Source organism: Scophthalmus maximus, chromosome 9 (genome assembly GCF_022379125.1).
Source record: "Scophthalmus maximus strain ysfricsl-2021 chromosome 9, ASM2237912v1, whole genome shotgun sequence".
NCBI lineage: Eukaryota > Metazoa > Chordata > Actinopteri > Pleuronectiformes > Scophthalmidae > Scophthalmus > Scophthalmus maximus.
The window spans coordinates 3,226,766-3,287,135 of record NC_061523.1 but is presented as its reverse complement, the minus strand read 5'-3'; the positions used below and the strand labels follow the sequence as shown (position 1 = coordinate 3,287,135).

The following is a 60,370-nucleotide window of genomic DNA, read 5'->3' as shown; positions in this document are numbered from 1 at the left end:
ATTCTTAACTGTGCCGCCGAATAGTATCAGAGCGGGTTGGGGCACCTAAGCCCCCCTCTATCATACGGCAAGTACAACCGTGACAGTCGCAACCTGGAGCGTCTATTGTTCCATATAACTTACTCGGTGGTGGCAGTGGTAAATTTTGAAACAGATACAGCAATTTTGGCATCACAGTCATTTTAAGTACGTTCCCTATTAACGACATTGGTATAAATGATTTTTGGACTTTGTGCATTAATGGTCTGTAGTTAACGTCTACAATATTGTCAAGACAGGGTACAATTTGAGTGCAAGTATGTAAAACAATCTACAACTTTAAATTCAGCAGCTTTCTGAGGTGGGGATTTCCTTTGTAAATGATTTAATGGCATAATTTAAGTTTTAGATTAGTTTATCTTGTAACCTGATATGTTTCCAAATGTCTTGATCAAGTCTAACAAAACAGGAACGGACTTCCCCAAAAATTTTAGGAAGACAATGACATCATCTGCATATAGTGCCAAACGGTGTTCCTGCTCCCCTATTGTTATTCCAGAGATATGTTTAAGAGTTCTTAATGCAATAGCCACTCAACTCTGTCAAATGGTTTCTATGCATATATCAACAGAAAAGAAGTATCTAGCACCCCCCTTTGGCTATGAACAATATTCAAGAAAACCCTTCTGACATTATGGAAGCCTTGTCTGCCGTGAATAACACCACACTGATCTTTTCCAATTATCGTTGGTATTAGTTCTTCAACCCGTATAGCTAAGATCTTTCACAGCACTTTTAAATCGGCATTTAGAAGGCTGATTGGCCTCATATTTTCACATTTATTTTTTGGTTTACCAGCTTTCGGCAGTAGAGTAATCATGGCTCCTCTTAATGAGAATGGCAGGATTCCATTAGACAACGATTCTTTAAACATTGCCAATAGTGGTGCTTGCAACATATTTTTGAATTTTTATGAATTTCAATGGGTAGACCGTCTGGCCCTGGTGATTTCCCTACTTTAATACTATCAATTGCTAATGATATTCCCTCTAAAATATGTCTTGTCCTAAATCAATCCTGTTTACTTCTGATGCCCTGGCTATATGAATTCCATCTAAAAAATTGTCCAATTTAAATTTTTCATGGATTACTTACAAAGCTTCTCATAATATTTCCTGAAGGATTTGTTTATTTCAGTTGGTTCTACAGTGTCGTGTCCCTGGTCATTTTGAAGTGTAGAAATTAGCCGTTCACTCTGTAACTGTTTGATACACCAAGCAAGAACCTTGCCGGATGTATCCCCCTGATCGTAGAATGATTGTTTTTACACGAAGCATATTGGCTATTGCTTTGATGCAGATATTTCATTATATTTAGTTCTTAGCAGGAGTAATCTTTGATGAGTTTCAGCAGAACGGGATTGGTAGTAATCATTCCTCTCCAGTGCTTTAATTTCTGTTTCTGGCATCTTTGTCTCCTGATATGGCTTCCTAGCTTTGACACTAGTGATTTGGATTATTTGGCCCCTTATAAAGGCCTTAAAGGCCTCCCACCTAATACTCGCTGAAGTTTCTGTCGTTTTTGTTTCAAAATAGAAATAGCAGTCAACCATTTTTGCTTGAAACACCATCTAGGGGGATCCCTCACTAATTGGAAACCTTCATAAACTATAGAAATTGGAGCGTGGTCCGAGATAAGACTAGCGTCATAAAAGCAATCTTTAATTAAATTTTTTTAGCTGGCTGATATCAATCTTACTCGCGTATTGATTTTTTTCTGATGTGTGCTGGAGAAAATTTCGCTAAAAAAGTCGCTAGGGTTAGTCTCCCTCCAAATATCTATCAAATTAATTTCCTTCATGAAGTGGTGTATTACCCCCCTACTTCGAAGATGAGATTGGTCAATTCCTGAGCTTCTATCCCTACCTGGATCCAAGGTACAATTAAAATCTCCTGCGAATATATAACTGCCAGGAAGATTGGACAAGGTAAGAAACAAGTTCTGAAAAAATTTGGGTCATCAATATTTGGGGCATAAATATTTGCCCCTAATTTTTTTTTCCTAAAGAATGCTTCCCTAAATGATAAGATATCGACCCCCCCTTGTCTTTAATAATTGTATGTACCTGTAAAGGAATAGACAGATGCACCAGAGTAATGACTCCCCTTGCTTGGGTAGTAAAGGGAGCTGAATATACACTGCCTCTCCACCGTCTCCTAATCTTTAACTCATCATTTTGCATCAGACGTGTTTCTTGTAGGAACACTATATTAGACTGTAGCAATTTTATTCTATTCATTACCTGTTTAACCTGAGTTTTTGTAGCCCTCTGCAATTCCATGAAGTCATTTTAATTTTTAGCTCACTAGACATTTAATGACTGTAAGTGATTCTCCCCAACATTTCAAAGCAACTACTGTTAAAGTAAACCAAAACAAGGCAAAAACAAATCTGAATGGAACAAACAAAGAACATTGTACAAACACCTTAACCCCTTCAGGTTCACTGACCTGAATGCCCCCCCCCCCCCCCTTAAATCTTTCAGAAACTTTCAGAAAGCTACTGTTCCACACTAAAGTGAAGATCAGCGTAGCAGTGCTTATCAACCTTTTACCTTAAACCTTAACTCCTGTGCTACCATTTGCAAATAAAACTCTTGTCACTTGAACACTGTAACTTGGCAGAAGGCTGCATTGTGCCTCTGTCTTAGATATTAAAACAACATTAATATAAGAGGTACAAGTAGAAAAAGGGGGAAATAAAGGAGAAGTACAACCTCCTTTCACTGTAGTGCCCACTGATTCCAATAACGTGGTCACACAATAAAAAAAAGGGAGCAGAGAATGCTACAATATAAATCAGATATGCTTCATTTAATTCCAATTCTGTCTTGGGTTTATTGTTATGTTGTTTGATTGTTTTAATGGGCGAAGTATGAAAATGTGTCCCAATCTGTTTACATGGAAAATATGATAATAATTTAAATATTCTGTATTACACAGAAGAAATATGGCTAACCTGAGAGATTAACTTCTCATTTGAAGATTTGTGGATTCATTAATAGAATTGTTAATATGTAAGTAGAAACACATTCACATACAAGATTGGCTGATGAGACTGGTATGAACTTAAAAGAGTCATATACCGATTAAACCCATACCAGACTTTTCACATAATTGCTAATATGTTCTTCCAAAAGTCCAAATAAACCCACTTTGTGATTAACTCAAAAATAGTATTTTCGAATTCAATACATTCATTTTTGTTTTAGACTCAATAAATGGTTGATTATATTTAACTTCTTCTCATGCAGCATTCTTTTTGTTATGTACCCTTTAAGCCCACCTCCTGGTATTGATGTTTTTAGACAATAATTTATGATACCAGTGTATACAAGAACATTATTTGTACCTTTTTAGGTATATTCCTGTACCTTTATTTCTTTGTGTGAAGTTACTTACTAGAACTGAAAACATTTGTAAATACAAACAGCTACTGATTACTTTTTTGAATTTCTAGGATTGTATTCATTTCAAACAAAAAAAGAGAACTGAATTATGTGATTCAGTTCTTATATATGTTATCATGATTACTATTAGGATGAACAGTAACATGTGAAGTGGACGGGAGATGTTAGTTTTCTCCGATTATTTAGTAACTGTATCCATTATCCCCATCCTTCTATGCTTTTCAACATTTGTAGCCTCACACCTTTGGTCCTAAATGAATGAGAAATGCGGGAACCAAACCATACATGAATAAGACCTCAGTTCTGTCAGCAGCTGTTAGGTTTCAACCATAGACTATGCAAAAAGATTGACATAGCGTCCATGACGTTACCCATAGGTTTCTGACGCCCAAAGTGGACAGTTCAGCAACGGCTCAGCCGCCACCACCTTGGCAGGGCCCGACTCCTCTTTTACCCGCCTAAGGGAAAAAGGGATGGAGCGGGGGTTGGCCGAATTCAAACCGGTCGCTGAAACATGGCTGGCTACTTCGAAGCTACCCAGTTAGCTGAGCTGAAGGAGCTAAACTAAGAAGCCAGTCCAAGTGCTACTCCTCGATGCAAGTCGGCTAGCGCTGTGGTCCTAATGTTGGACCGGGGTGGTAAATGTAACAGTCATCCCAGACATGTGGTAAGTAAAACTGTAGCTATGCAGCAACATTTAAAATAATTGTTTATCTTTTACTGAAATCATACTACAGTGTCTTAAAAATGCATCAAGGTTTTTTCTGTATTTTTTTTGTAAGTGTCATAGTTTGCACCACTATATTTTAAGTGAAATAAATTAAACCAAATAAACTGTAACTCAACAGAAGTTAAATGTGATGCTTGTTGTAAGTGGCATACAGTAAATGTTTTATTGACATTGGCTTGTAGGCTTAGTTATATTGTTGTTGTTTATGTCTTTTTTTTCTTATTTTTAGCACATTAGTGACATTATACCAAACAAGAAATTTGAAAAATTGACAGTTCACTTCTATATTCAGACGTGGGTGTATAGTGACAAATGTTAGAGATGAGTCTACTTTAGTGGCAGAGTGAGAGATGGTTTGTGCACCAGAAAGTAGGGCATATATAAAAATGTGTTTTAGTGTGTTTATTGTTATTATTTTTTAGGTTTATGTATGGGTAAGGTGTACTTTCAAATTATTCAAATTAATCATATGTATTGTGTCATTTTCCTGGAGGTAAAATTCTTGTTCGCCTGGAAACCTCTTGTTTAAAATGGAACAGAAGTTGGAACAAATGGACAATATTGTTAAGGTACAGATTTTTTCCCAGAGTAATGAAAAATACATTCAAGTCTTACTAGATTAATTAAAGCTGTATTTTAATCTCAGATGTTCTGGTTTTTCACATTTTTTGTATATCTCTTATCAAGGAAATACAAAAATTAGTTGAAGGAAACTTGCGTATTCTTCCTTTGTGACATTTTACTTAAGTATTGGTTAACAACCTCTTGTTACATGATCGGAAAAAATGATTTGGAATATTTGTATACATTTTCCTCTCACTATAACCATGTTTGTGATGCGACAAGACAAGTGTGGTGTTCTTTTTAACAGAATAAAAGATATTTCATCGTGAGTGAATTAAATTAGATTTTTCTTTCTTAGGAGGTACTATTTTTAACAACTTAGTTTGAGAATATTAACATGTTTTCCTACTAAGCTACCTTGATTTTTATATGAATAAATGGATCAGTGTTTATTTCTGTGTTGTGGTAGCTGTATAAGATCTTTGCCTAAATAAAATACTGACTTTACTGACATTAACAAAGTTATGATTTCCATCACAAACATATGACTAATTACAAATTAAGGTAACAATACCAAGAATTCAGTGTCAACTTAATATCATTGAAAGTTATAATTTCAAAAACAATTCAATACCCAAGGTTATTAAGTTTACAGTGATTAAAGAGAAATTGTCTGAGTGGATGAGTGCTTGAGCTGTGTGCCAGTCACATTCTGGACACAATGAAGAATGCATGTAGTAGCAGGATGGTTTGGGGTGTGATTATAAGCTTATCTCTGCAATAATGTAGGGTCCGTTTCAGTCTTGTAAAACACCTACATAACGTTTAGAATCATTCGATGTTAAATAACGTCACAACATTCCACAACACTAGCTTTTGTTTCATTCGCTGTTGTGAAGTGAATAATGTTCTTATTTTTTCATTGGTGAACTAAACTCCTTATTTAAAAAATATTTTCCTTTGTCTGTTTGTAGTTTATTATGTCTTTAAAGGCGGTCAAAACACCTTTTTTTAACTTTAAACCGATGCATATTTGGAAAACAAGTCTATACATGTCAAAAAAGAATGCATCCCATCTTTTTCCAAAGACTATGTCTGTATTACAGAGCGAACCATCACTTTTGATTTACAGCTGTTTTCCTTCTCTGACGCAAATAATAAAAGACAAACAGGTGTGATCAAGCCACAAGAAAAAGCAGAGAAACCATAGGGTCACGATGACACTAGAAAGTCATCAACATATTACTGTGGGGGGTGTGGGTGTGTTAGTCAGGTGAGGGTCATGTTGCCTTTGATCTCAAACACATAATAGCCTATGTCTGAGTTGCGGACATCGGCTGCTGTTGATTCAACACCAGAGCCCTATTTCCTCATTCTGGAACTCCTATCTCTGAACAAGTGCGGGTTGACCTCAGATAAGTCAAAACTGAGAACTCCCTGCGGGTGACGGCATGTTCATTAATCTGCCGCCTGTGGCACTCTCAGGTCGAAGAACTTCATGCTAACAGGCACTTAGCCCTTAACGAGAAAACAGGAAAAATAATCAACGAACAACAATACTAATATTATTGAATATTATGTTTTTTTCATTTTTCTGGGGTTAGTTCTCTTAAGTCCTTGCCTGAGTTACCACCATAGGTCCCCTGTGCTCTCACGTAGAAGGGGGAGGAAGACAGAGACGACTTCTCCAATATGATATACAGTACAGACCCCTGACCCCTGCTATTTGTACTAAACCTTCAAAGGAAAACATCTGTGATCCTGTTAGACTTACCGCCCTATACCCTTACTCTCTGGGGCAGGGACCTATTCTCAGGTCGGGGACTTTTGTTGGATGCTTCCGGTGCGAAAGTGCTACAAATCAACAGCGTCAGTTCCTTAATAAAAAACCTCTTTCTAAAGAAACTGATAACAGATTTATTCCATGTGACCCTAAAACTATAAGGGCCTCACTGAGCTAGACCACTTGGTCTGCTCAGGGAAAAATCCCCAGTCAGCCTCTCACCTATTATGAAATGTGTGTTATCAGTAATGTTGCCGTATGTGGGTGCGCTGAAGACTTACCCAGGGGAGACGAGGTGTCCGTCTTTTTGTTTACGTTCTTTTTATTTCATCACAAAAGGTTTTACAATATCGAACATATTCAAAACCAAAAGAAATAAAAAATGAAAATTAAATAGGAAAAAAATAGTTCTAAAAAATTTAAAATTTAAAAGAATAAAATAAAATAAAAAGGGAAACCATGTCATCTCTCAAATGTGTATTTGGTTCTCTTTTTCTTTTTTAATTTGTGACTTCGCTTAAAAAAATCAAGTTCAATTGGAAAACCATGTTTTCTCTGAAATTTATATTAATTTAGTTTTTTTTTAATTTTTGTTCAAATTAATTCATGCCTCTTTTATATTTTCTAAAGCTTCAAGGTTTCTTTAGATTATTTCTGAGCAACACTGCCAGCAAACACATCCACTACCTGTTCGCCTGGCAAGCCGTTCTCCAACAATCTTATATGAAACCCCCTTGGTTGCTACTGATCGCTCAATAAGGCACAGAATAACACTCCACGAGTAGGAGCAGAACTTCGGTCCACGAAGTTCGAAGATGCTAGATCCACCCGTTCGCCAATTTCTGTCAAGCTTCCCGACCGTCCACTCCTACTCAGTGGGTCTCTCTGTTTCAGTTTCACCAAGTGCAGCAAAGGCTACATTCATACGAACCAATCAGGAATCGTTGAAGTCTGTCCAAGAGCCCGTCTAGAGTGCCCCCTCAAGTCCGCTTTCCTCCGTCCGCATGAGCGCCGCTGGTTTTGTACCAGGCTCCGCTAGAAAGGGAGTTTCCAACTTGCAGTCCTCCAATGGGCTCAAAGCTCCACCCATAGCTCCACCCCAAAGCTCCTCTTCTAGGGAGTTTCCCAGGTGGTAAGTACCTAGCAGTCCCTCCTCAAGAAGCAATTTGGCCAGCTGAGGTCACAGTCCATGCTGCTAACTGACGGAGAATGCCGACAGAACTCGAAGCACTGATAAGGCACTGATAAGGCCAATGCTGCAGTTAACACTTTCTGGGCAGCTTACAGCCAGTGCTATTCTTATGCTTCCGGCAGCCAGAATACAGTGACCTCTTTATTAGTCGGACTGTTTAACTTTTCAGATTTATGATTTTAAGACTAAATTAGAAGTATACCTTATTTTATATTTATAAAATAAAGTTTTTAGCATAAGAGTAATAACATGGCTTTCACTCGTTGAAATGATTGAGATGCAAAATAAAACAATTCAATCTTTAAACTAAATTACTGGTCATGCATGTAAAACATTTGAGCAAACCCTCTTAAAGCTGCTGTCGGTAGGATTGAGAGAAGTGTGGACATAGTCTCAGAATTCAAAATCCAACGACTCATGCTCCCTCCCCCTGCCTCTCCGCTGCACTTCGATTCCTCTTCCACAGCTCCTCCCAGCCTGCCTTGCCCGTGCACGCTACCATGGCAACAGAAGCCAGGCAAGGTACGTAACATGACGTTCCCACCGCTAAGAAGCTAACCTGAAGCTAACACGGACTACTGTCCACATTGGTAGACTATAACACGTTTTTTAGTTACCGTTGCCTCACGTTATTACCTGAAACTTTTTGTGAAAACAACATCGTCAGTGTTTTTGAATGTGGGCAACCGTAAGCTTGTTTTACATACCTAGCGTTAGTTAGCACGTTAGCTACTACAGAGTGTTACATGTTAGGCCTTTAAATTAACAGCTTTATCTTTACATACATCATGTGTTGCTTTGCAAGATGACTGACACTTTTTATCTATATTTTATAACATTAGAGCTTTGAGACTGGTACACTGGACTTCGATGAGTAAGTGAACACGGCTGCTTTGACGAGCAGTCGAGCGAGGAAAAGAGGGAGTTGCCTAAGAGGGGCACCGGCCAACAGCCGTGGGAGACGGGGCAGAGGTCGGTGTGTGGCCCGACACCCGAGGACCTGGGAGCCGAAGACACAGCTGATCTTCATGTGATGAGCCAGTTGGTCCCTGCAGCGTGAGCTGGTTTCATCCAAAGATGGTTTAGCTTCAGACTGTGCTATATCTAAAATATGTATGTGCTGTGCAATACTTTTTTTTTCATTTCATTTATTTATTTCAACGTTATATTTTAATATTAATGCAACCTCAGTATTTGCTTTGCAATAAAGTGTATTTTGAAAGTGATTGGTTTCTCATTGCATAAATATATAACAATGGGTAGATTACTTATTTTTTTAACAATATACTTTTTGAATCAATTCAAGGCATTACAAATATATTCATTTGGGGTTATTTGATTCACTGGTTCAGTGCTACTGATGCAGTATCTTAAAGAAAAGCATAACAAATTGATCAAAGTACACAATGATGTAATATTGTCAAGCTTTATTTTGCACATGAATAAAATACAGTAGGTGGGTTGAATATTCCTTCCTCAGCTGTCCACCCAGCAAAGCCAGCATCAGAGAAAAGCAACATGAGTATGTGAAACTGTTCAGTAAGTGAACAAGAACTAGAAGTTTCCAGAATTTGCCAGCTTGGGATGAGTAAAGTATCTATCGAGCTATCTATCTATCTGAACGTGACTGTGGTCACAGTTGGGAATTGCGACACATACTTAGCATTTAGCATAGCACGGGATGCTACGTCTGGTGATAAAATAGTGAAGCTAACAAAACAGTACGACACTGATGGGGGAGCATTTGGTCGCAAGACCACAGACAACGACACACACGTCTGGAAAACTCTCAAAAACAGTTTAGACCGCTTGGACATGAACATATTTTCAGCTATTATGCTACAAACACCGCCCACCAATAGCCATAGCACTGTGAACCTAGAACTAACAGCCTGATTACAACAGCACAGTAGCATACGGTCACAGAGTGCGACAATAACATGGAAGATAAAATATGAATGAAACAGAGAATATTACCGGTCAAAAAGAACGCATCGTGTGTGAACCCTGTCGGTGTCGTTGCTTCTGTGGAGCCGCTCCGATGTTTACATCTGCTCGATCTGCTTCCTTCTTTTTAGCTCGTTTTTGCTCGTGGTCTTTGTCGTATATGCAGTTTTTGGCAAAGGAGCCGGGCAGTTTTCGATGCTTGGCGTTTCTCTACCACGGTGTTTTCAAACTAACTCCGCTTCTGTTGCGAGGTCCTCGTTGTGAAGAGATGGGCTTGGTGGTGACTGAGCGAGTGATGCTGTGCACAGGTTCTGCAGCGCTGAGCTGCTCGTACCCGGATGATTGACAGAGCGGAGAAACGCCCCCTGGCTGTGATTGGACATTTTTGCTCAGGCGCGGTGGATTCTGGCAAATGGCATTAAAGACAGTAGGGGGAGCTGAATGACCTAGAGTCTGTCACAGACAATCTGTCTCACATATTACTAACAGCATATAGCGACAGTTTCAGCATATATGAAAAAAAGTTATTTTTGCAAATCCTACCGACAGCCACTTTAATGCTGACAGTTTAGACATGGCATAGTTCCAAAGGCAAAGCAACACTGTATTGATTAAAAAGCATTACTTGGTTTTAGAACTTAAAACCTTCAACCTTTAATACCGTCTCTGGTCTTTTAGTACTTTCTGTCTTTAAGCATTGAATACATGATGAAGCTGGTTATATAATGATAATAATAATAAGATATCAAATGAATACATTTAATAAGTAATCTTTGATCTCTGACAGCTCCCGATCAGGGCTTAGTTGTTGTGGAGATTTCCTCCGAAGTTACTTTTAGTTTTGGGCTTTTTTAATTTTGTTTTTCAATCAGTCCCGAAGACTACAAATCAAGGGCTAGTTGTATTACTCATTCCGCACATATGATTCATAAAAAACGTTTGCATAAAACTCGAATTCTCTCAACAGGTGTGAGGCTACAAATGTTGAAAAGCATAGAAGGATGGGGATAATGGGTACAGGTACTAAATAATCGGAGAAAACTAACTTCTCCTGTCCAAGACACGTTTTTCTAAAATCTATGAAAACTGAATCACATAATTCAGTTCTCTTCTTTTTTACTTGAAAGGAATACAATCCTAGAAATTTAAAAAAGTATTCAGTAGCTGTTTGTATTTATATATGATTCCAGTTCTAGTAACTACTGCCAGTATATTTTTACAGGCCCTTCACAGATTTACATGAACATGAGTCACATGCTAACCTGCTTGTGTCATGGTGATGAAAGGTTTATTAAAAAGTGCCATTTTACTTTATCTCTTCAGTGGTGACGGCTGCAGAGGGACTGTGTCAATTCCAGAGTACGAAAGCAGTTTCATGTTGGGTGTTGTGAATCGGTTTGGGGTAATTTGGTTATTAGCAATAATTTATAATTATCAAAGATAATTATGAATTATGAAAATCAATAGAGCTTATTTATCAATGTCAAAATGTCCATACCTGGTAGATATGAGCATTTATGGAGTGAACTGAAGGTGTGAATTCTGACTCAACAAGCTACTATCACAATGTACATGCAAATAACACAAAACAACTTCTCTTTAAAGTATAACAGCATTTATTAACTGTAGCAATATCAATTTACAATAAATACTACTTTTTATCAATAAATGTCTATTATAAGCTAAGCTACCATTCATGTATCATATGCTCATCATTTGAAAAGACAACAACAAGCAAGTGTGTGTGTGTGTGTGTGTGTGTGCGAGCGTGTGTGTGTGTGTGTGCGTGTGTGTGAGCGAGTTTGTGCAAAAGGCGTGTGCCCGTGAAAGGGGGAGGAGGAACAAGATGGCGGATGTGACCTGGGAAGTCACGTGGCGCCAGAGAAAGTTGGGGCGTGAGACCTCAAGTTAAACGGCGGCTACCTTTAAACATGTGACTCTAACAAAGGAGAGATCGGGACGAAGTTAACTTCGGACTAGAATCTCTCCAGCACCCACGAGTGTGTGTAAATGTTTGTTAGTAGGAAAGCAAAGGGAAAGCGATCAAAGCAGCAGTAAGGCTCGTGCGATGATGACTGAGGTCCAGCACCTGGTCTGGGACGTAGGGGCGCAGCGGCTCAGCTGGTGAGCCGGCGCGTCTCTGGTCTTTAAACAGACGAAGCGTGCTGAGTTCAGACACGATGGCAGAGCAACACACAATAGTCCGACGTGGTCGGACACAAATCACAGTCAAGCAACACTGATAATAACGCGGTTATTATAGCAGCAATAAACGGGACACGGAGGTCCGGTACAAACTTCACAACAATACACAGTAAGTTAACTTACTGAAACACACAAATAATCTACGTTCTGCCCAGAGCTAAAGCCTCTTACTGTACTTCTTTGCGGGGGAACGAGTGTGTGTGGTCCGTCCTCGGATGCGGCGATGCGCGAGGCGGGAGCCGCGGCACTTCCAAGCGACTGGCGGCGGGGTGCTCGGTCCTCCAGGGTTCGGATCGGACCGGCGGTCGACTCGGTTGAAAGACTGTGGGTTCAGATCTTTCCTTCTGCAGGAATCAATAGACAGAGTGTTCCGTCTCGGCGGCTCTTGTCTCGGTACCAGCGCGGTGTGCGTTTCTAAATGCGCACAAAGAAGAGGAAAAAAAAGAAAAGCGGATTCCGATTCGTCAGGCGAAGTCGGGAATCCTGGGGCCTGGTTCAGCTGCGTGCACGGTCAGTTCTTCTGGGTTCTAGAGTGCTCGTCACGGTGGATGAAGTCTAGATTTAGAAGTGGTTGCCTCCTTTGTAGATCAGAGGAACCCACCTGATCAAAGTGGGTTTCTTTCCTGGAGAGCGATGATCGGTGGGCATCGCAATGTTTTATAGAGTCTGTGACGTGGCGCGACCCCTCGCGGTGCCGTGCGGGTCTCTGCCAATGAGGGATGCGAGTTGGCCTATGTCCAAACCACGCCCTCAGGTGGGAGGTGTGGGGTCTTCGCAGGTTGCCGCGGGGGTCCAGGGGTCTTGGCGTTCCCTTTCTTCAGAAGACCATGCGGTCAGGCTTCTGAGGTAACATGTAGGCCGAAGTTGTCCTATACCCATGGTGCTCGTGCACAACATGGGGGAAAACTATGGGGGATAGAATCGTTGACGTCTGCTCAGGAAGGAGGTGACAGAAAGCGGTCCATATATATATATATATATATATATATATATATATATATATATATATATATATATATATATTCAAGAGATACCTGACAAGAAATATTTATAAAACAACAAAATCATACAACAACAAGAAACAGTTACAATAATCGTAAATAATCGTAAATAATAAAGTTTTTAAATTTCCAGAGGGAATGTAACTTTTTAGTTTAAGGGAAGTTTGTAATTTATTCCATTCCAACATTATCTAGTGTATAGTATCTGAAACCAGTTTTGCTAACATTAGTGTGTAAGTGAGGGGTATTTCAGGTTAAGATCGGGTATTATGGTTACAGGATCTAAATGACAGAAGAGATGTGAGGTAGTCTGGAAGCTTCAACAGTAGGGCTTTTGTAAATGAATAACATGAGATGGCTATTACCATAGCATTTAAATGTCTGTTTTTGTCCCAAACTCAATACAGTTGGGGACCACCATCTGCAAAGATGGCTGAAGGAGCAGCTTAGGAGTAGAAAAGTTAGGCTGCTTAGGATAAGTGACTTTGAAATCCTGCTTCTCTACCCTATACCAAGCGGATGAAAAGTTCACTAAACACTAAACACCTAACACCTAATTTATGAGGGTCAGTTTCTCCCCACTTCTCACAACCCAACCATTGCATGGTAACGTTTATCAGGTCTGGTGGAGGATAGAGTTTATTACGCTCGGCTTTCTGCTTCTCACACCTTCTGCACCAATGTGGGTGAAAGGTGTGATGATGAGGGGTCGTAACATTGTTAAATGATAAGACAAGGGTAAACTAATTTCATTTGGGGTCTGTTCTCTCACTTCTCATTTCCTAAACCAATGTATGTGACGCACTCCAACGATTTCAATGTTAGTATCGACACCAACTCTTTTAGCCATGTTGAGAAGAATGTTTCAAGCAACTTAAAGACTGAAGATATTTCCCCTCTACACTGTTCATCACGGCATAAGGTGTTTCCCGGGGTGTGCAGGTAAGCGCATTGGCAGTATGTAGATGTGTTCTTATGGTGCACCCGTGTGTCCTGGCTGTGAGCTGAATAAAAGTTTGTGAACTATAAACGTTGTGTTTATTAGGACTTAAATATTGCACTTCTCATCTGGGAGGCTTCTTCAGTTCTAACTGACATACTGACATGACATACTTTGTATGTTAACTTCTTGCGGGGTTGTTAACAACCTGAGTCACAGAGATCTCACCCAGCCATCGCGTGAGCACTTACGGTCACGAGTCATGGTGTGAATGGGATTTGAGCTGCCTGTGGAGGGATATCATTAATCACATTGTAACAGGCTCATAAGTGGTGGTGTAGACCGCTTCCTCTGTTCAATGTTACTTGTGGACACTGGTGTCCTCAAATGAGTGAGACCTGACCTGAGCAGTTGGCTCTCCTGTGTTGGGCCATGTTCTTGTGGAGTGGTTGTTTTGTTTCCTCAACGAGCAACTCTGTGCATCCCTCACTTCAATAAACATCTTTCACTACATCGCTCTGCATACATCTGGGTTATTTGTCCTCAGGGTGGACAAGCTTTTGCCTCAGTGTGTTTGGATTATTTGTTTAAGCTCCTCCTGCAACATAAGGAATGTCAATGTAGTTTTATTTATTTGTTTGTTTTTTTCTTTGTCTGTTTTGCCTTTCATGATGAAGTCACTGGTTCACAGCGTGAAAGAGTCAGGAGATTGTCACTCCTTTCCAACATTAAGGATATTATGACTATAACTGCAAATTTTCTTTGAACCTTATAGGAGTGTAAACATACAACATCACCCCTCCACACAATTTCAAACAAATAGTTTTTTTTAGTTTTTGCATAGTATTGCAAACTATCAAACATCAGACATTTGTGCCGATGAAAACAGCAGTGACAGAGAATATAATCTGAAGCAGACAGGAGGTTCACACCGGGCCGAGCTCTTCATCCGAGCCTTCAGCTGAACAACTCCTGTCCATCTCCTCTTCAGACTGCAGAGGATGATAATGGCAGCACAGCTGCTGATGACATATTTGCACACACATGTAGCAGCAGACAACAACACAGCTGTCAACAGGACAGAGAAGGGGCTGATGGGAAACTCCTCAAGGCCCCACAGTCTACTTAAGGTAATACAATCTGTTGCAACCTAAAGTCTATCAAGAAAATCAACTAGAGGATAAAAAATGAAAAAAAGATTCAGAGACTTAGTTAACAATGTCACAAAGCCTTTATATCAAACAAGGCGTAAAGTCCAAAGCTCCACTGGCAGACCAGAGAGATTGCAACTTGTATTAAAGCAGCAGATTTCATAGTGTTTAGACTTTAATGTGGCACAGTAACTGTCATGCCTGTGTCCTCTTGTAATACACTGTTTCAAAAGAAATAGAATGTCACAGAAAATGTGTTTTTTTTAAATTTTGTTTTGCATTTTCCACAAATGTTTTAATAAAACATCACATTATCCCAGATTACATATTGTGATGAAGCAGTTCACTTGCAGTACATGAAGTGATCAAGCTTACTATCAATATAATTTTCAGCATATTGACACAGACAGCTGCGGGTGGATTTGTGTGTGTCTTTAAGAATGATAACGTCAGTAAGCAACAAAAATTGAGCACCTAACATTCATCTTGGACTTGGGCAACAAGTCTTTGGCTCGAAATTGAGCCAGATCAAAGCCAGGTTGTCTCCAGGTGGGAAGGGGGGCTTCCTCTCTTCTACATTATAACCATCATCACCATTATTATATATATATATATATATATATATATATATATATATATATATATATATATATATATAACACATTTATTATTACTGTTACATTCCTTCTTTAAAGGAAAAGAAGGAGTGCAACGAAACAACCAAGAATTGTGGTAGAAATGGGACGGGGGCTGGTGCCAAATAATTGAAATTAAGAAAACAAAACAAGGCCTTATTGAATACTATCATAAAAAAGAAACAATTCACAAAACAAAGACCTAACTGACTTATTTGACAAAGGATTGACAAAGAAATAAACACAATGTGGCACCAACCGATAATCCTAGGGTGTCTAACATAAATCACCTACGTGCATACTAAATGTAAGGGTACCCAACTCACCTACCAGTCCCACCACAGAAACACATTAACAAAGTTGAACTCAAAACTATAATGTACTCAAAAACACATAGTCTCACACAGAACACAATGAAAAATCAAAGGCCGAGACACAGGATCTTCTTCTTCTTTGAGTTTTCTGGCGGATTGCAATACCAACTTTCGAGGTGCATACCGCTACCTACTGAGCCGGAGTATGTAGGACAGGATCTAGTTTTACATTAAATTATATTATAGAATAATTATAATGAAACAAAACAAAAAAAACACAAAACAAAAACCTCAACCGCTATATTCTGTAAAACAAACCAGTGTTACATAGGAACTCTATTACCCCTCTCTGGGTCTCGCACACCTTATCTCCCTTAGTTCCCAATATCCCTGCCAAATTCCAATCTCGTCCTGCCTTTCTCACCCTTTGTTGCAACCTTGCCCTTTCTTAGCTATATGTAATACAGTTCATAATTACAAGATCAGCATTTTCTATTGTATTACAAACTGTACAAACTTCTGAGTTTACTTTTCTGAATAAAAATAATGTCTTATTTAAACCAGTGTGATCAAATCTTAATCTTGATAAATCTCTCTTCTACTTCTTCCCTTAATACTCTGTGCTCTGACTGTGTTTTGTATTCCATAATAAGTTCTACCCTTACTGTTCTCATCCCACTTCTTCTGCCAAAATTCAGATATTTTCTTTTTGATTAGTGCTCTGCCTTCACCTTTCAAAATGGAATATCAGTGATATGTCTCGTACTTAGTGCTGTTTTTGCCACTCTATCTGCACATTCATTACCTTTTATTCCCACATGAGCAGGTACCCAGCAAAATTCTACCTCTATCCCCATTCTCTGAATTCTGAACAGACACTGAAGAACTTCACACATCAAATCTTCCCTGACTGACTTCATAGTCTGTAAGCTCAATAGCACTGTTGCAGAGTCAACACACATCACCCTGTCTGGTCTGACTTCCTCCACCCACTGAAGCCCAAAAATAACTGCCATCATCTCTGCCGAATAAACTGATAGTTGATCTGTTATCCTATTGCTCAGTTGAATTTGAAAAAGCGGGATGTAAACTCCTGTACCAACACGATCGTTTTGATCTTTTGAGCCATCAGTAAATATCTGTAAATACCTGTAAAAATGATTCTTTATGTACTGATTTGCACAGTGTCCTATTTCCCTTTCCATCCCATCCTTCTTTAGGTTCATAATACTAAAATCAACTTTAACCTTAGGGAAACGCCATGGTGGAACATTACTTAATGGCAAAGAGGAATTAAAACAAATTTCTTTAATACCATATTTTTCAATTTTATCTTCGATCCAAAACCATTTCCCTTAAAACTGTTATATTCCCAACATTCGTTTATGACACTTTTGGTGTTTTCATCCCCACACCCTCTTAATCGAATCCAGTATGCTAATGAAAGTTTGTCCCTTCTGAACTCTAGTGGGCTTTCACCTGATTCCACCAGCATGGCATTAGTTGGAGTTGTCCTCATTGCAACAATATAGAGTTTCACGGCTTTATTTTGCATTCTTTCAATTTTGTTTAAGTGTGATTCATCTGCTGCTCCATAAACAAAACATCCATAATCTATTGCTGATCTCATCAATGACTTATATATATTTATTAATGCCTGCTTATCTGCCTCAGTTATATCCAGATAGAGCTCTCAAAGAAACAGGCATTGAACATTGATGATAAGAGATAAATATTTAACTTAAACATATATGTTTAAATCAGATATTTAACTCTTGTTTACTGTGTTAACTTGTAATGTAGATTTCTCTCATGATAGTCTGTAACAACTGACCGTTTATGTCTCTGTCAGACTTAAAACCAGTAATTCCTTCAGAAACATTAGGGGACAAGGTGGCAGCTCCTTGGGGGTCTAGGGATTTGTGGATATGCCTGGATCTCTTCCAGAGGTTCTTGACAGGCCCACTGCTGCTCTGCCCCCATTCACATTAACCTCCTTGGAGCTCAAGGACATATATTTGGTATTTGCTGAGAGATGTTAAAGAAGCATTTGTCTTCCGAAAATTGTTCTATTCATAATCTGATAGTAATATATGCCAATTTTTTTTCTTTTACATTGTCCTGTTTTACTGGATATGACAGTTGAAACCCTAACAATAAATAATTGAATAATAAGCAGACTTCCTGGTATAATTTTTGTGAAATTGTGAAGGTATTGTAGTGCTACAAGCCATGTTAATGCAAATTCTAATTTGGTAGTGTTGTGGACGTAAGGTATTGACTAGAGTTTAAAATAAGTGATAATGTTGTATGCTGGGCTGCATAACTGAGACATATTTTGTACTTAGACTGAAATATTTTTTTGCAAATCGAAATTGTTCTCAAAATAGTTATTTTTTCCTTTTTTTTATTATTGGATTATCAGATTTAAGGAGATGAGGCTTCGAAAAGTATTGGGTGCCCTTGGGCTTGTAGTGACCTAAGATGTTTTTTGCAAGTGGCATGACTTACTTTATGTGTGCAAGAAGCTTCATAGCTTCCATAGGTTTGAGCACACTGGCAAGCCCATCTATCTAGACAAGATTCATACAATAAACCACCCCATGGTCTTGGAGGGTTTCCAGAATGGGTTGCAGTGTAGCTGGTGTAGCACTTTTATATGTAGCTATGTAATCCATGGCTGAAAAGGGTAAATAAATGATCAGTAAAACTGAAACATAGCTACAGATTCAAAGCACCATGGAATATGACTGTATACAGCCAGTGGATAAGAATCCAAACACTGATCAGCATTAACGCTTCTACAACTTTATGGAACACATCCTTTAGCAGGTAAGATGATGAGTGGTCATCATGAGAACATAGAGGTCTTTTGTTTTCTTTCACCAGAAACAGCTCATGTTGTCAAAATTCCACAGACTTGACAGGTATAGAAATTAACCCTTTCTATAAAGTTCCCTGAAAGCGCACCAGTGTGGACACTAAGTCAGGGGTGACCAAGAGCACTTCATCAGCATTACCTACTTTACTTTGGTCACAATGGTAAAGGAAGTAGCATTGTACTTGCAAAACTGGAGGAAAGTAGTGGCTTGAGTTCATGCAGGACCAAAGTAACTGGTGATTGTTTACATGAGTGTGACAAACATTTTTGAAGTTTTCGGTCCTACTCCTACATCATTTAGAGTGCTTGATTTCAAACCTGTCCACAAGCGAATGAGTCGGGCAAGGCTCATGATCAAAGATGGGTAGGGATGCTTTGGGGGTGATATTTTTGGGACACAGGCTAACTGAACTACTTCCTCTAGCATTGTCACAAGCTATCATAAATACATTTGGGCACATTTGGTTTTGTTTGGGGGTGATATTTTTGGGACACAGGCTAACTGAACTACTTCCTCTAGCATTGTCACAAGCTATCATAAATACATTTGGGCACATTTGGTTTTGTTTCTTATAATGATGGGAAGGACTATCAGCAAGCACCAGCACCTGGGTGCCTGCCCACAAGTCTTAATTCCATGGCACTGAATTTTGAAAGAACTGTTTAAACAGTGCTGGCATTTCCACATACTGTTTATTTAATTGCATTTGACTTATGCAGACTCTGATGGGCTTCGGATTGTAAAATGTCTTAAGTTTTTAATATTTTATATTTTTGAGAAAGAACAAGAATTGTATATGCTCCGTTGCCTTGATTAGGGAGTAGAGAGATAGTTTTGGTTCGTATGGTACTCAATTTGGTCAGTGAAAGCAGATATAGGGATGCTTGGGATCACATCCATGGGTTCCTGGAGGCAGCTGCATAGCAGATGCTTTCTGATGCTTTGTAGTCCTAAAGAGAGTTATCTCTGTTTGACTTCTTGAATCAGCAAAGCTTTAACTTAGTGCTCATCATTCTCTGCATTCAGCTGGTAAATACACACCATTCTCTGCATTCAGCTGGTAAATACACACGTCTCAAAAACAGTTTGTCGGGTGAATAAAGAAGTTAAAACATGAGGGGAAAAAATAAATAATATGATGGAACTGACAACATACACATAACATGATAATTTAGCAGTTAGTCACTGGGAGAGTTTGCTGGAATCACAATACAAGCTTCCCTTGCCTATTTGCTTGTAATCAAAATCAAAATATACAGGGGCAAAGTAACAAGCCATCAGCCCTGCATTTGGCAATATTCTTCAATAATATTCCTCACAAAGTGGGTTCTGGAACTCTTCAGCAGTGCCTGAAAGGTTCCCTGGGCGGATAATGAAGTGTGTTATCTTCCCAGATGTGCAGTTTCTCACTTAACCATAACACAGTTCTTCCCAGATGGGAAGCCTGTTGCATATCTCTTGGGAAATCTTAGTCAAGATCACAATTTGCCACCCCCTCGATCTAAACATTTTACTGTCATGCCATCAAACTAATTTTCCTTTTTTAAACTGCCCAGTTTGTTTAGGGTTTTGGGAGGCAGGAGCCTATTCTTATTACATTCTCAATAAAACACAAGAGGTAACACTACCCACAGTGGATCCTAGAAATCTTTCTATCTCTTGCTACCATGACTACCTCAATGTGATATTATATTCAGACAGTGTAAATAATTAACAAACCCAGAATATCATATAAGAATATTGTGAGCAGCATTTGCTGACAAAATTAATACCAAATGTGAGAAGATTCCAGTTTGAGATCTATCTTAAATCCATTGGAGGCAATCAAGCTTCAGAAATTCAATGTATTCAATTATACACATAGCTCGATACATTCAGAAACAAATCTTGGAAAAATGTTTAATCCTCAACCTACAGAACAATAGTGTGTGTGTGTGCTGACTCTAAAGTTTCTTTCACTTTAGAGACAGAAGCTTAATCAAAACCCAGGATTTCTCTGTCTCTCTCTCTCTCTCTCTCACACACACACACACACACACACACACACACACACACACACAGATATTTCCACAGATGGGAAGCTGCCTTCACATTTTACCCCAGCTTGCAAATGGGCAGAAAATCAAAGAATCAAAGGGATGAAGAGGAATCAAAGGGACAAGCTGATCAGAGACAGGGTTAAAAAACCCTTTCAGTAAAGAATCTCACCCATGAACAGGGGGAGATAGAGGGGGAGGAATGGAGACGTGAAACAGACACTAAGAATAAGACAGAGGAATTAATCAGGGAGAAGGTAAATTATGGACCAGATGCAGTTTCCATCACCATCCAGACATCGGTTGTCTATATCCAACCCTTGTCTATATCCTGCCGTAATGATGCAAATTTGCCCCAATGGGATCAACATTTAACATAATTTGTTTTATCAACATAAAGTCGCCTGTGTCCACCTAAAGCCTGAACCAAAATACTGCTAAAATACACTTAAGTTACAGTATTAATAATGCAACAAGCTATCAGAGTACATGAGTGTCATCTGAGCCAGACTCACTGTGTTCCTCTTCTTCCATTTTCTTATGCTCATCTTATCTAATCACTTCCTAGTTCTAGATTCAGGTCCATACTGATCACACCAGATTGGGGTGGTGATGTTCTCATTTTACTCCTTGCAAGAAAGAAGAACAGCACACATTATGTATCAAATGCCAAACAATATGGGCCCACAGCTAAGCGGGCTACTTCATCTCTGGATAAACGGGTAAAGGGAAAAGATTGAAACATGTTGAAAGAGACTTTTTGTGTTCAGGTCCTGGTGATCACCTAGGATAAATGGAAAATTTTCACTGTACAAACTTTTGCTGTTTATGTCTTTAGGATCCAGACATCAAATAAAATTTTGCCTGCGGCAAAGTGTCAGTCAGTTAGTTCCTTTCCTCCATCATTCCACCACAGAAAGAGGTCACAGGGCCTCAGGCCATCATATCATATGTTGCAGTTAAAAGTTTGTAAATACTATTCACATTATATGCTATTCCATATCAAGCATGTTATTTTATGATGCACACAAGTTTAGTAAATTATATTTAATGTATAATTACAGAAACACACATGACGTTGCGTGCAAACAAGATAAAAAAACAATATTTTGAGAATTTGGGGGATCCATGTAAAAAATAATGAACATAGTTGTGTAAAAACATTCTCTGCATTTACTTTGTTGTTACTCGGAGAATCTGTTAGTCAACATTAATTATATTATGTGTTGTTCTTCCATAAGCCTGCCTATTAATATAATTTAGCCCACACAGAAGCATATGAGGGAAGTATGACTTTCAGATTCTTCCATACATACTGTACATTTGTTCTCTTTCATAACTGTACTTTCCAGATGTTACTGCCCTCAGAGCTGTTATAAACACACCGCTACTTTGTGACACATCACCCATCACTGTAGAACTGAAAAGGATAAATATATCCTGTGATTGATGCATTCACATTATCATCGGCTCCATCTCCCAGCTGAATGATTGCACTAGCTCATCATACCTTGGATTTAATTTAATAATTTAATGATGGTGACCTACAACTCAATACTTTGAGTAGAGGACTCCTGTGTAGACACACAGAGCACCAAAGCTGCTGCGGCTAACACAGTTCATGCTGGGTCTTCATTGTAGACACATTACTATTATGTTTGTCTTCAAAGATGTTGTTCACATAGACCTTTAAAGCTGCAGATAGTAGGATTTGCAAAAAATTACCTTTTTTTCACATTTGCTGAAACTGTCACTATATCCTGGCAGTAATATATGAGAAAGGTCATCTGTGACAGACTCTAATTCATCTGGCGACCCCTACTGCCTTTAATGCCAGTCGCAAAAATCTCGAATCACAGCCAGGGGGCTTCTCTCCGCTCTGTCAACCATCCAGGTATGCTGCGCAGCGCTGCTCAGTCCCTGTGCATTCACTCACTCGCTCGGTCAAGCTCACGTCTTAGCAACGAGGAGCTAGTAGCAGAAGCGGATTTACTTTGAAAACACTGTGGCAGAGAAACGCCAAGCATTGAAAAAACTGCCCACCTCCTTTGCCAGAAACTGCATATACGACCAAGACCACGAGCAAAAACAAGATAAAAAGAAGGAAGCAGATGGAGCAGATGTAAACATCGGAGCAGCTGTCCAGAGATGACAGAGCAGCGAGACCAAAGGATTCACAAACGATGCATTCTTCTTGACCGGTAATTATCCCTGTTAAATTTTTCTTCAATTGTAGCACTCAATGTGACCATACCGTATACTAGTGTGGTGTTGTAATCATACTGCTAGTTGCTAGGTCCACAGTGCTATGGCGGTTGATAAGCGTTGTTTATGTCAAAGTGGCTGAAAACTTTGGTGTCCATGCAGTCTAATCGGTTTTGAGAGTTTTCCAGACATGTGTGTGCCGTTGCCTGTGTTCTCGCAGGCTAAATGCTCCCCAATCAGTGTCGTACTGTTTAGTTAGCATCCCTATTTATCACTAACGTAGCATCCCATGCTATGCTAAATGCTATTGCTATTGCTACATGGCTGTTGCTACAGTCACGTTCACGTAGGCCTACTTAGTTTGCAAATGCACTAAATTACTTACACCCCTATTTATTTATTACTGTAGAGCAGACTGTCAAATTATTTATTTTTATATGTGCAATCTCGACAGACACACAGGAGATTGCACAATAATTTGACAGCAGCTCTTCAGACTAAGGTAAAGCTCCTGTGTGTGTTTTCCCGAAGCAAGACTCCACTTTGGCCATGGGGAGAAGTAAAATGCACTACACCCCTGCGTTGAAACCAAGCAGTAAAAGGCAAACAGCAGGTTATTACACATTTTGTGTAATAACCTGACTACAGGAATATTCGACATACCTACTTTGTATAAAGTCTATTTTATTCATGTGCAAAATAAACATAATTTGATAAATGTGTTATGCTACTCTTTTAGATATTGCAACGGTAGTACTGAATGAAGTGAATCTGATTACCCCAAATAAATATATTTGGAATGCCTTGAAGTGATTTAAAAAGCATATTGATAAAAAAATGACCCTAACCCTATGTTATAAAATATTGATAAAAAGCGTCAATCATCCTGCAAAGCAACAAATTATGTATGTGAAGATAAAGCTGTTAATTTACAGGCCTACCCTACGTTCAAAAACACTGACTGTTTTTTTGACAATAAGTCACAGGTGATACAGTGAGGCAACGGTAAGTAGAAAACGTGTTGTAGTCTAGAATTGTCGACAGTAGTCCATGTTAGCTTCCTACCGGTGGTAACGTCATGTTACGTACTTTGCCTGGCTTCAGTTGCAATGGTAGCCTGCGGCAGCACGGCAGGCTGGTAGAAGCTGTGGAGGCAGAACTGCAGCAGAGAGGGAGGGGGAGGGAGCAGAAGTCGTTGGATTTTGAATTCTGAGACCAGAATTCTATGTCCAGACTTCTCTGAATCCTATTGACTGCAGCTTTAAAGGGATAGTAAAGTGATTTTGAAGTGGGGTTTATGAGGTACTTATGCATAGTTAATATGTTACCTTATGGAGATGGTGATCAGTGCTGTCATTTTACAGAGTTTGGAGGAGAAGTGGATGTAGCGAAAGTCAGAGTCCCACTTTTGCAGATGGGGACCACCGAAAAACGTCTTATTTGCCACATTTTTAAATGCTTACCTAAAAAAAAAAATCTGTTCATTTGTACGCTAAATAATGTATTTTTTCACTGCTTAAGTTTGCCAGCAGACAGCCATTTATTTTTGCACTTTATTGCTACACAAACTCACGCCGGTGCAAAGCAGCAGCGTATCACTCCACAGTTCTTCTTCTGTATACTCTGCTTCATAAAGGTATCCTCTTACGTCCACAGTGAATGGCATGTCATTGTCGCTCTCATAATCACTTTTTTCTTTTCTTGTGTCTCTTGAATAAGCTCTGAGTGTGAAGCGGCTGGGATGAGGATCAACACCTCTAAATCTGAGGCTCTCAGCAGGAAACCGGTGAATTGCTTACTAGGGGTAGGAAATGAGCCCTTACCCCAAGTGAAGGAGTTCAAGTATCTCAGGTTATCTTCAAGTTGTGTTGAGGTAACTGTTGCTGAAGGTGGTGCTAGAGAGTTAGGTGGGGGATCCAGGGTATTGCCATTGGACACTGGTATCCTTAGCCCGTCCACTTCATTCAAATATGTCCATTTGGTGGAAATATTGTCCACTTTGTGTAATTTACCTTATTGCCGTTTTTCGCCCCGAATTCACCAGTGGCCCCCAACTTGGACACCGACGACAGGCAAAGTTTTCGAGCGTGTCTACGGTGTCTTGTGAGGCTCAGTGTCCACTTCAAATACCCATATGGGTCTTCCCATAGGTCTAGAGACTCATAAAACGAGTCATTTGTACGTCACACTTGGTAGAAGTTAAATCCCCATAGTGAGGTATTTGAAATGAACAGTTATTTTTTCTGCTTTTGTACAAAATGATATTAGGACACAAAGAGTTAGCAATGGTATTATATTGATTAAATATAAGTATAATTGTCAGTTAGTTTTTGTTGTGAGAGTAATATAAATGAAAATGTGTGCAATTAGAAATAAACAGGATAAGTATTCACAATTTAACCATTTATTTTCAACAACAATATGAACAATTAAAACAAAACACAATAAATCCCTAAAATCTAAACATCATACAATAAAATCCCTAAAATCTAAAAACACGCAATCTAAGAAGAACACAATTACAACGGTACTGATTTTAAATTGAACATATTTTATTTACTTTTTCTTTTTTTTTAAATTTCAGCCTCCTCATACTGATTTTTAGTTTGGTCATATGGTTGAATGGCTTTGATTGCACTGATGACCACCTTGCAGGTGGTCATGATGACCTTGCAGGTGGTCATCAGTCCTCCTCTTCTTCGGGGTCTCCTCCGGCTGCTGCTGTTCCTCCTCTGAGAGGGAGGAAGATGAGGAGTCCCCTGATTCCTGGTACATGACCGGGGTCGCCTTGCTGTCAGTTGAGCTGCTGCTGCCGCCACCCATCTCCTCGTCATCCTCCCCCTCATGCGGCTGTTCCCGCTCACCTTCCGGGCCCTGGTGGAGGTTCTGGCTTACCATGGCCCTGACCTCAACTACCTCACTGTGGTCGGAGTTCCACGTCACACACACGTCGGAGTTCCAAACTTTGAGAAATTGCAGAGAAATGAATGACAGTAATCGCAAGCAAGCTTTCCGTTTACACACATACTTCCATGTGGGCTGTGTTTAGAATTAAATAGGAACTTACATAAGTAGCCAGAGCCAAGTGGATGAGAGTGAAATTGATTCCATCCCCGTTTCTCTGCAGGCTGTCTGCAAGTAATTGTTCAAGTTCTTTGACGGCCCCTTCTGTTTTGTGAAAAACACAAACTGGTTGGCCTCTTTGGCTGGCACCTTTTTCTCGATGGCCAGCCACCTCTCCAGGCAGGTAAACTCCTCTTTGATGAGGAACATCTGAGCTTCACCAAAGGTTTTATTGGTTTTGTGCTCTTTGATCTGTTATGACACAGACATGTAGAGAAGGCAGAGAGTACAGGAAGACTGGATCATATACACGCACCATAGTAGACATCAGAGCTAATCATTCACGCTAATCATGTCAGAAAATCCTCATGAAATAGTACTTTTGTGAAGCAGGTAGCCCAGCTCCTGGCCGTGGGTCTTTGCCTCCTCTACCTCCTTCTCCGTCATGTTTGCAAGACCCCCGACCTGTACCCAAACAGACAGCTCCAATACGCGCACTGGTAGCCATAGAACAGGAACCGATTGGGGTTACTAAACTCCTCCTCGAGTTGGTCTGATGAAAAGAGAAATAAAACATAGCACTCAACAGCAGTTTTGCCTTGGGTAACAATCCATGTGTCCTGTTTGCAAGCAGAGTTATGGACAACTTACCCAGTACTTGCGGGATGGCTATTGCTGCCGCAGAGAGGCACTTTCTCAGGTCCTCCCTGGGTGGCAACTTGGTCACCTTGTTGCGTTTGTGGCCATCTGGTGCACCACCACCCTGCGCAGCAGAGATTTGAGTCCCATCTTCAATTCCCTTTCAATGGACAGAAACTGCACCCGGGTTAGGCGGCTGGTCCTGGGCGGGACACCCATCATAAACTTAGAGGTAGAATTTGCTTGTTGTCACCTTCATACCCCCAATGACCACGCTTCGGGCCCATTTGTTTGAAGAGAGTGGGTAAAAGAAAAAAGTTCATCATATCAAATAGAATCTTTTAATCTAAAAACAAAATTGTAATGATATTTTCACTCACCCACAGATCCTCGCCAGCTCATCCAGGAACAGCCTGTCAGACAGCCTGCTCACATTGTAGCCAATATAGAGCAGGAAGGTCTTTACCTGGCTGACCTTTGAGGTGGCTCATGGTGGGCCTTGTATGTTGGCAGGTACTCTTCTGTAACGATACATGATTTAGATGAGGACTCTAAAAAAAACACTGCTGTCTAAAGCCATAAATGAGACATCACTTATCATGTTATCAACATGTGCTTACCTATCGACGCTGGAAGTGTGATCAGCCTCATGCGGTTCCCCTTGCCAATGCCCGGCCTCCACGGGCTGAATGGTTTCTGAGGGGATTGGGTGGCTCTGCCCTCTGCAGCAGCAGCAGTCAAGGATGGGCCTGCCTCCTCCACCACAGCCGAGGACAGGCCTGCCTCCTCCACACATTCCTGTCAAAGTTGGTGAAAAACAAAAAAATCAGACACACAAAGACAGGGAAAATTGAACAAAGACAAAGAGAGAGAGAGACTCACCTCCTCCTGGTACTCCCCTCTAGTGGAGGTGCTGCTCCTCTTGCTGGAGTGCAGCAGCTGTCGCACCCTGCTGCGGAGCACTCCAACGTCGAGGGGCAGCTGATCCCTCTCCGCCCGCATCTTAACCAGCTCACTGGCATGGTGCTGAATTGTCTCGTTGCATTCTGCACTGCCACAGTCAGTGCGAGGGGACATGGGTGCCAGGTCTGGTTCCTCTAAAGACAATGAAGTGTCCAAGTCCAACCTGTTGACCATGGCTGGGGTGCGGTTAGAGGGCCTCAGGTCACCCAGAAGCCTCAGAGTGAACCTGCCTTTAGCCTCAAAGAGCATGGCCACCCTCTCTGGGATTGTCAACTCAGTTTGGGCTTGCTTAACGTGCCTGTCCAGATGGGTCAACGTGTAGTTGCATCCAGGAACCAGGCAGGGAGCAGTACGGATATTTACTCTCTCTGCTGCGAGGTTGAGCAGTATCCGCCTCTCTTATACTTTGCTGACACAATGAGTTTTTGAGGTGTTTGTGCAACGCGCTGAAGTAGCGGTGGCAGATCGGACAACTATGCATCGTTGCCTGTAATACACAACAACATCAACAACAACAACAATAATATTAATGATAATTAATATTGAAAATTAAATGGTGTGTGTGTGTGTGTGTGGGTGGGTGGCTGAAGTGCATAATTGGAAAGTGCGTCACTCTGCAGCAAGGTCTCTGTCCAAAAAAATACAAAACTGCAATGAAACACACATTAAACACGATGAACGTGGAGATTAACACACTGATAAGAGAAAAGTTGAGTTTTAAAGGATAATAGCAAAGAGAAAAAGACAAGAAAAGTAATCTGGGCTGGCTGAAGTGCGCAATTGGAAAGTGCGTCACTCTGCAGTAAGGTCACTGCGCACATTCAAACTTTAAAATAGATCAAGAGGGAAAATGCCAGAAAATTCTGGGCACTCCATATGTGAAGGTGCATACTGCATAACCTCAGTGTCCACAGTTTCAACATCCAGCTGGGAGACCTGTTTTTCGTATGTTGTAAAAGTATCGATGGTGCACTCCAAAAGGCAAAAGGCATAAGTATCTTAGTTTGCAGTCTTTTCCTCCAGGGGACATGTGAAGTGTTGTCTCGCTCTGACTGGGACTGCTGACTTCCTCAACAGCGGTAAATAACACAGAGAAATTTCTCATTTGTCTTTAGATGCTGTGATGTTCACGGACAGACTGTAACCTACACCACATATTGTCTGCTGCAACCAACTCTGTTTCACCGCACCTCTCCTTGATCACTGGGGATGAACGTAGACAGTTGACGCGTCGTTGCAGCCCTAATGGTGATGTTTGACTGCCAATCTTTTGATTACAATCATCTCATTGCAAACTATTCTTCTGAAATTGTTTAAAGGCATCTGAAATAATACCAATTTTATTAATTTTTTTAATTGAAATATAGATATGGATTAAAATTAGGATTAGAAAAATGGTTAGTGGGCTTTAGAACAGCAAATGTTTATACTTACGTAATCAAAATCCATGAATCATGAATTCAGAATATTAATAACAGTATACTGCTTGACATTGTCACAAAACTCAAACTACACAAAGGTCAGTGTATATAGTCTGTGCTCTTACCTGACAGCAGTAGTAAGTAAAGGGTCAAGTGTCGAGATTGAAAACTACACTTGAAGCAAACCATTCAGCTTTCATTCAGGTTTCATATCTAAACAAGCTGCAACAATGTGACCTGCGAGAGAACCTGATGAGCCGTGAAGCAGAGCTGAACAGCAAACTGTCACAGTGACAGAAAATCCACTGGTCTGTCTCTCTGCCGACACGCACATCATCGCCTCATGCTGACCAAAATAAGTTGTCAGCTTGACAAGGTATATAGGTGGAGTTGTGTTTGTAAAGAAGAAGAGTAAGAAAACAACTCTTGGAAATTACAATAACATTGAATGTAATCCCACTTGTTTTACTCACCCATGGCTTCTGTGATTGTCATCAAGGTTATCTCGGCTCCAAATTAGAAACATTTACTGAATATCGTGTTAATGCTGGGGTCATCGAGTTTGAAAAACCAGGGCATTTACCAGGCAGTTATGAAGAGTATGAGCATTAAATTTAGATTTAGATGTTGCTTGCATATACACTAGTGCTTCCCAACATCTGTAAACACCCTGGGATGAGTAAACCTTGATGGTGTTCCCCTCTAAATGAACATAATTGTTGAAAGTACAGATTTTTATACGTGTATGATCTTTTCTGACATTCCCATTACTTCCCATAACCCACCACGATTTTTCGAACACGCACACAGGCACAGAACCACATTTAAACATAGACGAAAACATACTTGTGAAGCTGTCAATATGTTGCTCATATTATCATTATTTTTCTATTTTTGTGAACATTCTCAAAACCATTGTAATATTCTTTGCCATAATGTCCATGGTTCCATGTCACCTGTTGTAGCGGGGGGGGGGGGGGGCGGGGGGACTTTATTTTACAGCGCACAATGACGCTGTAATGATGCAGCTGCATCTTCCCGGCAAATCTTTGGAAGCTTTTGTGCTGGTTAAGATGTGTTGTGAAGCTCTCTGCCTGTTGATCAAGTTAGAATGTTCGAAAGTCTTTTTATTTTGTCTTACACTATGAATGTAACCGCATCATTAACAACATATTGCTGAGTATTTACGTTTTATCTGTCGGTGATGTTGACCTAATTTGCATATTTTTGGACACAAGGGAGAGCCTGTGCGTGTTGACTGTGTTCCTCGCTACTCCCATACGTGTGTTATGGTGTTAAATTGTTATTTGTCATTGTCCTATGTATTTTTATGAAGGTGCACTTTATTTATCCTATGAAGGAATTACTTTTAATTTTCATTTTAATGGAGTGTTAAATTTTGTTTCAGTAGTAAATTTACAAAATGTTCCTGTTTTATTTTAAATTTAAGCTTTAAATACATTTGTTATTACTGTAAGGGCACACCTGTTTTAGTCTGTACATTTTATTCATAGCAATGTTTTATGTATATGTTTTTGAAAAACTTTGGAAGCTTTTGTGCTGGAGACTGAGGGAGAGCCTGTGTGTGTTGACCATGTCCCTCGCTACTCTCATAGGACTAAATGTGCAGATCCTGAATCCTGGTCTGAGTGGTGTTTTTCCGGGTTTGAGCGACCATACTACAGCTGTGACACTTGCCTCTGATCAAGCCAAGTGGACAAACAGTGATGCACTCCCTTTGCAAGCGATACCCCTCACACTCAGGATAAACCACAGAACAACTCCAGATTTTTCATGTTGGGAATACTAACCACTCTTCTCTGCTCTCCAAAACCACTCTCCTCCCTTAGAACTGTGACGCTGGCAATAAAAAAATTAAGTTTGACCATGGTAGCTCAAAGCAGGGCTTTCAGAGAGTGCTGGTGAAAGTAATAGAGACACGCGTGCCGAATGTACACACATGCCTACACATTGGACACCTGAGCCTTGCAGGGTCTGTGAAAGACTGATCTCTTATTTAGTACAGGGAGTCATAGATTTCTCACTACCCTGACGTCACTGCCAACACATGATCGCAGTCGTTGTCCCAGTCGTGACAGTTAGCACGTCTGTATTTTGATGTTACTGAGCACAGTCAGTCAGAGTTTATTGTCAGATCGTTCTTCTGTTCATCTGGACTTATGTTACTTTGACATTATAAAATCATCAGAATAAGACTTATCTGAATTTATTTGCACTATATTCAAAAATAACATACACAGACAGACATACTCTATATGAAAAGGTTTTGTTTGTCAAATGCGTTTGTGGAACTACTGGTCTATTATTTGGTTGAGAATTAACATTAGTAATATAAGCTTCAGTAATATAACAATTTCATATGTAGTTACTAAATATACATATGCACTTGATGGCTGGTCACTGTCTTATGAGGTATAGTTAAAAGGCATGAGATACTTGATTTATATTTCAAAACTCACTGACTGTACCCTGGTATCAGGATCTCTTAATTGCCAATCACATTTGTTCAGCAATACAAATAAGTCTGTTTTGTGGCCACAGATGACTTATCACAACATAGCCGAAGGTATTAACAATGGCTACCTTGAACCATAAAGAGAGTGAGAATTTGTGGTGGGACAGTTTTTGCTGAGAGGTTTCTAAGTGAAAGAAATGTTCCATAGGTATCTAAAAGAGCTATGATAAGAGCTGGTCGAACCCTCTAATAGTAAGATAAATGTGTTTCAGTGCTTCCTTTCCTAATCTCCTTTAGCAAATAAGGTACACTGGACCATGCTAGATGTAAAAAAGGAAATAATGCTGTCCCACAATTCCTTCCGGCAGCAACAGTTGATACCAGTTTTTTATATTTTTTTAATTATCTTTATTTGGAGTCAAATTTATATACACAGTTTACAATCATCATTGATGCAATCTATACGCCGCTCCATCTTTTTTCTTTATATAGAACAAACAGAACAAGGGGTGTTTTCTGTTTCAAATTAAAAAAATACAGCAGGGATTATACACCAAGCAGAGAAGACAAACAAAATAAACAAGCCCAGTAAAGACATCATAATCGGACAAAGGTAGGTCGTTTCTGGGAGATATATCTCTTCCACTTTTCCCATATTTGTTCAAATTTACTCTGTTGGAGCCTCACGGAGAACGTAATTCTTTCCATTACAAATATATCATGGTTTATATCATACCAGTCTTCTAATTATGGGAAGTCTGGATTTAGCCATTTCCTCGTGATTGCAATAAAATCGCAATATTGTAGCCAAACTTCCTCAGGAACACCTCTTAGTTCCCCTTTCCCATTTCTGTTTTATATAGGTGGTACTTGCCTGTTTAATATCCTGAAGGCCCTTATATAATCTTGAGATTACTTTAAGCCCAGAGTCTGACCTGTACGCACTGATACAGACTTTCATTAAAGAGTTTTCAATGGCATTCACAATTGTTCAACCCATGCAGTCCTTTTAACATTTGAAAGTCGCTCAGTGTTCCCTTATTAAAAAAGGTGCAGTATGAGGAGAGACCCTGATTCGCCCATCCCACCCTAGGGAAGCGGGCTCCGGAAACCGTCCGGTGGCAAGAAGCGGGCTATATCGCCGAGTGGACGCCACTCGTCCCCCCCTTGCCCGGCGCCTCGGGGGTCCTAAAAAAAGGCGGCGGGCGCCCACGCGCTCGGGGGGGCCCCGGCCTCGACGCGGGCTGGTCGGTCGACCCCGGGGCCCCCGGGAAAAAAAAGGAGAAAACCGCCTCCCGCGGCCGCAGCACTGCGTCGGTCCACAGGGAGGGAGCCTCCCTGTGGACCGCGGGGGTCGCGGGGGTCGCTGCCATTGGACGCTTTCCCTTGCTGGGGTATTTCAATTGGACACTGGGGCCGCCGGGGGTATTTCAATTGTACGCTTTCCCTTGCTGGGGTATTTCAATTGTACGCTTTTCCCCCCGGGGTATTTCAATCGGACGCTTTCCCTTGCTGGGGTATTTCAATTGTACGCTTTCCCTTGGTGGGGTATTTCAATTGTTTGCTTTCCCTTGCTGGGGTATTTCAATTGTACGCTTTCCCTTGCTGGGGTATTTCAATTGGACACTTTCCCTTGCTGGGGTATTTCAATTGGACACTTTCCCCGGCTGGGGTATTTCAATTGGACACTCTCCCTGGCTGGGGTATTTAAATTGGACACTTTCCCTGGCTGGGGTATTTCAATTGGACACTCTCCCTGGCTGGGGTATTTAAATTGGACACTTTCCCCGGCTGGGGTATTTCAATTGGACACTCTCCCTGGCTGGGGTATTTAAATTGGACACTTTCCCCGGCTGGGGTATTTCAATTGGACACTCTCCCTGGCTGGGGTATTTCAATTGGACACTTTCCCTTGCTGGGGTATTGCTATTGGACACCTTGGTCACTAATGTAACCTGGTTTAGGCAGGGGTGTCCACTTCAAATACCTTTGCATTGCAGCCGAGGTATTTGAAATGGACGATGTCTGAGGTACTTGAAGTGGACGATGTCTGAGGTATTTGAAGTGTACATCCCACTTCAAATACCTTAGAGCTGGGATCCGGGTATTCCAACTGGACAATGGCAAGGTGGTCTCTTCCACCCTGCCAGCACAGTCCTCGTCAAGAGGGGGAACATGTCCACTTGTTGGAAGTGCAACTTTTCACCATGAGGACAAGCTGGAAACATGAGGACACGTGTCCAAAGGCGATTCCCCGAGGTCTTGTTGTAAGGGGGTAAACGGCTGCAACCCTGCGGACTTTTCCACGGTGTCCAATGGCAATACCTTGCCATTGTCCAGTTGGAATACCCTGACCTCAGCTCTAAGGTATTTGAAGTGTACATCCCACTTCAAATAACTTAGAGCTGGGATCCGGGTATTCCAACTGGACAATGGCAAGGTGGTCTCTTCCACCCTGCCAGCACAGTCCTCGTCAAGGGGGGGAACATGTCCACTTGTTGGAAGTGCAACTTTTCACCATGAGGACAAGCTGGAAACATGAGGACACGTGTCAAAACCTTGCCATTGTCCAGTTGGAGTACCCTGACCTCAGCTCTAAGGTATTTGAAGTGTACATCCCACTTCAAATACCTCAGAGCTGAGGTCAGGGTATTCCAACTGGACAATGTCAAGGTATTGCCATTGGACATGTCCCCCCCCCCCGAGGAGGACTGTGCTGGGCGGGTGGCTCGAGTGGAAGAGACCAACTGGACATTGTCCAATTGGGATACCCTGACCTCAGCTCTAAGGTATTTGAAGTGTACATCCCACTTCAAATACCTCAGAGCTGGGATCCGGGTATTCCAACTGGACAAAGGCAAGGTGGTCTCTTCCACCCGGCCAGCACAGTCCTCGTCAAGGGGGGGGGGACATGTCCACTCGGTGGAAGTGCAACCTTCCACCATGTGGACAAGGGGGGAAACATGGGGACACATGTCCAATGGCAATACCTTGCCATTGTCCAGTTGGAATACCCTGACCTCAGCTCTAAGGTATTGGAAGTGGGCATCGTCCATGAGAGTCTGGTTGCTCTTTTGGCCTCAGAGGCTGTGGGGACCTCAAACGTCCATCAAAGGCGATTTTTTGGATGCACACTGAGCCCCTGATCAATAAAGTACAGAGTTTTGTCCCCAGCGACCATCGGTCGGGTCGAGGGAGGGGCGAAAGGGAAGATTTCCAAGTCATTGTCCGATGGCAATACCTTCCCATTGGAATCCACAAAAATACTCAGAGCTGTTTGGGGGTCTTCCCAGAGGGTCAGAAACCCCAAAATTCAACCAGGTGCCCTGCTGTGACCACAGATAAGGCACCTAAACCTTGGTGGCTCTGGGTGCTGTGGAAAAAATTTAACCCACTTTTGCCTTTTTCTCCTCAGAAGGGGGTGAGACACACTGAGCCCAACACCCTCTGATGGGAAATCTCATAATCTGAGCAAACTTTTTTTCTCGCGCTCGTGGGTTTACGGGGCTGAAATATGTCGACGTACGCTCGGTTTGGAGCGTACCTATGGTGGTTCCACATTTCTGGGACTTTGGTGCACTCTGCGGGAACGTGACCACTTGCAATTCAAAATGAATGGTGTTTAAAAATAGGGAAAATCCCACTCTAAAGTCCATGAAGTGGACGGCATCGTATCTTGGCCAAAAAAGCCACAAATGGAGAGAAATTTCTACGGGCGCACCACATCTCCGCTATAATACATAATAGCACCGATGCCGACCAATGTAGTATCTCGCGGGCATCGCCCTGTGTGACTGAGGAGGCTGAATTCTTCATGGCAATGGAGATATGGCCATAATTTGCCTTAATTGGCAAGACGGCAGCAGAAGGACAAGCGTCCAGTGGCAGGAACTTAACATTGAAGTTTAAAGGGTCCGTATCTCCGAAACCGTATATTTTTTCATTTTTTCACTCCAGGTGCTTCATAGGCGTAGGCCGTGCTCACAGTGTGCCGAGTTTGGGGCGAATTGAATTTTGGCTTTTTCAGCCTCTGAGGCCTCTGCAGCCAAAAACGGCCCAAAATCGAAAGTATTCAGATCGGCTCCATATTCACAGGGTCACATCGGTGTAGTGAGAGGATGGTGGGGTTGAAGTTTTGGCGGGCTAGCCCCCGCCGTTTCGGAGATATTAGCCTGTACATGAGTGGTAATAAAGGTACTGCCATTGGACGCCGCCGTCCAATGGCAATGCCCGACTGTCAGATAGTATTCGCCTCTGACGGTATTGCCATTGGACGCCCCGTTCGCTGGGGCCCCCGAAGTCGGCAAGTGAGCTTTGGGGCAATGTATTATTGGTCCCCCTGGTACCCCTGGGGCCCCTGGTACCCGTGGGGCCTCTCCCCCGAAGTCGGCAAGTGAGTTTTTGGCTAATTGGACTTTTGGCACCCGGGGCCCCTGGTACTCCTGGTGCCCCTGGTACCCCTGGGGCTTCTCCCCCCGAAGTCGGCAAGTGAGTTTTGGGCTAATTGGACTTTTGGCCCCCAGGGCCCCTGGTACTCCTGGGGCCCCTGGGGCCCCTGGTACCCCTGGGGCCTCTCCCCCGAAGTCGGCAAGTGAGTTTTGGGCTAATTGGACTTTTGGCCCCCGGGGCCCCTGGTACTCCTGGGGCCCCTGGGGCCTCTCCCCCGAAGTCAGCAAGTGAGTTTTGGGCTAATTGGACTTTTGGCCCCCGGGGGCCCCTGGTACCCCGCCCCAGAGTTGGCAAGCGAGTTTTGGGCAAAAAGGGGCCATTTACCCAAAGTGGAAAAAATTCCTCCAATTGGACCTATTTACTGTACCGTACTGTACTACCATGACAAGTTCTGCGATGTTGACAAATGTTTCACGAAACGGACACAAAAAAAATGACAAAGTGAATGAAGTGGACAAAAAGGTCCATCAGTTGGACAGGTGTACGAGTTAGGGAAGTGGTCGGGGCCCCTGTGTCCAACGGCAATACCCGGGCCCCCCCCCCCCCAACCCAGAAAGGAGTCATAGCGCCACCGACAGGCGCAGTTGCTCCGGCACACTCGGCGTACAATTCGTGATCTTAGGCACAGCCATATGACACCATAACTGGGACGCAAGTCCATTGTGACGACCTTTGCCCAATGGCAGGAAAATGCCCATTCATTCTCAGCCACGAAGTGGAAAATTTCCTTATCCTTATAATTTGCGTCCAATTTGCTTGGTAAAAAGTCAAGGTCATGAGGGCACCATTTCATGATCTTCATTTCTTCCTGCAAATCACACCTAGTGATAGTGTTTAACCATGTTTTCAATGAGAGATTGATGCACTTATTATCTGTTTCCATTAAGTTTCTGATTAATCTTTTATCCCCTAGCCTTGCTTGGATTGGAACCTCTCTGGATATGTTCTCCTCAATTTCTTTCCATTTCGCCCGGTAATCTGAGTTGCACCAACAAAACACGCTTCTCAGGTGGGCCGATGTATAATAGTCCTTCAAGCAAGGGAGTGCAAGTCCTCCCTTATTTTTGGCTAATTGGAGAGTACGAAATTTCATTCTTGGTTTTCTCCCATGCCAAATTTACCGTGAAATTAATTTATCCCAATCATTGAATTGTTTGTCTGTTATTTCAATTGGGAGAGTCTGGAATAAATACAACATTCTAGGTAAGACATTCTTCTTTACTGATTCAATTCACGATTCAAAGCCTAATATAGGTAATAAATTCCATCTCTTTATATCCTCATTTATTTTCTGATTCAAGGGATTGAAGTTTAAATTACACAATTTTGTTAGTTCCTAAATATTTTATGTGGTTTCGATCCCATTTGAGTTGGATATTAGAGTTTATATTTTGGCTAGGATTGTAATTAAAACTTAGTATCTGGGTTTTAGCAATATTCAATTTGTAACCTGACAGCACTGAAAGTATCTAAGAATGATAAGACTTTCAAAAATGATTTCTCTGGGTGTGACAGATATATTGAAATATTGTATGCGAATAGCTAAAGTTTATGTTCCTGTCCTAGTATTTTGATACCGGTGATATTTTCATCTTGGATTACCCCCATACTCAAAGCTTCAATGTAAATTGCAAATAGTAATGGGCTAATCAGATAACCCTGTCTAGTCCCTCTCTTCAGGTTGAAGAAATTTGATAAGGCTCTATTTATTTTTATTCTTGCTATTGGGCTGTTATATAATGCTTGAATAGTTTTAATGAATGTCTGATGAAAACCAAATTTCTCTAGTGTTTTATATACAAATTTCCGATTGACTCTAAAAAGGCTTTTTCCGCGTCGAGGCTCAGTAGTACTGAAGGGATTTTGTTTTCTGATATGTAATCGACTACATGTAGCGTTCGGCGTATACTATCTTGTGTCTGTCTATGTTGGATAAAACCTGTCTGGTCCAGACTTTGGGGGAGAATTTTAAAAGTAAAAATCTTATAGTCTTGGTTAAGTACACTTATTGGGCTATAGCTTTCACAATCAAGTTTATCTTTCCCCTCTTTTGGTATCAAGGAGATCACTGCTTCACTCCATGATGGGGGGGTTGCATCTGTCTGGAGAACACAATTGAAAGTGTCCTTCAAAATTGGAGTCATCAGGTCCCTCATTTCCTTATACCACTAAGAGGGGAAGCTGTCTGGGCCTGCTGCCTTATTAGGTGTTAGATTTGAAATTGCCTTTTATGTTTCCTTATCTGTGATTAAACGTATTAATTGGTCATTTTGTTCGTCTCTCATCAAAAAGGTAGTTTTATCAAATCAAAATTCTCAATCTCTAATTCTTCTACTAAAGGCTGCGCATATAGGTTCTTACAGAAATCTTCGAATGATTGTTGCACATCTTTTAGTTTGTGATGTATGGAATTTGTTGTAGGGTCCTTAATTTTATGGATTCTGTTTCCTGCCTGTTGTTTTTTTTGTTTGTAAGCCAGTAGTCTAGCAGACTTTCCTCCTACTTCGTAGTATCTTTGTTTTAAAAAAAATAATCTTTTTATTAATCTCGTTCAAGAGGATCTCATTCAATTCGTTCTTTTTCTTATTTATTTCCATTTTTGTTCCTCTATTAAGTGTTTTCTTATGCGTACCTTCTAACTTTTTAAGCTCTTTTTCTAACTGTTCTAATTTTTCTTTTCTTTTCTTCTTCTTCTTGGATGTGAGAAAAAGGTGTAGTAGGGTTTATGTCTCCATACATCTGAAAGTTCCAGCTCCCCCATCATTACTTTAATATGTTTGGTGATTTTCCTCCCACCTTGGTGAAGAGGTTTTGATGTATCTGGTGTTGAGTTAAGTCTGATATCAAAATCTCCCCCACAAATTAGGATTCCCTGAGCCTCAAAAGTAATTAATTCAAAAATTTGTTATAAAATTTCCATTCAGATCCCAGAGGAGCATAGACATTCAGAAAAGTGACCGAAACACCCTGCAAGTTTCCCCGAATGAATACAAATCTCCCTTGTCTGTCTTTTCTTTCATAAGTGCATTCAAAATCTAAATTACTTGAGATTAGTATTGATACTCCTCTTCTGGAGCCCTGAGGATGAGTACTGATTGAACTTCCACCTCTGAAGTTTTTGGTGCTCCTGTTCTGTTAAATGGGTCTCCTGCAGGAGGGCTACTTCTACTCCCTCTCTTTTTAGTTTTGCTATGACCTTAATTCTCTTGATTGGGTTTCCCAGACCATTTACATTGTATGTAAGTACTTTAATTGACCATGTCATTGAACGTTTTTGCATATATCTTAGGTCCCTGCAGTCCTATATTTAAAACAGATCTTACACACCCGGTACCACACCAAACGGTAGCACGAACTATAACATTAACCAGTAACCTGGTAACAGGAAAATAAAAACATATAAGAATAACAAGAGTGACTTTCAATTTTGAGGTTTCATTTTTGGCCTGTGTCTCTTGGAATGAGAATATAGAGGGAAAATCTATTCCTCCTGACAAAAGAGGGCCCTCTTCAGCTCTAAAGCTGGTGCTTAGGTCCATTTCAAATATAAGGTGGCGCCCCGACCTCATATATATATCACCTATGCATTAATCACCTGTTACCTTAGAAGTCATGGTAATTGAGAGGGAGAAAAATAAGAATACAAAGTTGAAAAGTAGTTATCATTACACTCTATTTTGCTGGCTAATTTACTATGCACTTTTAGCATGACCAAACATAGTTTAGGCTACTTATCAAGTGTCCCGGTGTCGGAAAGCCTGGAGCCGCTTCTTGAATTTTGGCTTGAAACGTGTAGACTCTCTGTTGACCTGGTTTCTGCTGGGTCGCCAAGTCAGCCGGTAAATGTGGTCCAGAAGGGAGGTTGGGTTTTTCAGAACTGTCACTGGTATCCCTCTCTCCTCCATGTCTGTGGTTGCTTCCTCAGCTGAGTTGTAGATACTTTTCACTCTATATATGCTTCCTTTAGGCAATATTATAAGAAAATGCCACATCAATTTCCATTGCTACGCTGATGATACCCAGCTGTATTTATCTATAAAGCCAGATGAAACTAATCAGGCAGACAAACTTCTGGATTGTCTTAAAGACATAAAGGCCTGGATGACTTATAATTTTTTACTTCTAAATTCAGAAAAAAACTGAGGTCATTATACTCGGCCCTAAACACCTCAGAGAAACATTATCTGATCATATAGTTACTTTGGATGGCATTACCTTGGCCTCCAGCTCTACTGTGAGAAACCTTGGAGTTACCTTTGACCAGGACATGTCCTTTGACTCACACATAAAACAAGTCTCTAGGACGGCCTTCTTTCACCTGCGCAATATCAAGAACATTAGAAACATCCTCTCTCAAAAGGATGCTGAAAAACTAGTCCATGCTTTTGTTACTTCTAGACTGGACTACTGTAATTCATTACTGCTAGGATGCCCCAATAAGTCTGTGAAAAGCCTCCAGCTAATCCAAAATGCCGCAGCTCGAGTTCTGACAGGAACTAGAAAAAGTGATCATATTTCTCCAGTGTTAGAATCTCTGCATTGGCTTCCTGTAAAATTCAGAATAGAATTCAAAATACTGCTCCTAACCTACAAAGCCCTTAATAATCAAGCTCCATCATATCTTACAGAGCTCCTAGTTTCATATTATCCCAATAGATCACTTCGCTCTGTAAATGCAGGATTACTTGTGGTTCCCAGAGTCTGTAAAAGTAGAATGGGAGGCAGAGCCTTCAGCCACCAGGCTCCTCTCCTCTGGAACCAGCTCCCAGTTTGTGTCAGGGATGCAGATACCCTGTCTACATTTAAAGTTAAACTTAAAACCTTCCTTTTTGATAAAGCTTATAGTTAGAACTGCTCAGGTGTTTAATAAACCATTTCTTTATTATGCTGTTATAGGCCTAGACTGCTGGGGGAACTTATATCATGAGCATCTTTCTCCCTCTCCCGTTCTCTCCTTCTCCCTCTTTCTCTCCCTTTATATCTCTCTCCTTCTCCCACCTTTTGCAATCTTTCTCTCTCTCTCTCTCTGCCCCCATGTATCTACATTACATGTCACTAACTCTGTTTTCTCTCTCCCCTAGTAGATCTGACCCCAGAGCTGCAGGATCCAAACCCGTCATTATTATTATTACTATCATTATTATTAATAACATCATTGTATTTATAAGTATCAGTTTTCACTAATTATAAGTATCAGTCTGGTAGAAATTAAAGCAACTGTTATACTACCCCCCCATCCCCCGATATGTTTACAGTACATGTCACTAACCCTGTTTGTGTTTTCTATCTCTCCTAGTGTATCTCTGACCCCAGAGCTGCAGGACCCAAACCCGTCATTATTATTGCTATTATTAACATTAATATTAATATCATCACTAATAATAACAACAACATAATTGTATTTTTTAATTATAAGTATCAGTCTGGTAGAGATTACAGCGGCGGTTGTACAACTGTCCTCTCTCTCTCTTCTCTCCTACTGTCTCGCCTCCCACCCTCTTTCTGCCCACCTCTCCTCTCTTCCTCCTCTCTCTCCTCACCCCAACCGGTCGAGACAGATGACCGCCCACAACTGAGTCTGGAGATTTCTTCCTGTTAAAAGGGAGTTTTTTCTCTCCACCATTGCCAAGTGCTTTGCTCATTGTGGGATTTGTTGGGTTTTCCCTGTAATATTGTAATATTGACCTCACTATGTAAAGTGCCTTGAGACAATGTATGTTGTGATATGGCGCTATACAAATAAAATTGAATTGAATTGAATCGATCACTCTGCCGTCTTCGAAAAACACTCAATCGGGCCAGGAAAAGACTGGAATCTTATGTTTCTTTCCTTAAGTGACGCTTTCGTTTCCGCATATTGTCGCCGCCTCCACTGCAGCTCAGGCGTGAGGTCGTTGTCCAAGTGTATCTTCTTTCCTTTGAAATCAAAACCTCTTTTCTGCCAAGCTTTTTTGAGTACATCTTCTTTCATTCTGTAGCTGGAGAACTTCACCACCATCGACCTTGGCGGTGCGTCCGGTGGGGGTTTAGGATCGAGCGCCCGGTGCGCCCTCTCAATGTTTAACGCTAATATGTTTGGTGATTTTCCTCCCACCTTGGTGAAGAGGTTTTGATGTATCTGGTGTTGATGGTTGGAGTCTTTCCTGAAGTCTCGTAGTTCTTTCAGAATTAAGCCAAAGTTAACTCCGCCACTCGGTACTAATTCATCCTGCGTCATATCGTCCTCCATGTTGCTGCTAGCTAGCGACAGTTGGTCGTCGTCTTCATCGAATTTTTGACTACTTTTGTGTCTTTTTTTTTCCCTTTTATGGGCATTTTTGTACATCCGTTAATTCTTTTTCAGTTGTATCCACTTGCAAAATTATAAATTCGAGTTTGGCGGACACTTTTCGTTATTTGGGTCGGGAGCCTGCTGCTCTACGCTGCCATCACTTAGCACGCCAGACCGGAAGCCACACCATAGCAGTTTCACCACGTCAGACAATCCAGAAACAACATTGCACAGCTGTGCAACCGTATTATTCCGGTGACACGATCCAAATCCTAAACTATAGTTCTCTTCTCTTTTAAATATGTTCAGTCAGGAGTAATCTTGAATAATAAGCTTATTGAATCATTAGTTAAGATTGTCATCATCATAAACTCACGAGCCACTTAATTACATCTATGAAAAACAGCAACAGAAAAATGTAGTAAAGCATGGATGGAATTGAAGCAGAGGTTGTAAATCAATGTTTTGAATTAACTCTTGAATCACAATATATTGTTTGATCAGGGGGCTTGTGAACCTGGGAAAAATATATTCACTGTTTGACAGATGTGAGTGTTGACCAGTTTCTGCACAATCTACCACTGGCTACAGCCACACATAACACATTTTTTGTCACAAAGCCCCCATTCTGATTACCCTGTACCTTTAATATTGTGTGCCAAGTTAATTAACCTAATGAAAAAACTGAATTCAACAACAACAGCTTGTTGGTTGAAAATATACATCATATATACAGTATATGAACTGTATGAACTAACATTTAGGAATTATTCCAGATACAAAGGTAGATATGCTGTTATTGATTGGAGGAAGTTCTTGAAACACCCTGTTAGCTGGACATGATAGAAAGATGGTGCCATTAGTCGTAGTGTAGTGAGGAGTGTTAGTTGAGGTGAGGCTGGATGGTCTTTTGGCAGTCTTCCTGAAGCTTATGGGTTTGTCTTATTGAACATATGTAGCATGTGGTACCTACTTCAAGGTGTTACTGTACTAAAACTTTATTGTTGCCTTACAGTTGCAACTCGGTGTGTATAAATCAGTGCAAATCAACTTAATGTCTGGCAGACTGTTAAAGAGTTCCTCTGTCCCAGAAAGCTCCCAGTCAGCTTCACACTGCTGCATAATTCTGTTAAGCCAGTTCCATCCTTTTGATGGAGATAGGTTGATGGGAATACATTTTATGGCAGGTGTTGCATCTCCTTTTTTGTGTCTAGGGGAACTGGAGACAGTAACACAAACAATGAAAAAAGAAACTCCAGTCAAAGTCAATGGCAGTTGAAAGTAAAAGAGATTTATTGGATAAACTAAACCAATATAACAAAGGTTGTCAAAAATGTTGTTGGAGGAGAGGACAAAGGCCTAACTACAGCTAACTTAGAATCAAAAGAAACAAACAAAATCCCTGACTCACTTTTCTACAAAATGGACTACAGCAAAACTCATTAAAGGCACTAAACAAATACCCTAGTGTTTTTAACAAAGATTATCTAATTGAACAGTGTATAGGACACCCCAAACGTATCTACCTCCAACCCTCCCACCACAAACCTTTCGTCATTGCGGTGACGTTAGCAACCTCTACAGAATATTGCATCCACACTGTAACTTTATGTCTGGAGATTTATGGTTTTACCAGCTCATATTTTGGATCATTTGGTCTCAATAGAAGCAGAAATCTCAATAACACCAGCCCGGTATGTCACCGCAGTTAAGTTGGTTTTGTATCCAACTTAAAGCTGCTTAACTTCACCACTGTCTGGAACCGCTAGCTTGCTAGACGTCCCGGGCCCGTGTTATGGCACGACTCACGAACACAAAGGAGTGATAACGCAGTGAGGGTAATACATATTGTAGCTCCTATCTGTATGTTTCTCTTTACATGGTACCTTTCCCCTTTACTACTGATGGAGAAACTGCAAATGTTAACTTAAGCATTGTAAATGACAGACAGTGCGACCAATTAGGAAGGTGGTTTGCACTTCACGGCCACCGTAGTCTCCCTTTGGGCACACCTCCCCCTCCCGTTGTGTTGTCATCAAGGGGCTGCATATAATGCAAATTAGGGATGCACAATATGGATTTTTTCAATCGATAACAATAACCGATAATAGTTTCCCATTTTTGTATTTTAAAAATAAGTTCATAACTGTAGTTTATGCACCCCTGAGGGTAAAAAGTAGTGACGTAGTGAGCTAAGATGAATTATTAAACATCCCTATTGTTAACACACACACAAAAAGAACAGTTCTGACCCAACGGTTCTGACTTCAAATTTACATTTATTTTGAGGGAGGAAGGTTTTTCTGTACGTCAGTTTTCACATAACAAAGCTTATCAAATATTCAGTATATAAATGCACTGATAATCTCTAATCAGACATGTTGATGTATCAAACACTGTATTAAAGTAATTGAAACAAAAAAGTGTCACATCCTGTTCATGCTCTTAGTTCATGTTTTTTTTGTTTCCTTGACTTACTGTTTTATTTTGTTAACTTACCGTCTGTCTCTGTTTCTGGTGACTTGCCATCCCGCCTGTGTGATTACCCTCTCTTCCCTAATGTGTGTCTCCTGTGTGTAATCGTCTTCCCCTGCCCCAGTGTATATATACTCACCTTGTGTCCTTCATCAGTTGCCAGATTGTTGTAGTACCTTGTGTGTCTCACTTTCCAGCGTTATCCCTAGTGTTACCTTCCCAGTGTTTATGTAGATCTTTAGCCCATAGTTTGACCACATCTTTTGCCTGCCAATTTTGTTACCTTCGCCTGGGACTGTACTCTGTACAATAAAGCTCCATTACCTTTTACCCTCTGCTCTGAGTTGTGCTTTTGGGTCTACGGTGCTCCGTGACAGTACAATCTGGCCAGTATGGACTCAGCCGACTCCGAGGCAGTGAAAGCAGCACTGCGTGCCCAGGGTGAGCGACTGCATCAGCAGGAGGAACAGCTTGCGATCCTGCGGAACGAAATCATGGCTATGGCTAATCAACAGCAGAACCAGGTAGCCGGAGTTGGTGCTGCAGCCATCGTAACCCCTGCATCCTCTGGAGGTGGTTCTTCAGGGGAGATGGACTCTTTCTCACCGTTTCCTCACCTCGCTCGACCGGAGAGGTTTTCGGGAGAGTACGGGGACTGCAAATCCTTCCTTATGCAATGTGAGTTACATTTGGAGCTGCAAGCTGCTGCTTATCCTACTGACCGAGCTAAAGTGGCGTATATCACCTCCCATCTCACCGGACGAACTGAGTCGTGGGCGGTTGCTGAGTGGAGCCGTAGGTCGGAGGGGATGCTGCCCGTGCCTTGGTTGGGTTAAGGCAAGGGAAGAAACGGGTTTCAGATTATGCCATTGAGTTTCGCACGCTGGCAGCCGAGAGCAGCTGGAACTCTTCTGCCTTTTGACATGGACTCTCGGTCCCCATGGACCATTTGGTTACGTTGGACTTACTGGCTGATCTGGATGCACTGGTCGCGCTCGCCATTAAGATGAACAAACGCCTGCTGGAAAGGGAGAGGGAGAGACTACAGTGGAGCAGTTCCCCTGTCGGCCAGCCGAGGGTTTCAGTGTACTCAAGCTTCGACGCCAGATCTTCGCAGACCTGTGACTACTTTTCCTGAGGTACTGGCAGCAGAGGAGCAGATGCAGCTGGGTCAGGCTCATTTTTCCCTAGAGGAGCGTCAGCGTCGCTTCCGAAAGGGTCGGGCATCTACTGCGCCCAGCTGGGGCACTTCATCGCTGCCTGTCCAGCAAAAGGGCAGGCTCCTCAGTGATCAAGAGGGCGCTGGTGAGCCATACTCATGTGTCTGTTTGTCCCTCTCGGCCCTGGTTGAGGAGTTCATTGCCCGACTGGCTCAAGGACTTTTTGAACACCCCATACTCCCAGCCAGTCTCCCAGTGTGCCATCCAGCCAGCCTCCCAGTCGGTTAGCATCTGGTTTGCTTACCTCCTGCCATCCCCTGTTCCTGCGTTGGAGTTTTCTGGCGACAACTGCTCCACGTCTCTAGTTGGAGGACCGATCGACACGTTCCCCATCGGTGGTCCGGCCGACGTTTGCTCCATGTCTCTGGTCGGTGGGCCGATCGACAGGTTTTTCGTCGGTGGTCTGGCTGTACTCTGCTCCTCGTCGTCAGTCGGTGGACCGATCGACACATGCCTCGTCGGTGGTCTAGCTGATTCCTCCTCCTCGCCAGTCGGTGGGCCAATCTACACTTGCCTCGTCGGTGGTCCGGACGATTCCTTCTCCTCGCCAGTCGATGGACCGATCGACATGTTCCCCGTCGGTGGTCTGGCCGATTCCTCCTCCTCGCAGAGGACCATTCATCTTCTCAGTCTCACACTTGTCATGTGTGTTGTTTGGGGACCAAGAAAGCGCAGTGCTGGACACGCGTGACGTTCAGTGTTGAATCAACAGCTGATCAGTGACAGTAAAGACGTAAAGATGTTGCCAACCATGACAATGGTGTGTTCACAACAACAGCCACAACAGTTGAGCCTCCGGTTCAGGGTTCTGTGTCCTGAGTAGCGATTCACCGAAACAGTTTGTTATCCCTGTGTGTGAACGTAGAACATTAGTAAGGCTGCAGTCTGAGAGCTGCTCTGCTAACGGTTGCTAACACTAAACACACACACAAGCCACTTCACTGATGTGACATTATCACTTTTCCTTTACTGGGCTGGCCTTGCTGCTGTGGCCATTACAAAAAAATCTGTAATTCATACTTAAAAAAATCTTCTTCAAGCCATTGACCATTGGTCTGAATGAGCCACTTTTGAAATGGGAAATCCTGGGCTGGATGGCAGAGGTAATCCTCAACCCCAGAAGTAAGTAAGACAAAAAAAAAGAGAGGGGAACGTAGGCTGAAGAAAAGACAAACAGAGGAAAGATATCGTAAAAGTAAAAGAGAGGTCAAAAGGGTCAAATACATGAAATCTCCTCAAAGATAGGGTTTATCACCCTAATTAAAATAGTTTTTGAATTAACTATACAAATAAGGCTGCGGCTTATGAGGCTGTGAGGATTTAAAATGTTAAATTCCATTTTATAAAACTGACAATTATGTGGAGCAGGGGAAGCAGGCTGGGCCCAAAACCCAAAGCTTAACAGTTTGTTCATGGTCTCTTTGTAACCTTTAAGTACACTAAGTTCACTGATTGGAATTAAATATCTACCTACCTTGGTATTTAAAAAAATTGGGACAGTTTTGTTTGGACATATTATGATCCCTGAGTCACAATGTGGAGTACAGTTGAGGCTGATGGGAATGACATTTCCATCAGCCTCAGGTGTACTCTGTGTATTGGACTAATAAGCAATAGGTAGCGTGCCAATATGCTAAGCTAAGTCAGTTGCCGCTGTCTCTCACTCTAAGCAATAGCATTTTAGCCTTGTCATTGTGATGGCTGATGTTCGCATTCTGCTCAAACCAAGGTTGTGTCCATACCATAGACGGTATATAAGGGGGGACGTAGCGTCCGTTACATCACCCATAGGTTTCTGAAGAGCGGTTTGTAATAAAAAATATTCTATATACTGTTTTACATATACTTTATACTATGTGATTCGTAGTTCTATATCGCGTGACCTGATGCTTATGTCTCCCTTCACATTCCTCCTCTACCTACCCCTGCTTTCACTCCCCATCCTCTGCTCCACATTCTTCCCTTACCTTGACCTCAGCATCATAATCCTTGGGGGCAGACGTCACTACTGGTGGGCAGACCTCCATCAATTTGGAAACTCCTCTTCTTCTTATCACTATAAAGCTCCGCTGTGAACAAACCAGAGCGCCAACACTTTTTCAGGCCGACACTTTTTCAGACTGCCCTGTGTGCTCTGTGAAACCTGTTTGCCTTCTGCTCGAGACAGATTAAAATACTTAGACAAAATCCACTTTGTTCAAATAATCTTTATTCCAGCCTCTCCACAGGACACACGAAAGATTTTCCACAACAAACTTGGTGTCAGAAGTGGGATCGCTTGAGGGTCCGTCGGGGCTCCGAGGACGTCGGTGAACAACCACCAGAATCAACATCTGATTCTGCCTCTACCTCATCTAAAATACATTTCTGAGATGAGAGTACTGACGTTCGAGGATGGACCGATCGACCTCGCGATCCTAGACGAAAAGATTATCTTCAAAACCGGTGAGAAGTTGAAATTCTGATTCATTTAAAACAAAACTAATTAATTCCTATTTTTAAATTTTTATATATATATGACAGTTTTTGGACCAAGTAAAATTATAGACTATCTTATCTCAACTATGGGACTAGTAAAATAAGGATGGTTGTGTGATAACATACGATTGAATTTTGTCTTCACTACTATATGTGACTGACAGAACCACACAGCAAAGTCCTTTGACCTGATGATATATGCCAGGAAAACAAGGGTCGTTTTTTGATAACTAGACAGCGAAGTCCTTTGACCCGCATATATGTGCATTCATTGTATGAGATTTTTATCTCTGCAATTATTGTATAAGGCTTTTATCTTTGATTGTGCCTGAAAAAACAGATCCAAGATTCACTGTGACGACTGTGTCTACAAGTAACGAGCTCTAAGAGAAATCAACCTCACCATGGGAGGTAAGTAAGGAGGAAGCCCCTCCTGAGGGTCCAATAGTTGACATAATGATAAGAAAACACGGTCCAGAGTCATAAATGCGTTTAAATCACTGGGTAAAAAATCACGGAATCCACCAGGATATTCTTTCAGTTCTACTACATGGAAATACCTTGAGCAAAGCATGAAAAAAGCTGAGATAAAAAATGAAAGAAGGAAAGAAAATCAAAATAGCGGATTTACGGGAAATAGAATTACAAACCAAATGCCTCTCATCATGGCAATGTGAATGTGAGAGAAGGAAAACTCCTTGTGCCCCTGGATCCAACCCCACCCCTACCCCAGTACCCCATGATAAATGTCAAAGGGCCGAACGGACCAGGTCTGGTCCACAGGCCGTGGACAGAAGTGGACATGGAAAGAGCAATGAAACACCTGCCTAACGTGACATTCTCAGGCACTAAATTCGCTAAAAGCCTCATGGCATTTTGTGCAGAATTTATGCCAACTATGCCTGAGCTCCAGTCTTTTAGTTTTGCACATGGGCGTCGCTCATTTCGCCAAAATCAGCGCAACCACAGCTGGTGAATTCCGACTGCTCAAACCCATCTGGACTGACAATGAAAATCAACCTTATCATGCAGCCCTCCTGGGACTCTGCCAAGTTATCAGAGCGGCTTTCCCTCTGAAAGTAAACACGACAAAAGTTGCCATCTGCGAGCAGGAAGATGGCAAATCAGTGGAAGCGTTTTATTAACGATTTCACTGCATATTCAACGAGAACTGCGGCTTGGAGGAACCAGCCGACTGGGGTGACACTGCAAGTCTCTTGGAGGCCCACTTCAGAGAGGCTTTCCTCATCGGACTCAGCGATCCGATTAGAAAGTACGTGGAAGCGTATCTTGTCGACTGGCAAAACACCCGCTTAACTGAAGTCAAGAGATACGCTGCATACGCTCATAGGCACCTCACTGCAAAAACAGAAAAAGCTGCACGTCGGCAGTCCAACGAACTTCGTAATGTCCACCTCACCATGGTTCAAGCTGTTGGACAAATGGCTGGAGGATAAGACACCAACGGCCCACAGACAAATCAACACTGCCCGCCGCTTCAAAGACAAGGCGGAAGAGGACGCCCCAACAGAGGGTACGGCAACAGGGGACAGAGAGGGCCAAAGACTGCCCTCAACGACGCGATTTGGCCGGAAGAGGGGCGAGACGAGGTGGTCGTCACCCTGATTGACTAACAGACGAGGATGGCGGAGGGGCATGTGAGGAGGAGACATTCTGCCTGCCTGCGGAGACTACAGAGAAGGGAAGTGAAACACACACACACAGCTCATGCAATGAAGACACGCTTGCTCCACTGAAAACACACAGCACATGCAATGAAGACACGCTTGCTCCACTGACAACACACACACACAAAACAGCTGAACAACACAGACTCCTGTTATCAGCCATTGCATTTTTCAAACAGGAGGAAGAAAAAACTCACACCTATGCAAAATATACATCACAGGCTCATACAACAATGTCTGAAATAGATCTTGTGATAAATGGAAAAACTTTGACTTTTCTTGTAGATTCGGGTGCAACATGTTCTGTGGTTAAGCAAAGCCAGTTACCAAATCAAAAACTGAGTGGCAGATATGTTCTCTCCGTGGGTGCGTCTGGCTCCACAACAAAAGAGTGTTATACTGTCCCACTCACATGCACAGATCCTAATGACACACAACCCGCGATGTCACTCAAACATTCGCTCTCCATGTTGTCCAGTCAATCTAATGGGTAGAGAATTAATGTTGGCATTTGGCATTCATTTGATATCCAGTCCCACAGGTTTAGTAGTGGTAAGAACTGGGCAGTCTACCTCATTGACCATGTTTTGGTCCACAGGTGACGGCCTCTTTATGACGGCCTCTTTATCTATAAATGGGACATTCCTCTGACTGTGGGACAGAAACTGATAGACATAGCTAACTCTCGAGTGCACTCGTCAGCTGACTTCATGCTACCAGATTGTCTACACTGTACTGCGCATGTGTCTCATGGACCTGACCCTGATTTTGAAACATTGTTCTTTCAGGACAGAACTGACTCTCTGATGTGCTCTACTTTGTTCTGGGAAACTCCTCAATAGCGTACTTTGTTTCAAGTGATGTTCTCTTCCCCACACGTCTCCTTGTGCAAGGCCAAGGACGATCAGTGGAGTGACACAGGCGCCTTTGTGGCCTTTCGTCATACTATCACTGACTGGGAGCCGACTTCGACTGCAAAGGTCATGTATTCTCCTTTGCATTGCATTTATATGGAACCTTTCAAGCTGAGTACATTAACACTGAGAGATGTGTGTCTGATTGATGAAAATGATGCCCCGACACTTTCTAACTGTCTCCTTGATGTCTCCACTCTCCCCACAGCCTTACAGGAAGTTCCTTCCTCACTGTGGGCCACACATAAGTATGACGTGGGACACATCAGGAACGCCGAACCGGTGGTTATCACACCAAAATCTGATTTCAGACCACACAAACATCAGTATCCATTAAAGACAGAGGCCATTGAGGGCATTGAACCTGTTTTTGATTCTTTGTTGCAGGCTGGAGTAATTGTCCCCCTCACCGACTCTCTTCAGTCGAATCGGGGGGGGAGAAAGAGCCTGATGACGGCGGCGGGTGCACACCCAGCAGTCACTGGGGTCCTCGTTTCAGCAAAAACGTCCCTGCCTGTGATTGGTGCTCTGGTGCGTGAGATTCCAGGTACCATCAAGAGAGCAGCGGCGTACACGAAACTCGTGGTCCCACCGGCGCAGGCGCCTCCTCCTCCCAACGAGATGACGGGCGCCTTCCTGACTAGCCAAACGATTCGCCGTGTTACGCGGTGGCCTCGTTTCCCAGTTCTATTCCATCCTGGAGCAGATGCAGCGCTCATCAGAGGAGGGGTAGAAATTCCGGAAGCACATGTCTTCCCAACCCGGTGTCCGAGCTCAGCGCTCGTCTGGTAATTGGCGGGATCGCCGCAGCGGCCTCTCAACCTCCTGCCCCGCCTGCCTCTCTTCCCTCTCAGCCTGCGTTTCATGCCTGTACCTGGACCGACCCTCCGGTTGAGCCTCCGAGGATATGGGAGCAGGAGAAAGTGACATGTTGGGGAGGTTATGTGTTTTCAATCAGCAGTAAATGCTCGTGTGTCAAGCAACACAACGGCTCTTGTCAGAGCCAAACACGAGCCTTCTTTGAAGAGCACATGTTCTGCTGACATTCAGCCTGTTCCTGAGTCTGCTGGCTCTGCGGCAGCTGATGTTCACATAACCTCCACACCATTTGTGTCAGTGGCCTCTAACCTTTCGGTTAACTGGCCGACCAGACTCATGTCACGAACACAGTGACAGTGTTCTCTGTCACACATTCGGAGTTTTCTCCCTCGCACATCTCTATAAATGTGTTGTGTGATAACGAGCCCACGAGCGACGTTTTTTCGCCTCGTGTGGACAGTGCACTGGTTTCTCCACCTGCACACAGCATTTGGTGTGTGAGCGCCTGTCACACTGGCTGTGTGAGGCTATTTCGCAGGCATATCTCTCCTCTGGGGTGGATCCCCCGGAGACTGTCAGGGCGCATTCCACCAGAGGAATTGTGTCCTCTGTGGCTCTGCATGGAGGGATGGCAGTGGGGGACATCTGCACTGCAGCTTCATGGTCCTCCCCTGCTCTTTCATCCGGTTCTATCTGCGGGACGTTTCCCATTTTTCTATGACCCACTCTGTACTGAGTGTTTTGTCAGAGTGATTCATGTGGTGATTGTTTGTGTGAACTCTCCATATTATACTCATTGCCGTCTGTTACAATTCACTACATCTGCATTTCCTCACAGCGATTGTTCGTTGTTCCCAGCCTTCATCCCGATTGGGGGGAATTTGATGATTCCATTCGTATCCTGCTCCATTCAGGAGCTTATGGGACCTGCTATGCGTCATTACGCATGGCACAGTGGTTGGGTGTGTGGTTTGTTTATGCTTGTGGTACCGAACGGGCCCATTGAGGCATGGACTACATCCGGCTTCGCCTTTAAATCCCACTAGCAATAGCCTTAAAGGGCGAAGCCTATGCAATATAGAACGATAGTTACGTATTGTAACTCCAGATTTTATTCGTATAGGCGCAGCCCTTTAAGCTATGGGCCTCACTGGCTTCTTGAATGGCTGAAGAAAAGCTATTCTTGGGAGCAGATTGACGGTCTCGGTCCAATTTATACACAAGCGATAGCCTTTAAGGGCTGCGCCTATATTCATAGAATCTGGAGTTACAATACGTAACTATCGTTTTCTGTGGTTGATCTCTCCTTTTCCAGTGTTCCCGTTGCTAAAGACAGCCAGTTTTGGTTCGCTTTTAATTTCGATGGCAAACCTTACACTTTGACTCGTCTGTGTCAAGGTTATACTGAATCACCGACCGTTTACAACACAGCGCTGAAAGAAAGCTTGGATCCACTCCAAGTCACTCCAGGTTCAGCGCTGCTCCAGTATGTTGAAGACATAATGGTTGCAGCCCCGACCAAACAACAATGCGAAAAAGACACTGTCAAACTGCTGCACCACCTGGCAGCCGAAGGCCACAAGGCTAGTTTGTCTAAATTACAGTTTGTGCAGGAAGAAGTGTGTTTCTTGGGACATCAGATTTCCAGTGAGGGTAAAACTCTCTCCCCCAAGCGCATTTCTGCCATCGTAAATCTGCCTAAACCTCAGACAAAGAAACAAATGAGGTCCTTTCTAGGCATGTGCTCCTATTACAGGTGCTTCATCCCTAATTATTCTCAGCTTTAGGCTCCACTCAGCGCGATGATACATGGTCAAGGTCTGTCCTCCCACGCATCTGTTATCTGGACTCCTTCCGCTGAGCGTGCCTTTATCAACATGAAAGTGGCTCTGCAATCCCCACCGACACCGGGATTGCCCGACCCGTACAAGCCTTTTACACAGGCTGTAGACGAGCGCAACCGATGCATGACCTCTGTTCTCTCGGCGACAGACTCCGACCGATGGCTTACTTCTCAGCTAAGTTAGATCCTGTCACTGCGGGTCTACCGCACTGCCTCCGAGCAGTGGCGGCTGCAGAAAAAGTGTTGACAGTGTCACGTCACATTGTAGGTTTTTTCGGACGTTACACTTCTCGTTCCACATGCAGTTTCACACATTCTGCTTGAACAAAAGACGTCACCCCTCTCCGCTGCTAGGTATCTTAGATATCACACGTCTTTTGGACATGCCAAATGTCACTGTGAAACGCTGTACTGTTCTAAATCCTGCTTCTCTACTCCCCACACCTGACGATGGCGAGGAGCATAACTGTTTGGCAGAACTCCAAGCTCTGTGCACTCCTCCACCTGACATGACTGACACTCCCCTCGACAACCCTGGTTCTGCTACAGGCCTTAATCGTGTTGGTTTTTCTGTTGTTTCAGATTCAGAGACTCTCCGTTCTGGCCCTCTCCCTTCTCACTACTCAGCCCAAGCAGCAGAGCTTACTGCCCTGACCAAAGCATGTAAATTCTCCGCGGGTAAGACTGCAACCATTTACACCGACTCCAGATACGCTTTCGGAGTCGTACACGACTTTAGTGCAGTGTGGAAACAGAAAGTTTCTCAAATTTGACGGAAAACCAGTGTTGAAACATCTTGTGGTGTCTGCAGTGCTGGGCTCCATTTTGCTACCAAAATATGTAGCTGTATGCAAGTGTGCTGCACACACACACAACTCTGATGCTGTCTCTACAGGAAATGCGAGGGCTGATGCAGCGGCCAAGGCCGCAGCCCGACCCCCCCCCCCCCCGCAGCTGCCTGATAAACCCCTGATAAGTGTGGCCTTGCTGCAGACACACGTCTCACTCCCTGACTCCCTCCCTTCCACCCTCTCCCAGCTGCAGTCTCTCTCCACACCGGAGGAGAACCATCTGTGGTCCTCATCAGGATGCACTTTCAGTGATGCCGTTTGGTGGGGGCCGAATGGTCACCCTTGCCTCCCAAAACACTTTTTTCCTCACTTTGCAAAGTTAACACATGGGTTAGACCATGTGTCAAAAGGGGGAATGTTGAGTATGGTTGATCAATACTGGTTCACAAAAAGTTTTTCCATTTTTGCTCAAAAACATTGTCAAGCCTGCGTCACATGTGCAACACACAACGTAGGAAGACCAGTACAAGTTTCAGCACAGGCGGCACATCCACCACCTACACGACCATTTGAACATATGATGATGGATTTCATTGAACTAGATCCATCTGAAGGCAAGAAACATTGTCTGGTAATGGTAGATATGTGGTCCAAACGGGTGGAAGCTTTCCCTGCCTCAAAACAAACAGCTGGAGTAGTAGCTAAAGCACTGCTTACCGAAATTATTCCCAGATGGGGAATCCCGAGCAGATTGTCCACCGACAACGGGACACATTTGGACACCCAGGGTTTTGTGGTCTCCGATGCTCCGTACTCGCTCTGATTCTTATCTCTTTAGTGATTGTAATCTTCGTAACCTTCATCATCCCTCTCTTGTGTTGTCTGATTGTGAACATGTTCTCTGCTCACAAGGTTGTGTACTCATGTGTGTCTGCCAAAACACCAGATCTGTATCCTACCCCTTCCTACATTGATTCTGATGATGATGATTATGTCGATTCCATGACCAAGTTTTCTTCCGTTTAGATGTTTTGATTGACGACATTTCTACTGTTTAGTTATGTTTGAAACCCTCCTCTAATTGCTTGCTAAAATTATCAGTTCACCTTTTGATCCCAAAACAGCCCTTTTGCTTGTTTTTAAGATGAGTTTCTGTATGATGATGTATTTTAAACCTTCTTGGTGTAATATGTTTGATGTTTCCTGAAGCTCTTCTGTTGTGATTAATATATAATCAAAAGGAGGATGTAATAAAAAATATTCTATATACTGTGTTACATATACTTTATACTGTGTGATTCGTAGTTCTATATCGCGTGACCTGATTGCTTATGTCTCCCTTCACATTCCTCCTCTAGCTACCCCTGCTTTCACTCCCCATCCGCTGCTCCACATTCTTCCCTTACCTTGACCTCAGCATCATAATGCTTGGGGGCAGACGTCACTACTGGTTGGCAGACATCCATCAATTTGGGTTCTCCTCTTCTTCTTATCACTATAAAGCTCCGCTGTGAACAATCCTCAGCGCCAACACTTTTCAGGCCAACACTTTTTCAGACTGCCATGTGTGCTCTGTTTGGCTTCTGCTCGAGACAGAATAAAATACTTAGACAAAATCCACTTTGTTCAAATAATCTTTATTCCAGCCTCTCCACCGGACACACAAAGATTTTCCACAACAGGTTTTTAAGCCCTAAGTGGGCGGTTCAGCAATGGCTCAGCAGGGTCCAACTCCAACTTTGCCCGGCTAATCCAGAAATGGACAAAGAGGTGGAGCATGGGTGGGCCGAATGCGGACTGGTCGCTAAGACACGCCCAGCTACCTGGTTGCTACGTAGTTAGCTGAGGCTAAGCTAAGGAGCTAGGCTAAGTGCTACTCCTCGATGTGTGCCGGCTAGCGCTGTGGACCTGATGCTGCACCGGGCTGGTAATGACTGTTTACGTGAGCCACGGTACCAGTCGCTCCAGCCAACATTGTGGTAAGTAACACTGTTACTACATAACAAAGTTACTGAAATTATACTACACTGTCTTAATAAATCTTTCAGTTGTGGTCGATTGCACCACTATATTTTAATTCTAATAAATTAAATCAAATAAACGTGTACGTTTTGGATGTATAGCAGAAAGTTGAGGTTGTTGTGCATCGATTTGGGCTAATTTGGTAATCAGCAAGTATCAAAGATAATTATGAATTATGAAAATCAATAGAGCTTATTATTCAATGTTAATAGCAATGGGGCACCACCCAGAAACCAGGACCAATAACCAAATAGTCAATTTCAGTCTCAAGAACTAAAGGAGTTCACTAAAATGTTCATATCTGGTAGATATGAGCATTTATGGAGTGAACTGAAGGTGTGAATCCAAGCACTGACTCTGTCCACCAGCCAATATCACAATGTACATGCAAATAACAAAACAACTTATCACTACCATCACTAACTATGTGACTAACTATCATCACTACCATCTGACATCAGATGCCTCACCAAACAGAAGCAGTTCCAGCCATTGCATTAGAGAGAGGTTGATGGGATATATGTGTAGGGTAATTTATTGTGGCCCCTGACGGATGTTATAAAAAAGCAAAATGGCAGGTGATAGGACAAAGGTTCCCCACCGCTGCCCTAAAATATCCAATTGTTTTCATTACTTCATTACTACTTGTTTTTCATTTCCCTGCAAGCTTCTTGGTGCTTGTGTTTCTCCTATATTAATGCAGCACTCTGTTATGATGACCCACCTGCCTCTCAGTTCAATTATTTCACAGGTAATGAGCATCCTATAGAAATTGGCTTGCAATTTAAAGTTTCTGACCTCAGGGCTACTTTCTTTAGTGCCCATGATTACTTTTTTAAATTATGATATGTTTCAAAACACCAAGTTTCCAGGTGTTGAAAAGCTGCTTCAGCAGGCTTATTTGACCCACACTGGCACAAAGGGAAAGTTATATAAACATACTTAATAATTCCAGGGAAAAAATGGGGGAATGTAACAGAGTGCCTGGGGGTCAGGCAAAGCATAATTCCTTCAATTTATTTCACAAACTGAAACTATTTAATTTACATAATGTCTGCACTTTTCCTCTCTCTCCTGCTATTATACATTTGACTCTGATACTTTCTTGCCCCAGCATTTCCTTCTATGTGCTCCACTTTCTCACTGTTTGATTGAATCAGTTTCTCTTACTCTCAGAAATCAATTTAAGTAATTTTTTGCAAAAAAAGAAAAAATATATTTTCTGTACAAGATATAAATAGAAGAAGAGGTTTTGTTGAGGAAATCAGAGTGCTGTTGTCATATTTTTAACCTCCGGCCCTTTGTGACCCACTTTTCAGCTGAGAACTTGGCAGGGCCCAATTCCTCCTTTAACCGTCCAGTAGCACTCACACCCATCATTATGAAGTGCTTTGAATGGGTGCTCCTCAATCACATCAAAGCCTGCCTCCCCCACTTTGGACCCTCACCAGTTGGCTTACAGATCGAACAGATCCACCGAGGATGCCATCTCCACAGCACATCATGCTGTGCCAACACCTAGAACACTGGGAGATCTACATTAGGATGCTCTTCACTGACTACAGCTCAGCCTTCAACATGATCATCCCGGCCATCCTGTTCAGAAAACTGTCTGACCTGGGACTCCATCTGCTCACCTGCTCCTGGATCAGTGACTTTATCACAGATCACCCCCAGAAGGTGAAACTCGGCCTCCACAAATAATGACAACACAATGTGTCATGACCCCTGTTAATTTTTTTGGAACATCATACAATATACCAGATATATATATATATGATAATATTAGCATAAACAACATATCTACAAAAATTAAGAAACTGTCTGCACAGGGTTTTCTAGCTCTTTAGTGTCAAAGCAGGCTGTGCTGTCGTCGACTCTTTAGGCAGTGGTCCTGTAGAAAGAATATCACAAGAATAAATCAACATTACTGCCAAAGACCTGCCCGCCCCCCACACACACACGTAATGCTTCTGTTCAGAGCGGATATAGATATAGATAAACAATCAAACGACATATGCTCACAGCTAAAGTGACGACACCCTGCGAACACACAGGCAGCTTTAGCTTTAGATACACACAAGCTAACATAGCATTAGCTAACTAACCTAGGCCGTTTCTCAATGCGCGTTCTTGTCTGTACTTGCGTTCTCATGAAACGTCATCAGTCTCAGCCAAAGTGCTGTTCACATACAAAGAATGCATCGAGCCAACAACGGTCCAAATGCCCGGATGTTTTTTTGCCACGACCCCTTTACCGAGAATGCAACGGAGGAGACTTGTGTGTTCTTTGGAGAGCCAAGTATCCCAGGATGCATTTCGCGACAATCAACGGCAGCAACAGGAAGGAGAAAAGTCTCAGCCGTAATTTAAAACTTTATAAATAAATCTGTTGTTGTGTCCCGAAATGTACTTTAAAGATGTTTTGACGCGAGAATATAGTTGTTTTGACTTTATATCTATGGTCGATTTATCAAGTTAGAGCCTATTATAACATTTGCTACAACATTTTCGGAGTTGTTAAGCGGCCTCGTCGACCATCCAGATGACCGGGTGGTCAGCGCTCATTCTGCCCGCCAAGAGCATCCTCATCTCGGCAAGTCCTTGTGGAAGGTCCCACTGGCTCTGTCACGGTTCAACATGAGCTATTTTTTCGTTTTGGGTAAATCGAACGATCAATCGCTGGTCTCGGAGCTTAAAGGTATTTTCTCTAATATTTTTGTCAGAGGGCAAAGTTAATGTTCGTAGTTTTAGATGTTTATTTAATTAGAGAAGCTATGGTGAGATGATGGGGGAGAGCGGAGCTGTGCCTGTCTCTGTCGGACACACTTGTAAATAAGTTTACATTAAAATTCACGTATTAAATGTTTACTGTATTTCAAAGTCACCAAAGTTTGAATCTGCTTTGTTAGTGTGTCTGTTTAGATCTCTTCTGTAAATCTTTAGGAGGAAGAATCCTGATATGGCACCAGAAACATGGCAGAACGCCTCATGACCAGCAAGACAAGCAGCTGGCCTCCTCCTCCATCTCCTCTGGTTTGGGGAAATGAAACGCTATGTGTAGGATTTATTTATTGTCACAAAGTATGTATATAATGACTAATGATGAATATGACAGATACTGTTTACATTTATATATATATGTTTTTGGGCCTAAGTGTACAAGTCCTGTTTGCGTTCCAAGAAGACTTACAACAGGAGGAATGTATGTGGAATGTAGGCTTATCTATTTCAATATGATTACATTATTGAAATACCAAACCTCTATACCTGTCAGTTTATTAGGGACACCTACCCATATATTGTTTAAAAAATGTATATTGATTAGTAATTCTATAATATGTAAATATATCATATAATATTAGTATTAAAAATAAATGCTATATGTGGATATTGTATATTTGTATTGAAAAAAGATGCTACAACACCGCATCTCTCCATTCTCAACTGCATCCTGGCTGGCAAGTACGATCCTGTTCCCACTGCACAATGACCGAACTGCGTTCTCCCGTTCTTGGGAGTATGTTCTCTTGAGTTGAACTCCCAAGTATGTTCTTGGAAAGAACACGAGTACATACTTGCGTTCTTTGGTATTGAGAAACGGCCCTAGAGTCCTCCCGAGAGGCTACCTTGGCGCTGGCTAAGACAAACACAAGCTTTCTAACAGTTACGTTGGTTACCCACTTAATTAATTAAAAAATTTAAATTAACCGCTTTCACCTATTACAAAGCAGATAATTACCTTTCACCCTTTTCTCCTCCCGGAGTTGATTGACGCCAGCAGTGAAGAGACACACCGATGTTT

General features: G+C 42.2%; 1 protein-coding gene and 2 long non-coding RNA genes across 14 annotated transcripts; 2 read left to right on the top strand and 1 right to left on the bottom strand.

The window, feature by feature from the left end:
* Positions 1–25,748: 25,748 nt before the first annotated feature.
* LOC118319865 lies at positions 25,749–26,762 on the bottom strand. Its single transcript, XR_004796118.2, has 4 exons — positions 26,748–26,762; positions 26,477–26,649; positions 26,101–26,348; positions 25,749–25,996 (listed from the first exon to the last, which is right to left on the bottom strand). It is a non-coding gene; the product is annotated as an uncharacterized LOC118319865 (long non-coding RNA).
* A 63-nt stretch (positions 26,763–26,825) lies between these two features.
* LOC118319866 lies at positions 26,826–31,335 on the top strand. Of its 8 annotated transcripts, none has more exons than XR_004796119.2 (5): positions 26,826–26,967; positions 27,122–27,248; positions 27,372–28,187; positions 28,814–28,946; positions 30,736–31,335. It is a non-coding gene; the product is annotated as an uncharacterized LOC118319866 (long non-coding RNA). The 8 variants fall into 8 exon arrangements; XR_007031487.1 differs by having other exon boundaries at positions 29,324–31,335; XR_004796120.2 differs by having other exon boundaries at positions 28,814–29,495.
* A 16,793-nt stretch (positions 31,336–48,128) lies between these two features.
* Positions 48,129–56,140, top strand: LOC118319863. Of its 5 annotated transcripts, none has more exons than XM_047334689.1 (4): positions 48,129–51,372; positions 51,478–51,637; positions 54,335–54,430; positions 54,648–55,889. In XM_047334689.1, exons 1-4 carry the CDS (start codon positions 51,037–51,039, stop codon positions 55,364–55,366), a joined length of 1,311 nt encoding a protein of 436 aa, XP_047190645.1. In that variant the 5' UTR covers positions 48,129–51,036; the 3' UTR covers positions 55,367–55,889. The 5 variants fall into 5 exon arrangements, with proteins under 5 accessions (XP_047190645.1, XP_035506454.2, XP_035506453.2 ...); XM_047334691.1 differs by having other exon boundaries at positions 48,145–51,156; positions 51,299–51,372; positions 51,478–54,430; XM_035650561.2 differs by lacking the exon at positions 54,648–55,889 and adding an exon at positions 55,902–56,140 and having other exon boundaries at positions 48,129–51,637.
* Positions 56,141–60,370: the final 4,230 nt, after the last annotated feature.

Excerpts from the sequence above, each read along its gene's own strand:
- LOC118319863 (XM_035650560.2), top strand. The coding sequence starts at position 51,037 with ATGTTCTCTTCCCCACACGTCTCCTTGTGCAAGGCCAAGGACGATCAG. Across the intron at positions 51,638-54,334 it reads TCTGGTGCGTGAGATTCCAG|ATTCAGAGACTCTCCGTTCT; the intron begins GTACCATCAAGA and ends CTGTTGTTTCAG. Across the intron at positions 54,431-54,647 it reads AGCATGTAAATTCTCCGCGG|GAAATGCGAGGGCTGATGCA; the intron begins GTAAGACTGCAA and ends CTGTCTCTACAG.